This window comes from Sardina pilchardus, chromosome 5 (assembly GCF_963854185.1).
Source record: "Sardina pilchardus chromosome 5, fSarPil1.1, whole genome shotgun sequence".
NCBI classification, from domain to species: Eukaryota; Metazoa; Chordata; class Actinopteri; order Clupeiformes; family Clupeidae; genus Sardina; species Sardina pilchardus.
In genome coordinates this window covers 9,585,433-9,657,521 of record NC_084998.1, presented here as the reverse complement: position 1 = coordinate 9,657,521, position 72,089 = coordinate 9,585,433, and the positions used below count along the sequence as shown (strand labels likewise).

General features: G+C 43.8%; 3 protein-coding genes and 1 long non-coding RNA gene across 4 annotated transcripts in view; 3 read left to right on the top strand and 1 right to left on the bottom strand.

The window, feature by feature from the left end:
- LOC134080093 (uncharacterized) overlaps positions 1-296 on the top strand; it is a 1,836-nt gene extending 1,540 nt beyond the window's left edge. Inside the window, exon 5 of the long non-coding RNA XR_009939163.1 lies at positions 93-296. This is a non-coding gene — a long non-coding RNA (uncharacterized LOC134080093). The remainder of the gene's footprint in view (positions 1-92) is intronic.
- A 95-nt stretch (positions 297-391) lies between these two features.
- On the bottom strand, positions 392-5,557 carry LOC134080092 (zinc finger protein-like 1). The gene is made up of 8 exons (XM_062536330.1): positions 5,433-5,557; positions 4,951-5,067; positions 4,738-4,849; positions 3,925-4,118; positions 3,581-3,656; positions 2,269-2,466; positions 1,988-2,108; positions 392-1,775 (listed from the first exon to the last, which is right to left on the bottom strand). The coding sequence occupies exons 2-8, from the start codon at positions 5,050-5,052 to the stop codon at positions 1,589-1,591; spliced, it is 990 nt and encodes a 329-aa protein (XP_062392314.1). The 5' UTR covers positions 5,053-5,067; positions 5,433-5,557; the 3' UTR covers positions 392-1,588.
- A 14,195-nt stretch (positions 5,558-19,752) lies between these two features.
- On the top strand, positions 19,753-23,804 carry LOC134079488 (peripherin-2-like). The gene is made up of 4 exons (XM_062535569.1): positions 19,753-19,902; positions 21,806-22,236; positions 22,762-23,008; positions 23,601-23,804. Exons 1-4 carry the CDS (start codon positions 19,753-19,755, stop codon positions 23,802-23,804), a joined length of 1,032 nt encoding a protein of 343 aa, XP_062391553.1.
- Positions 23,805-25,244: 1,440 nt separating this feature from the next.
- LOC134080091 (ribosomal protein S6 kinase alpha-4-like) lies at positions 25,245-46,745 on the top strand. Its single transcript, XM_062536329.1, has 18 exons — positions 25,245-26,330; positions 26,680-26,751; positions 27,068-27,135; positions 27,465-27,615; positions 27,803-27,918; positions 33,222-33,329; positions 34,161-34,241; positions 34,988-35,091; positions 35,889-36,039; positions 36,979-37,140; positions 37,493-37,618; positions 38,546-38,679; positions 38,904-38,997; positions 39,249-39,419; positions 41,218-41,409; positions 41,863-42,022; positions 43,175-43,338; positions 43,846-46,745. Exons 1-18 carry the CDS (start codon positions 26,237-26,239, stop codon positions 44,083-44,085), a joined length of 2,388 nt encoding a protein of 795 aa, XP_062392313.1. The 5' UTR covers positions 25,245-26,236; the 3' UTR covers positions 44,086-46,745.
- Positions 46,746-72,089: the final 25,344 nt, after the last annotated feature.

Below are 72,089 nucleotides of genomic sequence, written 5' to 3'. Positions count from 1 at the left end.
TTTTTATTTTCATGAAGGTCGTTTTTTTTTTACCACATGATGCAACATGGCTCTGAAGTGATCTCCCAACTCTTCTCCTCTCCATCCTCTAGTTCTTAACCTAAGCGTTTTTTGCCTCCGGTTCGGTTATGAGTTCATCATGATGAGGTTCAGAGCAGAGGAATACTGAGACGAACTGGCTCGGAGGACTATTATAGGACTGCCTGGTCAACTCTCTGAATCCATGCAAGCCACAATCACTGTCCACACAGTGATAAACACAATAAACATCTACACCCAAGGCACTGTGCACATTCTTTTTCCATGCTCAAGTCAAACTTATCAAATAAATTGTTTCTGGATTGATAACTCCATTGACTTAAAAAAATTAAGTATAACTTTCATATTTAAAAAGGTCATTATTTAATAGTCAGAAATGTAAATAAAGCAGTCAGTAAGCTGAGGCTCAGCTGCTTTACAAATGTTGTCACTGTACAGATGAGTTGTTCCTCTATAAGAAACATTTTGCAACAACAGCAAAATATTTTTGTTGGTTTTCTTTTACAATTTAATTTGTTGAATGTATGAAGGGTCAATCTGCTGGAACAAATTAATAACCGTTTATACATTTTCAATGTCCAACTATCAAAAAAAGAAAAACGAAGATAGTGTTACAGCTCTATAAAGTGTATTTCCAGTTTTCTTTCCATAAGCAAATTAAAAATAAAACATAAGTTAAATTAAATCACTGAGGAAGATCTAATGTATGGCCTTTTATACTCATTGGGGCAAGCACAAATAAAAGCCATTCAGTCTCATTTTAATGTCCTTGTGTATGGTTACACAAAACAAGATTGTGTTTGTTGCATATACTCTGAAATAAGTTATACATCATATCAAATACCATTTATACTGGGCATAAAACCAAAGCTCTTGGTTAATTGTGGTCAGTGTACAGGAAATGAAATTTAGCAATGGATACTGCTGTGTAAATATTACATGTATTTTCCCATGTGATGAGTCAGCTGGGGAAAATATTGTCTTATATTTCCAAGAATTGAATCTAAGTAAGAAGCAAGGAAAAAAAAAAGAAAGAAAAAAAAAAAACACACTGAAGGCAACCCAAACCTCAACAGGCATAAAATAGAGTGCTGTACAGCACAGTCAGGGTCTAAAAGGGGGGGGTCTACAAGTACTGCATGTGAAAAATATATGATATATTAAACTATATTGACCAGAAAAGACATTGCTAAACCAATCATCTTCTGTAAATTAAATCTCCGTGTGTACAGCACACATAATCCAATAAGGGGTAGTGTGGAGACGTTAAGTTGTTGCAAAACATGAAAAGGTGCAGAAAATATTGGTACACACATCGATAAATATATGTCTGCAAAGTCTGTGGAGGCAGTGCTGTGCTCTCACCGTGTCCTGGCCGGGCTCTATATTCCCCACGTACAGTCCAGGGACAGAGGGTACTGCTCAGCTGGTCCCGCCACAAAATGAAGAAAGAACTCGGAAGAACACCTACGGCCGTCCACCACGCGTGACTCCTGACCGCTGCGCTGAGCTGAGTGGAGCGGAAGAGGAGAGCTGAAAGAAGAGAGAGTCACATGGGGCCCACGCGAATGTTGGGGTTGAACATGGGATCCAGGTTGGGGTCTGAATCTGCAGAGGCGCGACCCAGTTTGGCCATGATGATGATGAGGGTGAAGAATCCGATGACCCCCAACACCAATAGCAGGAAGATCCTCTGCTTCAGAGTCAAGGCCTTCCTCTTCCCACCTGTGCGATTCCTAGCAAGAAATAAAATATATTTGTTCACACACACACACACACACATACAGTATATATGCTCAAACAGTATAAACGTGAAAGGTTTTAGGTCCTAGGGAGCCTATACAATGTGACTATCAAATTTAGACCAGCAATGAATTACCTAATCACCTTTTTAAAACAATGGGTTTTTAAAACAACTTGAAAGCGTTACCTCAACATAGAGACTTACTTGAGAATCTGCGCAAACCAACTCAGAGTTGGGCGCCGCCGATACTTATCATCATCAATGTCAATCTGAGTCACAGTGGTTCCGGACTCTCTTGTGTCATATATCTTTCTCGGAGATGAAGCTAAGCACACATAAATCATTTTAAATTATTTTTTTTAAATCAAATTAAACAATACACTAATATAGTTTGGATTACAGAAACTATGAAGATGTATTTGCTTACAATTTATCAAAATAATATATAGCTGTCCGTCACAACAGGATATAAAGGGCAGATTTACCTGAACTTATTGTAACTGAGTCGTTGGTAGTTGCAGCAATCATATTAACGACTGAGTGGTCCTCTGTAGTAAGTCTTCCATTGTTGTGACTGACTGCTTCATCCTCTAGCTGGACTGGGGTGGGGGTTGGGTCAGGACTGTACGTGTGCGTGGGATAAACTGTCTCAGCATAGGATATAGTGGGCTCCACTACTGGCGCTAGTGTGAAAACGAGACAGGGCACAGTGCATGTTGAGACAGAAAACAGACCAGATGCTACTATACCCTTGTGCTACTGAATGAGCAGGGAAGGAACAGCCTGAGACAAATTGAGACAAACCTATTGCTGTGGACACTCGTGCGGACAAAGTAACCTTTTATCTTAAAAAAAAAAAAAAAAAAAAAAACAATCTACACACATGAGGCTGATTATAGTCATTCAAAATATAATTACAAAAACAAACAGTACATAAGCTTAGGTTTGACAGGAACTTCAATCAACCAGACAAGAGAAACAGCTTGTGTAACCTCCCTCCCTTCCACCTCTTACATCAATAGTGGCACAGTGACTTAGTGCTATGTTTGGCACGCATTATCCCTCTGCATATTAAATAGGATAATGCTCACCTGCAGCGGTGGTTGCATGCAATACTACACAATACAATACAGTGTGTAACAGCAGCATTATGGAGCTCATGAATAGCCTGGACAGTAGCTGTGCTTGTTTAGTCCATTTCAGGAGCATACCGTAATTTCCCGACTACTAGCCGCGGCTTATTGATTGATTTGACAAAATTTCATCAGCTATGAGGTTAATACAGGGGGGCAGTTAATATGGTGTTTTGTTTCTTTTAACTTGCATAAAACACTTTTGCGCGGCCTATACACAATCTGGCTTATATGTGGGAAATTGCTGCATTGTCCCCTTAGAATTATAAGGTTCTAACTGATATTTTTGTCAAAATTGAGTTATTGACATATTCTTATTCCGTGGCACCTTAAGAAGGCCAGGTGAGGCATTTCTTGTAGTTGTATGCATTTTTGGACATTATATCTCAAGAGGTTTGTTCCGTTTATCAGTACAACTCCATGAAATTCTATGAGTTTGAAGCTCAATATCTCTGAACATCTCTGAACATCTCTGAACATCTCTGAACATCTCTGAACATCTCTGAACATAGACAAAACCTTATACGATATTTCAAAGCCCACATTCAAACTTTTTCCTTACAAAACATAATAAGGTTTAAACAGACAAGCATTTCACACCTTGGAGAAATGTAGCACAGGCTATACAAGAAGACAACAAGCTAAAAACACACAAGTCACTTACTGTCAAACGTGGACCAGTCATTGTAGTCTGTAACATCATGTGTAGCGCTCTCTTGTGTCTCTGGAGCCTCTTCAATCTTGAGTTGAACAAGAAGCACAAACACAGAACACGAGTCATCATCACTCATGCTTAATATATAAATTGGACCTACACCTCAGAATCACATTGTCACTGGTGTGAAAGTTGAGAGATAATACATTTTACATTTCTGCCGACTTTGTTTTTGCTGTACAACACTATTTATCTATGACCTTACATCACAATTTTAATAACATATTAATAACATTATAAATAACATATTAATTTCATAACAAAACAATAGAATGTCCACTCTTGATGCCTACCAGTGGCAGGCCCAGTCCAGCTCTGGCCCAGTTGACAGAGGAGAGCTGCTCCCTCAGCGTGTCTGCGATTGGACTGGCCAGATTAGAGGGTGGGAACACCGGACCTTGACAGGAGGGGCACTGGTAGCCGGCAGGCGCCGTATACAGAGGCAGCCGGGCCGCCAGGTCATTTAGACATGACCAGTGAAACAAATCTGAAATTGAGACGAGAAAAAGCTGCAGACCGGCAAGAAAAACACTCTACTCCAACACTCCCACATAGAGCATTTCAAATTGATTTGAATATATATCATAATTCAACATTAATATTATGACAAAATACTAAACGGAAATATGAAGAACTAGAATAAGCCGTCAAAGGCAAATAATGTTAACATATAGGCGTCGCCTACAAAGGAATTTGGTTCTATTCATGGCTCTCCTGAAGACAATGGTGTAAGACAAAAGTGTTATACACAGACATATTCAACAACAGACCAAAAGTGTAGAGTTTACAGACAACAAGCATGATACATAAAATACCCACTCATCTTGCATGAAGAGTGAATAGTGAATGTGCATTTTGAATCTTTCTGCAGTACAATTGATGAGCACAATACAAGTGCTTGTTAGCTTGAGTGCATGTGAGTAGATACTGCTTGTGTGTCAACTGTCAACTGGTTTTGGCTAAGCTCTGTAGCAACTGCTGGTTGGAAGAGGTTGTGTATAAATTAATACATTACTTTAATCCTTGATCATTTGCAAAAAAAACCCAATAATGACAGGAAAATACCAAGGACTCCTCATTAGTCGATAAATGATCACTGATCTTACCATAACAAACCAGTCTCACGGTGTCCTGTGCGTTGAGTGGATTGTTGCACAGGGAGCAGTTGGGGTTGTAGTCGCTATCCTGTAGCCATTGTAGGTATGACTGAACTATACACTAGTAACAACACAAGGGGGGAAAATGAGTCATTATGAATCCACTTCAGGTACAAATTATTTACTTTAATAGGGGGCTACTAAAACGCATCTTTCACCGACCTTATTGTGATTAGACACAAGACAGTGTTCACAGACGTTGACACGATGTTCAAAACAGAATAGGTTGGTCACCTTCCTTTTGGGACACTTGCAGAGACCCATGACCTGTCGTTAAAGCTAATTAGAGACAATTCGGTTACTGCTGAGGGCAACCTATGGGGGCAACAGAGATAGCCTGCAACCTAGCTAACAATACAGAATTGCTTTCAAACTTGCAGCCATCTGGACGAGATAGATTAGTAACTACGTCATGTCTGCCCCAACGCTATGACCGACAGCGATTCATGAACACCAATCATATTAATATTATTGATATTTAACTTTAGAGTACATGCAAATGCCTTAACACACAGGATAACTTTGTTAGCTATAGCTATTTAGCAAGCCCAACTAGCTACCTAGGATAGCAAACGTTAACTGCATATATTAGGAAAGAAATATGTCAACGTGGAATAATGGTCTAAAACACTGATTTTCGGTACCAGAGGAATGTAGGGTCTCCGTTGATCCCGGGCAATTCCCCGTAATACAAACACTGTCTTAATCCAGAATGTACCAGTTGTACGGAACTAGCTTGTAGGCATTTTCGCATATTTTGCCACGTCTCTTCCGCTATTGTCGCATGTCAATGACGCAACCAACACAAAGGGGTGTTTCCTTTACTGTTTATGGTCTGTCATCTGTCTCACTTGTTGAATTAAATAGATCTTATATGTTTTCTAAAAAAGATATTATCTGTTATTTCACCCATAAAGACAAAGCTACTGACTTTCTTGCTAACTTTTTAATTCTTTCATGCAAGTTTTTTATCCATAAACACAGATTACTTAAAACCAAACCAAAACTGAATGTATTCTTAATAGAATTTCAATTTCTCCTGAAACCTCTAAAAATGGTAAAAGATAAAAAGAATGTACTGCTTCTTGAATACTATGACAATCTAATGTCTCAATGACAATTTAATCTTTGTGCCTCCCCTTCAGTTAAGATTGTGTAACTTTATGACCCTTGCATATCTTTTTTATTGTTATTTTTATTATTTTATTATTATTTATCTCTGTTTCTTGTATGTGTGTATTTTTATTTATTACATGTTATTTGTTGATGATTTGAATGTATTATTAATTCTTTTGGTATTGATTGTATCAGATTTCTACACTTGTATTTGCACCATCTTTACAATAATAATAAAAAAATGTTTATGGTTTATTGACAGGTCTCTAAGGAAAGATATCAAAGTCCTACAACTATCAAGGACACTTTTTAATGCAAGTGGAGTTTGCTAAGGGGTAATATGCTCTCACAACTACTTACTCATATGACCTAATTTTCTGGTAGGCCTACTGTTGTGGGTGGTTTATGCTTCTCAGAGCATCACAATATTTATAGAAATATCAGAGCTTTATTCCAGAATATTATCGCTACTATACCTTTTCCCCTGATTTTATGATTGATGATCTTAATGTCTATATTGACACAATAAAGTAGCCTAGGCTACTTTACACATTCTAAGGCTGAAAACTGCAGGACTGTTGAGTTTGTTGGTTTCCCCCCCCCCTAGTAGGCCTACCTACCTGTATCAGTAGGCTACTTCTGTAGGCTACATAGTGTGCGTGTGTGTGTGTGTGTTCATAGCCTTTATCTTGTATTTGAGTTAATGAACGTGTCTGTAAAAAAGTAGCCTACAAATGCTATGCTATTATGTAGCATTAATAAAAGGACCTATGATAAGACTTTTAAAAATCTGTATTGATAGAGAAGAGTTTTCATTTTATTGTCAACCATGTGAGCCGTGGGCCTACAGGCCTTGCACTTCACACAAAAATGTTATGCACACAGTGTATATGAGCACACCAAATGGGGAAACACAGAGCAAGGGTTTTGAAGATCTACAATATATTTGATAATCAACATCCCAAAAGAAGCAGCATCAGGCAAACAGACCATCAGACAAAGGCACACAACACGACTGGCATGCAACGACAACCGTCTGGTCCTCTGCTACTTTGCAGACGGCAGAGCATCTGTGTTTTTAAAGCAGCATGGGACCTATGCAAAGTGCATTTCGCTGTCTTTGTCCTTGTACTCGCGTAATTGCGCACAATTACAATAAAGTTGAATCTAGTCTCATCTGATCTAATCTGAATAATTAACAGAGAAAATGAGAAATCTTGGGGTAATATTATTTCAGACACTTTTTTATCATTGCCTTTCCTGAATCCTTCTCTAGCCTTTCCCTAAATTATGTGTTAGACAAGTGCTTTATGATTTATTTAATGAAATTATTCATGGAAAAAAATATTTATTTTCTTTTGTTTTTAAAGAGTGTTGCACTCTCATGTTTGCTACAATAGTCTGTGTCCTGTCGTCTGGGTTATGTAATCACACGAGTGTGTTTAGACATGAGGTTGCCAACCTGTCTGAGTGGAAGAGGAGCATAACCTTCCACTCTCTCTAGAGGGTCACGCTAGTGCAGTGGTGGCATTGATTTGTGGGGGAGTCCACTGGTCTGTCGCACCATTTAGAGTTCTTTTCAATTATCAGCACGTATACCGCGTATCAACATTTTAATGTTTGTCAATGCTTATTTAGATTTTTAAGTGTCAAAATGATTAGTGTTTATCAGTAGAATTAGTGTAGCTTTTTTTTAGTGGTATACTGTAGCTGTTGTCAGAAGCGTAATTTGCATGTGTGTGACTGTGGTTGAACCTGTCATACTTATTGGAATTCAATGAAACACACAATTATTCCATCTCCATTATGAGCTATCATGAACTACTGCGTTGACATAATAGGGGCACAGAGGTCAATAGTGAACACGTGTCCAGTACACGAATAAGCCTCCAAGCATCGGAAATAATGCAAAGATTTATTTTTTTTTTTTTTTTAAGCTGCTCACCTAAGCATGGAATCATAAAAAGCCTCGACTCTTACAGTGGCTATATCAGAAACACAACTTTCCTTCACGATTATTGAGATCCAGAACTTACTTTATTCTCATCAAAATCCTTAACATGCCAATTATACAATGCCCTTTTCCCATCTCTGGATACTGACAAAAACTGTATTAAACAGCTTTGTTCTTTTACTGAAACAACACCCGCATGTTCAAGTCAGACATCTGAGCCCACCATAACACTAAAACAGCCCAAGTTGTAAATGCTCTGCATGTAATAAAGATGTGTAGCATTTTCTGTGTAATTTGTAATTGTAAAAATAAAACATCAACTAATATTTGAAGTTTCTGAATGTCCTGGCCTCATCTATTTTCATGTTGCTGTGTGTTGTGCTTCGGGCTGTTGGGTCTGTATTGGCTTTATTGACAAATGTCCTTCACGCCTTCCTGGACACTGGAAAAATTAGCTCTGTCAGATTCAGAGGGACACCTCTTTGAATAAAACACTTGGAACAACTGCACCCTTTGTCATTTTGTTGGATCCGTTGGATTAATCAGAGCTCTTTGTTACATGTAGTGGCCTGCAATATGTCTGTGGGAGCGAATCATTTGTTGAATTAAATGATTTATGAATGATGAATTCCTAGATTTGCCATACAGTATTCATTCAGGTTTTTCCTGTTTTTGGATTTTCCAAAAGATTTTCCATGGTGAAGGTAAGTGGATATCGTTGGTTGAACTCAACGTATTAACATTTGTGACTTTTTAAATCTCTGACAGAACTTTTTCAATTAAATATGAATAAGTCAAATCACCTTATTAAATATGAATAATGTTTTATGCTTGTTGCACTAAATGTATCATTGTGGGCACCAACACAAAAAACAAAGGTGATGAATAATTTGAACAGACTGGAATATGTGGTTTTAGTTCTGTTTTTAACCATGTAGTGTTGTAAGAAAAATAGCAGTAATATATTAAAAACAAATTAAAGCAAGACCAAACCTCTGGAGCCACATTTTTCTTCAATCAGAAAAAAAGCCGTCTAGGCCCGCACAAAGACGCGTTTGAGGACTTGGGAATTGGGAAACAGCAGTTGCTGGAGCGGTTTCTAACCCCTGTGCATGATCATCCCAAGAGCAAGCGTGTGCCTGCGGAGATGGCCCACCACCAACCACACCACCACCACCGTCACCATTCTCACCACCGCCACCATCCACACCACCACCAGCAAGAGCATCACCGCAGAGACTCACACTGGGAGGACGACCCGGAGAATCATCCGTGAGTAACATTTCTTCTTTACAAATAATGTCATGAAGACTGCACTATTTCTTTCAGTAATGGCACTGAAAATACCAGGGGGCGCCAGTCACAAAACAAAGCCTTTGCATCATATGAGTAGCTATGGTATGACAGGAAGAAGGAGTGCAAACCTAGTGAAAACACTGAGTCAGTATGTGGCCGTATAGATTTTCTTTGAACTGATTGCATAATACAAACCCTCGACTGTAATGATTTTAGTTTTGAATATGTGAAAAGCGAAATGCAGAAAATTAGGAGTACAAACTGTTATTAACTTTTCTATGCATTTAGTTATCCACATTCTGACAGTTTTGAGAAGTCAGCAAAACTGCAGAGAGAAGTGCTAAATCAAATGTCTTCGTAAAAACTATTTGCATTTTATTTTGCATAACTATCTCCATATCATAAATCTTGAGAAAATGAACCTCAGTTCGAATCTGACAGAGAGTTTGAATCTGAATAATAAGGCTCAAGGTTTGTAGATTTCAGATGTCCTTGGCCACTTACAACTTATGCTAGAAAATGAAGATGAACAGAAGTGTTTCATGGCAGTGGTTACTTCAGATGTTTTATTCAGTATTCTTAAAGCTCAGATATCATAGCCAACACTTTTGCATACAGCATTAACCAATAAGTACACAACACTAAGCAATACGCACACAGAGGTCTCTGCGCAGCATGGCTTCAATACTCGCTGAACATAGAGATAATCGTTTGAGTGTGTGAGGTAATGTGGAATGTCAATTTCATCACACTTAAAAAAAAAACATTTCCTTAAGTCAGTCAAAACAAGGGTTAGGGTATGCATTAAGTAATGTTGTGACAGTCAGTGTAACTTCTCTATTCTCACTGCAGCCATGTGAAATCAGAAGGTGACAGCATTCACCAACATCATCATGGCCACCACAGCCATGAACACCATCACGATAAACCCCATCATGGATCCTCCGACAACCCCCATCACCGTCACCACCATCGTCACAAACAGCATCATCGCAGTCAAGAGGTCGCCTCTCATCCTAAAGCTTCAGTCACCTCCTCCAACTCTTCTCTCAGCTCATCAAGTTCATCTGACTCTTCCAGCTCTTCAGATTCCTCCGATTCATCTGGATCATCTTCATCCTCCTCCTCATCCTCCTCCACAAATTCCAGTTCCAGCTCCTCCTCAGGTTCTTCCTCCTCCTCGTCTTCCTCTTCTTCCTCATCATCCACCTCTTCATCCTCCTCTTCCTCCACTTCATCATCCTCACCTTCCAGCTGGTCCTCGGAGAGCAGTCTGAACAATGCAAAGATGTCAAAGAAGAAGAAGAAAAAACAGGGACGAGGACCCAAACACTCACTCTCCTTGACAGATATCACTAGGGGTAAGAGAGGCTTTGATGACGATGACGATGAAGATTCATTGCCTTTACTGGATGATGGGAATGAACACAGGAGGCACAAGAGAAAGTCCTCCAAAATGAAAACGAAAACAAAAAGCATCTTGAAAAACGACAAAGGCAATATGCGAAAGGCTAAGTCAATGGAAGTTCTGTCCCGCAAGCATGGTAAACGAGAGGAGGAGGAGGACGAGACCGACCATGATGAGCATACGACTCGGAAGAGGAGGGACCAAAACAAGAGGGACCTGATGAAGGAGAAGAGTAAGTTCTCTGCTTTCCTGAATGAGATCACCAGGCAGGTGTTGAGTCCCTCTCGGTTAACTTCTCTTGGAGTCCCCAACACCCACAGGTCACCTAGTCCCGGCCGGACCTCCAAGTCGCCCTTGTCAGAGTCCAAACCAGGAAGTAGGCCAAGCAGTCGTCCAGTTAGTCGCCCAGAAAGTGTCAGTTCTTTGACATCCAGTGCCCCCACTCATACGAGCAAGCACTCACGCTCTAGCAAGCACCCACGTTCTCGTAAACACTCTCACACCAGCAAGCACTCTCATTCCAGCAAACACCACTCAAAGCCACACCACCATAAGCACCATAAACACAGCGTGAAAGGTCATCGGCAACACCGACATCACAGTCCAAGCAGCCAAACTGATGCAAGTACCAGCCCCTCGCGCAGTCGTGCTTCCAGCGTGAAGCATGGCCACAAGGGACACAAACATCATCACGGAGGCCACTCGTCAGATGGATCAAGCTCCAGTTCAGAAACGACTTCTCACACGTCGAAACACCATCACTCCCGCTCCTCAACGCCCCACAGCCGCCATCCGTCCCGTCACCCTTCCCCTTCTCCATCTCGTCACCATCACCACCATGGACACCATTCCCCTTCCTCCTCCCATCACCATCACCATCACCACCACAGCCACAGCCATAAGGGCCACCACAGCCCAGGCCAACCCCACCAGCACCACTCTCGTCATGGCTCCCATCACCACTCTCACTCTCATCATCACTCGCCCCGTTCTCACCGCTCCTCCTCTCATTCCCACACAATGACTTACTCTTCCTCTCACCCTGATCTGGAGTCTAACCTGCACGACCATCACAAGTCACACCACAAGCACCCGCACCACTCTGAGGGGCATCATCATCATCATCATCACCATCACGCAGAGTCTGACCAACACCATGTGGAGACTGAAGATGATCACACCCATTCAGGTGACCACCCCCACCATCACCACACCCATTCAGATGATCCCCATCACCACCACAAGCATCACCATGGAGATGAACACCCTCACTCCCCCTCAGGTGATCACCATCATCACCATGAGCATCACCATGGATCTGAACACCATGGTTCCCACTCAGGTGGTCTCGACCATACAGAATCTGAACACCATCACTCCCCTTCAGGTGATCATCACCATCACCACCACCATCACCCAGAATCTGAGCACCACCATTCAGGTGATCACCATGGTCACCACCACCACCACCATGGATCTGAACACCATGGCTCCCACTCAGGTGATCTTGATCATACAGAGTCTGAGCATCATTCCCATTCAGGTCATCACCACCATGAGCATCACCACGGACATGAACACCCTCACTCCCCCTCAGGTGATCACCATCATCACCACCATGAGCATCACCATGGATCTGAACACCATGGCTCCCACTCAGGTGATCTTGATCATACAGAGTCTGAGCATCATTCCCATTCAGGTGATCATCACCAGCATCACCACCATGAGCATCACCACGGACATGAACACCCTCACTCCCCCTCAGGCGATCACCATGGTCACCACCATGAACATCACCATGGATCTGAACACCATGGCTCCCACTCAGGTGATCACCATCATCATCACCATGGATCCGAACACCATCACTCCCATTCAAGTGGTCTCGATCATACTGAATCTGAACACCCTCACTCCCCTTCAGGTGACCACCATCACCACCACCAACACCCAGAATCCGAACACCACCACCATAAGCACCACCATGGATCTGAACACCATCATTCTCACTCCAGTGGTCTCGATCATACAGAATCTGAGCATCATTCCCATTCAGGTGATCACCATGGTCACCACCACCATCACCATGGATCTGAACACCACCACTCCCACTCAAGTGGTCTTGATCACCCAGAATCAGAACACCATTCAGGTGACCATCACCATCACCACCACCACCACCCAGAATCTGAACACCATCACTCCCATTCAGGTGATCACCATGGTCACCACCATGAACATCACCATGGATCTGAACACCACCACTCCCACTCAAGTGGTCTTGATCACCCAGAATCAGAACACCATTCAGGTGAACACCACCATCACCACCACCATCACCCAGAATCTGAACACCCCCATTCAGGTGATCACCATGGTCACCACCATAACCATGGATCTGAACACCATCACTCCCACTCAAGTGATCTCAATCACCCAGAATCTGAACACCATCACTCCCATTCAGGTGATCACCATGGTCACCATGAGCATCATCATGGACATGAACACCACCACTCCCATTCCGGTGATCATCACCATCACCACCATCACCATCCTGACTCTGAACATCACCATGGATCTGACCACCATCACTCCCACTCAGGTGACCACCATCACCACCCGCATCACAATCCTGACTCTGAACACCACCACCACCACCATCACCACCAAGATTCTGAATCTCATCCGGAATCTCATCACCATCACCATTCCCACACAGATTCACTCCACCATCACCACCATGACCACCATGAAGGGGACCATCACAGCCCACACAGACACTCACCAAGACACCATTCCCCAAGCCACAGGGCAACATCACCAGGAAGTCGTTCAGGTGTGGAGTTGGAATCACACTCCAGTAAATCCAGCTCCTCAAGAAATACGGCGAGTCCTACGAGCCAAGATGATCAGTCAACATCTACTTATGTGGGTCCCCCACCTGCCTACCAAGTAAGTGATGCATTTAGTCAATAATGTAGTCCGTGCATATTCTGCTATATCTTATTAGGTTCTCCAGTCAACTGTAAAATGTTTATTTTGGAAATGTGTCTCAGAGCACATCTGGATTAATTATGTCTTCATCCGTAATGTGCTCATATTTCAAACTTATGAAAGACACAGTGTGCAGTCATTTCTACCAAGTATGTCTTACTTCTATCAGACGAGTCTTCTGTCACGAAAATGAGAATCTTGAGTCTTTAAATAGCAATACAAACACTAAAATTATTAACAATAACACATTTGTATGTGTTTAATTGATTTATTACAGGACAGTGGACCAGAAGTGGAAAAAATAAGGTGAGTCTAGTTGATGGCTAAATAAAATTGTATTGTTTAAGGAGAATTCCGGCCATTTTTCACAAAGATCTCTATTTCTCAAGATTATGTTTTTTTCTTCGTACCAACAGTCCTCGGTGACCTCAAGAATCAGGGATCTATGTGAAACATGTCCATAATTCCCCTTTAAGCATGCTAAAAACAAAAATCAGTGGAACAGAAAACATCCTTTCTTTGTACCAACTACATATAGCAGCCACAAATGTCTCTTCTTATCTTTTCAAAACAGAGCTCTGCAACAGCAGAATGAGGATCTCCACCACACCTTACTCCAGACGGCGGTCCGTATGGAGTGCATGGGGGCCGAGTTCAAAACCGGCCACCAGGTTCTGGAGAGTGAGCTCCAGAGGACCCGAATTGAGCTGAGCAGCCTCATGGACCGGTTCAAGAGGTAAGAATGATCGAGGTGTTGCTCATTTTTGTTCCGTTCCCGTGTAAAAGTCCTTAAATTTAGCAGCCATACCATGCCATAGTTACTGTTATTATATGATTAACTGAGTGACTTATTTGATTGCTATTCTCATTTTCATTGTTTTATTTCTCATTAGGTTAGTGCTTAAAATGATTGTTTTATACAGTTTTATTGATAATATTGCTATTCTCCCTATTTTGTAATTGTTCACTGTTAATTTAATTTGTATTGTTATTTATTTGTATGTCGCTTTGGACAAAGGCGTCTGCTAAATAACTATAACTATAACCATAACCTAACCATAGACGTAAACATGGCTGTCTGTGGCTGTGACTCGGCCATTTTTTTTTTTTTGCTTCATGGACTCTTTGTTTGCTGGTTTTCAGTCTGCACTCCAGCTACTCACACACGCAGGAGAATAATCACCTTCTGGAGAAGCAGCTTCATTGTGTGGTGAGACTCCCTTAATTGGTTATCTTATCAGAGAACAATGCACTCTATAAAATGAAAGGTCCTTAAATGCTTCTTTAAATCTCTGAATGGTTCCATGGAGAGTCAACCATTACATCAGGCGAAAGGTTCTTCACATTGGAAATTGTTCTTCAGATCATAATGGGCTAGGCCTACATGGACATTTCATTATGACATTCATTAAATGGTTCTTTAAAGAACTGTTGCCTTGATGGTTCTTTGAAGCACTGAAGATCGATACTGGCCCCATTATGTTTTAGAATGTAAAGGGTAACCTCTGTTGATACCAGAGTTGAAGATAAATACATAATGCAAGCAAAGATACACTACAAGGTACGCTACAAGAGGTAGCTTGAACCATTAAATGTCTCACGAGGAGTTTTCTGGCCTGTAAATGTATTACTGATTAGACCACCTCCATCTCACATTTGCTTTTTTTCTCTCTCTCTCTCTCCCTGATGGTCATTAGGCTGAAAATTTGGACGGGGAACGTGATGAGATGAACCGGCGCATCACAGAGCTGACAGAGCAGCTGGCTGTTGCTAAGACGACCATTCACAGCCTGGAGGCTATTAACGTGAGAACTCGATCTCCTCATGATGAAAAGATCTAGCCACGAAAAAAAAATAACAACAGCAAAAAAACCAAAAGAAATGTGCGCATAATCAGAACAGAGTACGGGAGAGATTCGTGCGTACTGTTGAAATGAAATGAGCTTCGTCTTCCTCCCTTTTCTCCTCCCTGTGGGTGTTTGTCAGGGAGCACAGGACGAATCCACAAGCGATCCAAAGTATACTAAACCATCATACCAAAAATCTCCTGGACAGTTTCTCTACTTTTTCCACCAATAATGGAAAAATCTGAGAGAAACAAAACAGCAGTCTGTGTAAGACTGTTTCAGATTTTCTTTTTTGGTGAATGGACATACAAAATAATTTTCTGTCACACATGTAGATAGACATAATGCCAAATTGTTACTTTACACACACACACTCACACACACACACACACATTAATAGTCTCCCGAAACTGTCAGTATATAGTGCTCAGTCTCTGTCAATGTCTGTCAGTGTCTGTCCACTCATTTCATTTCACGGTCGAATCCACCATGAATATTTGCTCGAGTTTGTGACATGGATGGATTTGGAGAGGTGGTGGTGGTGTCACACAGTTCCTGTAGCCTGATGAGATTATTTTTAGTCATCAATTGTCTAGTAATGACTTCTCCCATGCATATTATGAAAAATGTAGCATACACTACTGCGTACGCCTACAGTAATTGTCTGGGTGCATTGTGGGCTGTGGAATTACTGATTATTCCTTATTGAACTGTACATTTAGACAATTTAATTAGTTAGCCTACCTCTTCATCACCCCCCATAGGTAACACCCATGTTGCAGGGAGCCATGGAAAAACAATTACAATCAGATGGAGCAGCAAATCAGATCATGCTCCCAGCCGCACTCCCTCCCGTCCAGTTCATGGACCACAGCCGTTATGACAAGGCTGGAGACGACCTGCCCCTGGGACCTGTTCCAGAGGAAGAGGAATCTGATTGGTCAGAGATGGGAGACGAGGTGCGCGAGTGCGTGCCGATTGGCCACCACGAGGGCGCGGCCATCCTGACCTGGATCAGCAGCCATCAGGGCCGGTGGGTGGAGGGCGACACGGAGAGCGAGTCAGGTGGCGAGGAAACGGTTCACCACTACCAGGCTCGCCCGCTCCAGATCCCCCACCTCCAGTTCACCGTCCACCCGGAGACCCTGCCCATCCCCACGGACGACGTCAGCCCCGGCCCCTTCCAGGCGTCCCACGTCGACCCGGAAGACGACGACGACCGTCACTCCCCGCCGTCCCGCAAGTTCGGCTCGCCCATACGCATCCTCTCGGCCAGCATGGAGGAGATCAGCGACGCGGGGCTGGCGCTGCACGAGCTCCAGGGGCACATGAAAGGCAGCGAGGCAGTCATGGACCTCCATGGAGATGCCGCGGAGTACGTCGAGGAGGAGGCCAAGATCGTCCTCAGCTGGAGGGATGGCCACAGGCATGGCATGGTTGGAGGTGGAGGTGGAGGTGGAGGAGGAGGAGGAGGAGGGGGGGTTGGTGCAGGCAGACTGGGCACCCTCCAGGAGGCCGAGAGATTGCTCCACCATTACATCAGCCAGGCACCGTCTGGGGTGGCAGAGGAAGTACTAAATGGGGAGCGAACCAAACTGTGAACCGGGGTACTCCCTGATCGTTTTAGACTGTGGATTATGAGCACATTCAAAAGTCTGATCCATCTGAACAGCAGATGCACACATACTACAGTACATAGGGGGAATTAACGCCATACAAAATCCAGTCAGTTTCACCATTTGAAGCAGCTTAATAGGTAAAATCCACATTTTCAGCCCAGTCCACCATGGAGGGCTTGAGAGACTGCCACTTCAGTTTGCAGATATGTAGAGCATAATATGATTGGGCCTCTCCATACATAATCAAAGACGCATCCTTGCAGTCGTTCTCGGCTCTGCACTGGGAGCAGCTTTGAAGTCCTCCAGAGACAACATCAAACAGGAGTGCATCACTTTGATTCAATCGATTGCCCTTGGATACACAGTCCTACTTCGGCCGCTCATGTCGTTTGAGAGGAGATCTTACAGTGAAGTCTCTCGCAGTTTGCCACCGCAGAGAAAACTGTAAGCCAAGATAATGAAGATCTCTCTCTCTCTCTCTCTCTTTCTCTCTCTCTCTCAGTGGATATACAGTGATGAGATGAAAGTTTAAAAAAAAGTCATCAAATGTACATGTTGTATATAGTTGTAACTTTAGCTTCTTGAAGATCTGATTCCCACTGAAATATAAATGTGAATAACATAGTTTGAGTAAAATATTTATAGTGAATACTGAAGAGTATTCAGATCAAGATACGTTAAATGTACACGAACATTAACATATAGTCTTTTTGAAGATTGTGAAATAGTTCATAAAGCCCTTATTCCTTTTACAGAAACACCCGCATGGCTACAGCAATTGTCAACTTAGTTGTAACTACTATACAGAGGTGTGCACAGTTGGGGGGTAGAGAGTGTCATCTTCTTTTACCAAAGAAAATGTGAGAATTGACTGATGTGATTGATATTGATTCACATGAGTATGTAATACACGTATTGTGTTAACCTCAGAGAGTAAGTTTGCGCTTGTAAATGGTTGTATATGTCCTTGTATTTGATTTGTGTTTTGAGTAGAACATACATGCACTGTTAAGTATTTCCATAAAAGCGTATACACAACCCATTAACATTATAGTGATTTAGCAATAAAAGTGAACTCCCAGTATACCATGGGATCTATATGGATATGTGATATTAGGGAATGAATGTAATTTAGAAATGAGTGAAAATATAGCTATAACTTCAATATGTAATTATTCTGTTTTCATTTTAAAAGTTAGAACTAGAAAATGTGGAAATATCTTTTAAAAGAGTCCACTTTGCTTCCCTTTATAGCCACCTTAGCAATAAAGGTAAACTATATTGTTTGCTTTTAGTCAGTCTGAAGAGGGCTGTCTTAAACACTGAGTTCTTGATAAAACGAGAACCTTGTGTTCCCAAACCAAGTGCTGCTGCTGTTTATGTTATAAGGCAGAACACTGTGCAATGACATAATTTCCTGCTTCTTTCTTCCTCACTTCCTTTCTATTCCCTGACCAGTCATCTTCAGTAGCCATGTGGACATGTTCATGGACATGTGTTGAAATATAAACTATTGTCTTCTTGACAAAACTGTGAAAAGGTTTGAAGGGAGATCCACTGTTCTTTATTGTACATGATCCTGTGTTCATTCTGTGCTTGTATGTTATTAGTTGTCCCAGAAACCTGTCTGTATAATAATGAACTACTGTGTGGCATTGCTGCATATTACGTGTACTGTAAGCATCAATAAAACAAGATGAAATATATCTGAATTCAATCATTTTGGTTGCCAAAAAATGGCCTCAAATCCGTTATCATTCACACACACTAGAGACTACAGACTGTATACAACACAATCTGTTAACTCACTCTAATGAGCTCGTTACTACGGCTTTACAGGATTATCCTCACTTTCACTCTCGTGTTCACAGTCACCACTACTCTCCCTCTGTCTCCTTCTCTCTCGCTTGCCCTACCATTTTGTTTCATTAATTGACACATTATGAAAGATTGGGTATTTGGGTATTTTCAGACACAACCAGAAGACCATAGATGTGGTAATAAGAAGTGGTACTCAGGTTTTTATGCAGGGAACTTGCAACTTTATGATTTATAAATCCTTTTCCTAAATACACATCGGAGGCACGTCCTCCATCACTGAAAATGAGCCCCTTCTTTGTTCACTCTTCCTACTACTTTGTCTTGGCACCTTTGCTTGTCTGGTCGTCAGACTCACGGCCTCCTCCTTTACTACAGAGGTGGACGAGCTTAGTTTGCTGAGCAGACAGTGGCCTGGATTCCCATTGGAAAGGGGCGTTTAATAGGATAGGTAAAGGATTAGAGGTAAGATGCCCTGCAAGTCCTGCAGCTTTGGCCCAATCCAGTGTGTCTCACCCAAGCATGGGCACAGAGATGCAAGGGTAACACACTCCGGGCCGAGGGGCTTCACTTCCGTGTTTTTGGCAAGTGCTCAGGGGATTCACCAGGCGGATTGTGGAATATCATCAAGAGTGGAGTCCGGATTTAAAGAAGGAAAAAATTCCAGGAAGAAAGAGGGGGCCTACTTTTTTTCCGGCATTTTTTCCTCCAGCTTGTAGGATAATTAATTTTGGCCAATTGGAGGAATCAAAGCCAATAAATTAAGTTGAAACTTTTTTTTGCCTTCACTACTGGACAGACGTGCATCCACCCAGTCCTTCGTCTACTGTCCTCTACTGGGTCGTCTAATCGTCTCTCCTTTAAATTCTCCTCTACGGGACAACCTCTTACGAGGAGGCCTCCAAAATGGTGTTGATGCCGATGAAGTTCACCTTCCAGAAGAGGGTGAAGCTAGCCCAGAGCCTATGGCTGCTCTCCTGGGCAGCCACGATGGCAGGATCGATCACCTTCTTCCTGGGCTGTTTCCTCAAAATTGAATTACGCAAAAGGGCTGAGGTAGCATATAAATTCTAAGGTTTACTTTTTGGCCATTAATGGCAATGGTGGATGATATCTTTTAATTATTATCTAGGTCATTTTGATATCTGGATATAAGTATTTAACATTCATTCATTATGATTGCAATTGTGATTGTGATTACCGAGAGCATGAGGTATATTATGCTAAATGATATCATTACATCATCCGTTGTTCTTCTGTGATTTATCCTCATGAAATTGTGTCTTTTTAGGTGGAGTTCAAGAATGTGCAATATTACTTTAATATCAGGGTTTGAAAAGTCAATATAACTGTCAAGTGGATGATGTGAAAACATAAAGAACGTAATATGGGCCATTGAAATGAACCGTCGTGAATATAAATATTGTTTAAGCTGTTAATGAGATTATGGTGGAGCTGTCATACTGGGACAGGTGTATTATAATCAGCCTGGATATGAAGCCCACATAGAGGCCTAGACGAATTGAGCCCGCACAGAGGACGTTATATTTAGATTTGTTTAAATAGTGGTTGGCAAGTCATAAAAAAACCATCTTCAGCAATAGTTGCAAGTTTATGCACAATCTAAAGATATTTGAAGTCATTCTTTTTGAAAAAAAAGAAAGAAAAAAAAAGGCAATTATGTTATGTCAGAGTCCATTTCATTATGATAAAGAAACACTAAAATACTAAACAGGAAGTCATCCAGGACTGCATTAGGCTTTGTAACCAACAGACAAAAATGTAAACTCTGTGAACATACAAACCAGCCAAGCTTCATTGGAGAAGGGCATCCATGTTTGTTACATGCACAGACCACTCATGAGGTTCTTATTCTCTGAAGTTCAAAGAGGGCTTTGCTGATGTTCTGTCTGACAGAGGACAACAACAAATGCTAATGTTGCTCTAGATTTGATCAATTTGAGGATAACTGATAATTGTCTATCAGTTTTCTTACTACATTATGGACGTAACTTTAATGGAAGTCATTGAAAAGCAGCTATACTTTGACAGAATGACATTTCATGAAAGAACATGGCATTTTTCTCCCCAAAACCATCTTACGCAAAACCATAGGGGGAAAAAACGACAGAAGCAAAACCTCTTATAATGATACCCACTGTGATAAATAATCAGATATGCATCGACAGAATGAGATATTTGCATCGGATACTCCTATGGAAAAACATATTAATGATAAGTTATGGCAAACTGCACTTGATAAGTAAGAAAATGTCTCTTATGGATGGCATATGCAACATAGTGTACATCCCTTGTAACCTTCTTAGGCTCAGAGGTCCTGCAGCAGGCCTGATGAACCTCGTGGTAGTACTCATTAAAGCCCATAGATGGAGTGCCTGGTTGCTAATGCCAAGGCTTCTGTATTCCATGTTCTGTTTGTATATAACTGTGTTGTTTATATGTAGTAAAAATTGTCCTTTAAACTAATGTAAACAGTTGAATATAAATAAGTACATGAGGGAAATGATATGCTCTCTAGCCACTTTATTCCTACTCCGCAGTCCCTTAATTTCTTTTTTTTTTTTTTTTACCACGAACGTGAACATGATTTTTGTTAATGTTTTGTGTTCAGTGATTATTTGAGATGTCATTGGAAAAGCCACCTAGACAATGCATCTGAAAGAGCAACCATAGTTCTGTTGAAGCATGGAAGGATTAGCTAGCATACCAATCCATCCTGCTAGTAGCCTACACAAACAGATGCTCAGCATCCTTAGGCTAAAGGTGTTTATAAAAGTGTATGTGTAAAAAGTAATAAAAAGCCTGAAGCCCACTGTTGTTACAACAAAGGTAGCTACATATTCCATTGTCACAAAATTGAGTTGACACTAGATTTAGGATTTATTATTTCTTGCCTGTAGACATGACCCAGTAAATTGTTGGTGCTCCCTATCTGCAGGTAATGGAAACCACAACCATTTACATCGTACCTCACACCCTTATGGTGGTGGGCCTTGGCGGTCTGGGTGTAAACTACTTCGCCGGGCGAATCTGTCAAGATGCCCTGGACCCGAGTCGTTTCCCGGCGTGGAAGGCCTTCCTGAAGCCCTACTACGGTGTTTCCCTCTTCGTCTCCACTCTCATGTTCGTGGCGATGCTCTTGAGTTTCATCATGAAGGGCTCGCTGGAGTCGTCCCTGAAGGTCGGCCTTAAGAACGGCATCCGATTCTACAAGGACACGGATACACCTGGCCGCTGTTTCCAGAAGCAGACAATCGACCACCTACAAATGGATTTCGAATGCTGTGGCAACGACGACTACAGGGATTGGTTCGAGGTGCAGTGGATCAGTAATCGTTACCTGGACTTCAGCACCAAGGATGTCAAAGAGTGAGTGATAATGGTGCTGAAATAGGAAGTGTGGAAGAAGTAAGACAGGCATACAAGGGTGTACATGGGCAAACAGGCAATGTAACAGTCAATTGTGCACTATAACAGTCACATGCAATAGAAGCTGGAACGGAGTTAGACCCACAGCATATGCAGCCATTCATATTCCTGAGCACATGCCATCCACCCATCACATACAAAAAAATCATTAAAAGATCAAATCATGAGAAAAATCATATCCATCGCTGGCTTATGTGTATGCAATGTGGTGGTTCCAACTGAAATAGGCTGTCCCCTGGCCTTAAAAAGCACACATGCAATGATTACTTCTACTGGAGTATTTGTTTAAGAATATTTGGAATATGGAGAATTTCAGAATTGGTTGGAAAATCACTCATTCAAGATTGCACACTGGGATAATTAATACCAATACCATACCAAAAGTAATACCATACCAACATCTACAGATCAAACAAAATGCCAATTCATCTTCTCAACCCATGCATTCAATCTCTTCCCTGGCAGCCGCATCAAAAGCAACGTGGATGGACGTTACCTGATCGACGGAGTGCCCTTCAGCTGCTGCAACCCCAGCTCCCCTCGACCGTGCATCCACTCCCAATTGACCAACAACACTGCCCACTATAACTACGAGTACCAGACGGAGGAGCTCAACATCTACCTCCGTGGGTGCAGGGAGGCCCTGGTGGGCTACTACGGGGGCCTGATGAACACCATCGGAGCAGTTGTGCTCTCTGTCCTTCTGGTTCAGGTGAGAGTAGAGTAGAGAACAAACAGAGAGTAAATTGTGGTAGAGTGACCATGGATAAGAATTCATGTTTTGATTCATGTTCTGAAAAGGAGACTTTTTGTTGGATGTGCTCATAAGAGGATAAGACATACTGTAGTGCGGAAAACCCTCTCCAGATGAAATGCTGAAATAAGGAATAAAAAAATGTTTTATGATTAAGCAATTAGATGAGTCAAGCAAAAGTTTGTCAAACATAACTTTTGACACAGTCTCTTCTAAGGGGTTATATCATTTTTTTCAAGCAATGAAGGAGTAATTCAGATGTGTTCATTTTAGATGTACAACTTCGTGAGACTTCTAAGTAGTGAATAAACATCAAGGCTGCATTGTAGAGTAGACCCTTTCTGAACAATACAAAAAGTAAACAAATTAATGCATGTACAGTTTTGTAAGGTTACTCAGTGCGTTTGTAAGTTAGGTCAGTTGTGAGTTTAAAAAAAAAAAAAAAAAAAAAAAAAAGTAAATACGAATCATCTTTCATCAACAAAGACCTGACCTCTAATTATCATAAAATGACATCATCTTTCTTCCATATTTATCTTATCCTATGCAGGGCTCAGTCCTGGCCAGTCTCAGGTTCCTGCAGACATCCTTGGACGCCCTGGAGGGTGAGGAGAACGCAGAGGCCGAATCAGAGGGGTACCTCCTGGAGAAGAGCGTGAAGGAGACAGTGATGGAGGTTTTGGAGCCTGTGCTCAAATTCCTTCCCATGAACCAGGTGTCCTCTGAGGGCGAAGGTGAAGAAGGGGCTGCCTGAGACTCAAGATGGCCGTCATCTGTTATGTTTCAATAGTGGAAGTGAAGATGTGATACCCTAATGAATATTTTAATTGGTACTGGTAAAAATTGAAATGCAACAACCTCCTGATGCCACTTAGCTTAAGTGAGCATTCCTGTCTGGAACGAAGGTGCTGTACAGTATGCCCAACATATACTGTCTTCAGTGGAGTCTAAGTAAAATGTTGACTATTTCCCCATAAAGTAATTTCATTTCAATGGTGAAATAAAACAAAAATTAATGTTGAAACCTTTTATACGCAGTTCATTACCTACCTTCATAATGCAGTTTATTGACCTGCCTTTAGCACCAATCAAACTGGGATCACAGCGAAGAGAATTACTCATCGGGCACAATGTCTGCTCCATTTTTATACTTCATTAGTGTGGTTATTATCATCATCATTGGGGACACTAAATTGGCCAATATTTGTCTGGCTTTTAATTATGTTCATTTTTCAACCTTTAGCACTGACAACAACGCCAACAACAAAAATCTATTTGTGTGTTAAGCAACACAAGAATACCACTGTTAAATTATAAAACGCTGGCTGTAGTGACTCAATGCTCTGCTATGTAACTGAAGAAAAAATACAGTACTGTATTCTTGCATAATAAATGTTGAGGTTTTTAAACTGCTTTTTGAGTACATCTGCTTTTTGTGAATATATTTTAATGTAATGCACGGGGTGCCATTTTTCCCAACAGTATATCAGGAGCTCCATACCCCCTGATTATAGTATTGATTTACTTACATTCTTTATCTCAACAGCACACATAAATCACAAATGGTAAGATTTGCAGGTCATTCATATGGCCAGACCCAGACAAGCACACACACACATACAGAGACGCATGCGCACACAGCCACATACACACACCTGAATGTCAGTTACTGAAATAGGATTATGAAGATTGATGATTGATGTCAGTAATGCAGTGAAAGCCCTGTGTGTCTGTGTCCTCTGCCTGACACCCTTCAAAACTCTGCTAATCCTTGTGGTTAATACCTGAACATGCTGCTGCAGCAGACGTTCGTTTAGCGGGGTACTACTATGTGGTTCATTTTTGACAGAAATCTCAGATTGTTTTCTCAAAATGTTATTCATGATTAAATAAAGTCAACTAATATGACACCTCTATTAAGATAATACTCACAGAAATTGATAACCTGTATAGGCCTCTAAGGCCTAAGGTCCATGATTAGACCAGGCTATGTGATGTGATTATATTAATATTTATGATTATGGAAGAGAAATAATTACAAACTAATTTGAGAGGTGAATAATGAAATGTTGAACTTAAGCAAACACAGGAAAAGGTTGAAGGTAAATGTCCAGCAGTAAACGCCCTTTTCATTTCAATTTTAAAAAAAGCAACAATCAGATTGGATCACCCCGGCTTCCGTAGTCAAAGTAATCCAGTCTTTACAACAGTTTTTAAAGTCCTTTTGGTGTACAATTTGTTTTCTTTTAGCAAAGATATTTTCAGCGCGAGTAACACAGAAGTACATCCGGAAGAAAGGGAAGAAGAACGAATTTATATCATTTGATGGGCGTCACTGCGATTATTTTATTGGCTCATAGATAGGGAGTTTTAATTAATGTTAAGTGTCTGTCATGGGTTGGTAGTTAGCAAGCTAGCTGGCTAAAATCTAGCTAGCTAGCTTGGAAAAATAGTCCGCCTTCTGTCATTTTCTGTTATGTACGCTTCGCGCATCTGATATAACAGTGTAGCCAGAGACGTATCACATATACGTGCGTGCAGGAAAACAAGCTTGTACACAGACAGATACCTTGTTAGCTATAGTCACTTCTGCTGAAGAACACTAGCTAACGTTAACCCTACAGGTCACTGCAACTGAGTTGATACAATTGTATCCAGTTGCAGATTGCTAGCAACAAGCTAGCTGGCTTGCGACAGTTTGTGTCGAAGTAGAAAATACGGAAATGGCATCCACGTATGGCCGACACCAATTAATTGACTGGAGTTAATGGAAAAGAAATTCAAGTTTCGAGCGGCAATGGTTGTCTGATACACAGCATTTTGGTGACTTTATAGACCTAGGAAGGAAATAATACAGATAACTACGCTGATATTTTATGCGAGTCTATTTGGGTCGTGTAACCCCTGCAAACAACGAGACGAGCTTATGAAGATTAGTCAAAACAGCAGGATGTCAAAGGGATTTGCGGTGGTCATAAGTGAAAAACAAAACAATGACTGCCATCAACACCAGACAGTTCGAGATGATCTCCTGCACTTTATACCAAAAAACTAGTAATCTGTAGTGTGCATTTCTACTGCTTTACGTGGTATAGTTTAGATGATAAGGTTGTACACCGGAAGAGAAATCTATTCAGCTTGCGGTTCGATTGTGAAATATAAGTTACTTTATATTTCATAAGCACTATGTCTGGAGACAGTAGTAGCTACAGTAGTGGAGAGGACTCTGATAAAGAGACCAGGAAGAAAGTATGTACTGTCAAACACGAAATCACTAATGGTAAGTAACAAATGAGTTTCACTCACTCTCATTAATATGTCATACATCTGTGACTTTTCGCTCACTTATGTGCCTCATATTCTGTCAGTAGCCTACGATGAATGAGGGCTAAACTCGTATTAGCACTCTGCTGCCTTAATATGTTGCTGTTACTACATTGCATTGTATGACCAACTGCTGCAGACCCACCCTGTTGATTGCATTCATGAGAAACCAATATTCTGACTTTTATTGATATTCTGCATTGATGCTCTGCGATACTGAGTGGCATCTAGGTTTTCTGGGGAGAGCCTCAGGTAACCTAGATGTGTGTCTGTGTGTCTCACTGTATTTCAACTTTGCCTTACAGCAAACCTTACAGGGTACACTGAAAAAGTGGGAGTGGAGAACTTTGAACTTCTGAAAGTGCTGGGGACTGGAGGTGAGAGGCGCATAATACTGATTCATTCTTTCTGGGGTTTTTGTTGTTGTTGTTATTGTTGCTGTTAATATCCAAAACGTGATTGATTAGTGTTACCCTGAAATGGGTGTAGCTTATGTTCATTTGGGAATGTATGCTGTTGTAGGGCCAGGCCTGTATGTACATGTGATGTGATCTCTCCCGTGTGGATGACTGATAAGTCTGTTGGGTCGGGCGTGAGAATCAAGCATGCCAATGGAAGGACGAGTGTTGCTCTGTTGCCCGTTTACACAGTTATGATAATTTTGTTTAATAATTATTTTTCTGTGCCGTGCAGCTTATGGAAAAGTTTTCCTTGTGAGGAAGACAAGTGGTCACGATGAAGGGAAGCTATATGCTATGAAGGTCAGTGCTGCAGCTACAGTTTGATTTTCCAGTGTTTTATACACCCAGTGGGCCCTTCTTCAGTCGAAACACACACCTGGTATTTTATTATAGAAATCTTAATGATCCTAAAAGTTGCTGTTTTTTTTGGTTGGTGGTTTGAGCCTAATCACGAGGAAGTGTGTCGCTCAGTGTTTCTTGGCCGACGTTCAGATGTGCACTCCCTCTCTGCTCTCCCTCATATACGGACGCACCCATGTTCAGTTAAAGGTCTAGTAATGGGGAAGATCAGACTAGGTGGATCCCTTTTGTCATTCCGTCCTCATTAATTAGAGTACCTTCATCCGTAGGTGTTGAAGAAAGCGGCTATTGTACAAAAGGCAAAGACTGCTGAACACACTCGGACTGAAAGACAAGTTTTGGAGCACATTCGTCAGTCTCCCTTTTTAGTTACACTGCACTATGCCTTCCAAACGCAGACGAAATTGCACCTCATACTTGGTAAGTACTTTTTCAGGCATAAAAGCATGACACATTTGACATTTCAGGTTTTTTTATATATATATTTTTCGCTTTGTTTAGAAAATGATGTGTCTGGATGGACCTTTCAGGTGCTTGATTTACTTGGTCGTGTTGCAGCACTGTGTTGCAGAAATATTATTAAGATCTACCATGCTGTCTCTTCTAGACTATGTTAGTGGTGGGGAGATGTTTACCCATCTTTACCAGCGAGACCACTTCTCTGAAGATGAAGTTCGGATCTACATCGGAGAGATCATTCTGGCCTTGGAGCATCTGCACAAGGTAGGACCCACCCACAGCAAGTGTTGAATGTCTGTTAAACTTGTGCAATGGGAGAATCTCTCTTGGACAAACTGAATTATAATTTAACACTTGCTATAAATGTTTGACTCTCTGCTGTGGAAACAGTGCAACATTCTGTTCTGCGCTAAAGAGAATGAGGTTGGCAATGACCCATTTTCAGGTTTATGAGTCCCGGTCTAGAATCCAGGTATGCATGTATTGTCTTGCCAAGTATGACACAATTCAGATGTAATGTCAAGAACAAACACTATCGAGAAATGTTAACTAGAGCAGCCCGAAGACTATGAGGGTATAATTGGTGCAAAAGTCACGAGCACATTTAACTGGAGATTTCGCATTCGTACACTAAAGTCACACATGTGTAACCGTACATTTGAAGTTGTACATATTTTTTTCATACCTTGTTAACACAAAATAGGGCTACGGGTTCACGAATCCGTTTTACAAGTTCACAAAACCGTTTTACAGATACACGAATTCTCACCTGTGCATCACAAGTTACTGGCCTCATCCCCTCGAGACTTTTGCCCCACTTACACTGCAACGATTGGGGCAAAACACATTCGCACATCCGTGTTTCATAATCTGAGAACATGCACAACATTCGTGCACTTGCAAACCGTAAATTTGAAGTTGTACATATTTTTTTCATACGTTGTTAACACAACAGAGGGCTACAGGTGCACAAGTCCGTTTTGCAGGTTTACAGATCCGTTCTACAGATACACGAATCCTATCCTGTGCATCACAGATCCTGGCCTCATCCCCTCGACACTTTTGCCCCATATACACTGCAATGTTTGGGGCAAAACACATTCGCACACCTGTGTTTCATAATCTGAGAACATTCACAACATTTGTGCATTTGTAAACCCAAACGTGAACTAATGCAACATAAGTTGTGCATCTGTGATATATTTTCTCATTCATAAAACTTGCACGGCTACAAGTCAATCCATACAAGTGCTTGAGTCTACATCTGCGAGTTTCCGTTGCTGTTTTCCGGGGACGAATACTTTTGCACCAATTATACCACCTAGCGATGTGCAAAACAGATTTGTACTTGTGCACACAGAGAACATCGAACATCGAAAACAAAACAAGGCGGCCGGATCTGGATCTGGATCGCGCCCACACATCCCTGCTCATATAGCCTATAACCTCCGCTTGTTTCCTCATCAATATAAAGGACAAGGACGCACAATTTGTAGATTTTCTTTTCACAGAGTGAGAAAACATTTCGTAGTGATTATTTGCACCCGGGTGTAGCCTAAATAGTGGAATGGAGGCATTTTCTTATTTGCACCCAAACCTGTAGCCTAATGCGTGCAGAAACAGATGGGATGGCCTACCTAAATCTAACAAGTTAGGATGTGTAAAAACAATCTTTTTGATGGAAACGTGGTGCTAAATTCCCATAAACTTGTTCAGTGAACGGGTAAAACCGTCCGTTTGTAAGCAAAATCAAGAATTACGAGTTTGTTTACCGTCACCTAGCAACCAGAAGATGGACAAATATTAGTAGTTCATCGTGCTTTGTTAGAATTCGTGTAGGGTAGCGGGTAAATGCATAACTTTGATACTTTCAGATTGGCAGTTTGAATCTTATCCAAAGTTATCCCACTTCTTTTTTTTTGCATGCCTAAATAGAGTTGTTTTCTGTAGAGGAGTTGACTATAGCGTTCTACTCACAACGGTAGCCTTTCTATAACTAAAATAAAACTAGACCATTTTGACAGGTTCATTAAGCACAAACTCTTATTTGCCGCGAGGTAACGTCATCAAAGAAAAGAGAGTCGTTCGCACATACTTTCACAATATTTTATTTTGGCATGCAAAAAAAAAAAAGAAGTGGGAAAACTATGGATGGGATTCGAACTGCCAATCTCAAAGTCCCGCTATATGCATTTGCCCGTTACCCTACACGATTACTAGTAAAACCTCATGGACTAGGCCTACTAATATTTGTCTATCTTCTGGTTGCTAGGTGACGGTAAACAAACTCGTAATTCTTGATTTTGCTTACAAACGGACGGTTTTACCCGTTCACTGAACAAGTTTATGGGAATTTAACACCACGTTTCCATCAAAAAGATTGTTTTTACACATCCTAACTTGTTAGATTTAGGTAGGCCATCCCATCTGTTTCTGCACGCATTAGGCTACAGGTTTGGGTGCAAATAAGAAAATGCCTCCATTCCACTATTTAGGCTACACCCGGGTGCAAATAATCACTACGAAATGTTTTCTCACTCTGTGAAAAGAAAATCTACAAATTGTGCGTCCTTGTCCTTTATATTGATGAGGAAACAAGCGGAGGTTATAGGCTATATGAGCAGGGATGTGTGGGCGCGATCCAGATCCAGATCCGGCCGCCTTGTTTTGTTTTCGATGTTCGATGTTCTCTGTGTGCACAAGTACAAATCTGTTTTGCACATCGCTAGGTGGTATAATTGGTGCAAAAGTATTCGTCCCCGGAAAACAGCAACGGAAACTCGCAGATGTAGACTCAAGCACTTGTATGGATTGACTTGTAGCCGTGCAAGTTTTATGAATGAGAAAATATATCACAGATGCACAACTTATGTTGCATTAGTTCACGTTTGGGTTTACAAATGCACAAATGTAGTGAATGTTCTCAGATTATGAAACACAGGTGTGCGAATGTGTTTTGCCCCAAACATTGCAGTGTATATGGGGCAAAAGTGTCGAGGGGATGAGGCCAGGATCTGTGATGCACAGGATAGGATTCGTGTATCTGTAGAACGGATCTGTAAACCTGCAAAACGGACTTGTGCACCTGTAGCCCTCTGTTGTGTTAACAACGTATGAAAAAAATATGTACAACTTCAAATTTACGGTTTGCAAGTGCACGAATGTTGTGCATGTTCTCAGATTATGAAACACGGATGTGCGAATGTGTTTTGCCCCAATCGTTGCAGTGTAAGTGGGGCAAAAGTCTCGAGGGGATGAGGCCAGTAACTTGTGATGCACAGGTTAGAATTCGTGTATCTGTAAAACGGTTTTGTGAACTTGTAAAACGGATTCGTGAACCCGTAGCCCTATTTTGTGTTAACAAGGTATGAAAAAAATATGTACAACTTCAAATGTACGGTTACACATGTGTGACTTTAGTGTACGAATGCGAAATCTCCAGTTAAATGTGCTCGTGACTTTTGCACCAATTATACCCTCATAGAAGACACAATCTTTGCTCCTCACAATACAGTTCAATTAGTTGAGAAAGAGCTCTCACGATTTGTTTCTGTTGGATAACTAGGCTACTTTGTGAAACTTCCGTATTGGTACTTCGGTGGTTTGTACTTCGGTGTTTTGTACTTTGGTATTGTACTTTGATATTGGAATCTTACTTTTTTAAAGCTTAAGCTTGATGTTAAGGGTACCAGCTGACCAGAATTGTTTTGTTTCTAAAAATCCTGAAACGTGTTGATGGTTCTGAAGGTCATTGCAAAAAAGTCCGCTCATTTCACAAGCTTGTGCTCAGATTCCTCAGTTGGTGCATGTCATGCATTAGGGCATTCGCCAAATTATATCAATCAGAACCATTTGCAAGAAGACCCTGACTGAGCTCGCCCGCTGTGTGTGTTTGTGGCTGGCAGATATTCTAATGGAATTGATTATATCTTGTCAGTAGCACGCATGGGTTGTAGCATCACATTTCATTTTGTCAGAGCAACTGAAGTCCTTGTAGGTCCCCAGAGACCATGTGTTTTTCTCATTTCATATATTTATTTATTTATTTATTTATTTAAGAACATGCTCAGCTTCTCCCAATACTGTGCATATTTTAACTAGGGTTTTTATTAAGCATGCAAGTTTGGTAGTCCTTATACTGTACATGTTGTAGATCTGAGTCTCTGTGTTGTTTGCAATTGACTGTTTTTGTCTTCTTTTGTGCTACATTTGGCTGTGATATTATGTCAGAGAATTTATACTGCCAAGAACTGAATGTATTGACAGCACTCAGAGTTTGTAAGTGTTTTGTTGTCGGCATCACTGCATTCTCTACACAATAGGGCTCCCGGCTTCGGTTGTTGTTCGGTTGGTGTAATAATGAGCTTTTCGGCACTTGCAGTGCATTTCTACTTACAGATGAAAATCTCTTGACAACACAGATGGGAATATGGCGAACAAATTAGTAGAATTAACATTGAATTATAATCCGAAAATAATGAACAGTAATTATTGTCAAGTTAACCTACCACCTGATAGGAAAATAGGAAATGGACATCCTTTGTAGTGTGAAGTTGTTGCAGCTGGTGAAGGCTATTATAAGGAGACTTGCATGTGTGCAGTGCACCCACCTAGGTCATGGCATGATTTTTGTACAAGCCTTGCTCCTTGACTATTCAGATAGAAAAAAAACGCTTCCAGGCATGTCATGGTATTCCAGTTTTAGTAACTGGATGCAAACACAAACACAAACATAAACACAAACCCACACACACACACAGTGTTCACTCTGTTCACTGCTCACTTTGTTCACTGTTCAACAGTGCTATGTCCACATGGAGAACTCCATTTTGATGATTGAACACTGAACACAGAAAACATGTATTTTTAGCCAACATATATTATATACAACAAAAAACATCAGCATGTCACCATATCAAGTACACAATCTGATCAGCTGAAACAGGTGTACATGTAGGGCTAAGTACATTGTCTATGGATAATGGTAGTTTCGCCACAGTCAAAACCATTGTAAGATGCATAGAGCATCATGGGAAATCTGAACCAAGAGGGGCGCATTACCTAATTAGGCATCCTGTCTGTCTAATGGGATTTGCAATGCAACAACCTTTTTAAATGAAAGTGTGTATAAGCTGCGTGTTTTTGTTTTCCGACCAGCTTGTCCCAAAGCAAGAACTCTTTCTGTCACCTCTGTACGAAATGTTAAGCAGTTGTGCTGCAGCTTGTCCAGCTTGAACAAGCACACTGAAAAATGCCATGTTGCCTTTGCCAAATGTGATGATGTGTGGTGATCTTGAATGACTGCTCTAGTAAGAATGCGTTTTTAAGCTTTGGGGGGAAATGTGTCTGCATGATTGAGAAAAACTGTAAGGTTGTCAAGGCTGTAAATGGCTTCCACTTGAAGGGGAATTACGGAGCAGAAATTAGCCGTTTAAACGTAATGGCCTCGCTGCTGCTCTGTCAAGGCTCCCCAGCAGAACGCTTTTATTGCAGCTTTTGTGTGCTTGTCAGTGTTGTAGTTGTACGGTGTTCTTTATTTTTATTCTGTTTGGCACAATTCTTTTTAGCTTGGCATTGTGTACCGGGACATCAAACTGGAGAACATCCTGTTGGACAGCGAGGGCCATGTGGTGCTGACGGACTTTGGGTTGAGCAAGGAGTTCCTGGAAGAAGAGGTACTGTTGTCTTTGTGCTCCGATTATGTGATTAAACTGACCACAGCTTAGTCACACCAAACCAACCTAGTGAGACATCACTGCTTGGAGAGGGGGGAGGCTCTGTGTGTATTATTATTATTTTGAGTATCTAAGTGAATACACGTAAAGACTCAATGATAGGGTCATGCAGTCAAGAATGAAGACAGAGAGAAATGTTTTATTCTGTCCAATTGCCCAGATGTCTCCAAGGATGTAGTTATCTTACAAATCTGAGATAAAAAAAATCGTGGATCTTTTGTACCATTTGTTTTGCGTTAGTTAGAAAAACTCCTCCAGCCTCTTCGCCTAAATAAGTAATCTTGGAGGTATGTGACACAATCCTGACTTTATACCCAACGAGATGAGTCTATTTCAGAAACATTTGTAATTGCAATTCACAAGAAGACATGGTCAACACGAGCTTTATAATGAGATATAATATTAATGAGACTAAGATTAACACATCCCATGGCCTTTTTAAACAAATGTTACACAAATTGAATTTAAAACTCTGACCTTACTTTGAAGAAAGAAGAAAGCCAAAGTCATGCTATGACAAGATAATCAGTATTTTTATCATGCAGATAGAATAAGCTGGCCTGACTTTTTACCCTAGACATTTAGATTTAGTAAGAGCTTTGGCCAGACTAGGATGGAAAACCTAGCAATTCTGTCCACTATGTTTATTTTTGAACCAGACATGGTCCAAAAAAACTCAGCCATACAATGTATGCCACTTTTATTCGATAACTCAAAATTGGTCATCGGTTCTGACCTCGGTTTTATAATGGAACACTCTTGTGTCAACAGAAAGAGAGGACCTACTCGTTCTGTGGCACTATTGAGTACATGGCTCCTGAGATTATCCGTGGGAAGTCGGGACATGGAAAGGTAAGGGGCATGGTGCTGTCTCACAAGGGCTTCCAGCCTTTCATGCACTCTGAATGCAAAGTTATTCTTGGCTTACTTGTATGCCAACCTGGTCTGGTGCTCCTTTAACGCTCAACTGTATATCCTCTCTGCTATAAGCTCAGACTAGAGGAGCATTGCGGTGTTAGTAAATGCTGCATCGATGGGCTGTTCCATTACAGAGTCAATAATTTTGACATCTCATTGAGTTGTCATCAAATGAATGCCTCTCATTGTTCTGCTCTCCAGAACAAGACACACAAACGCATAAGAATGGCTGCCAGTTGAGCTTTCTTGTTGTACTCGTGACATTTAGTTAGCTTTGTAATTGTGATGCTATTAGCGAGTGTGTCAGGCTGAGCTGCATCATGGGAAATGGAGCATTCGTTGGCAATTACCGCTGTCTGTGTACTCTAGAGTGGCTGATTCTTCATCCATACTAAAACATGGCAGACAATTGACCTCAAAACCTAGACAAAGGCTGTTTAAGCGGATAAAATTGACTGAACAGCTATGTGCAACTAATCAAGGGCACCATTGATCAAGTGTCGCCTAGACCTGCTCGAACTTGTGTATGCTTTGTCCTTCAGTGTCCTGTCAATACTGTTTTTTGTTGTTGTTGTTGTTTTTTTTTGTTTTTTTGTAATTTCCGTTCCTTGTCATTTTCGTTCATCCTCACAAACTCAACGCTGTTTCGTACCTGCCTGTGCTCTCCCTCTGCTGAACAGTCGGTGGATTGGTGGAGTCTGGGGATCCTCATGTTTGAGCTGCTGACTGGAGCTTCGCCGTTCACCTTGGAGGGCGAGAGGAATACGCAGAGCGAAGTGTCCAAGTGAGTCACTGTCCGTCAGAGCCACTTCCACATGCTTCCCAAGGTCACTGAAATCCTTTGTTGTTTTGAAACAGGAATTTTCCGAAAGTCCAGGCCAAAAGTCAGTCAATTCAGTCAATTCATAGAGAGTTTTGAAAAAACTGAAGGACCATTGTGGTGTTTGTAAATGCTGCATCGATTGAGTTTTCTATCTCACAGTCAATAATTTTGACATCTTATTGAGTTGTCATCAATGAACGCCTCTCATTGTGCTCTCCAGCACAAGATGCACAAACACATAAGAATGGCTGCCAGTTGAGCTTTCTGTTTGTACTCGTGACATTTAGTTAGCTTTGTAATTCTGATGCTATTAGCGAGTGTGTCAGGCTGAGCTGCATCATGGGAAATGGAGCATTCCTTGCCAATTATTGCCGTCTGTACTAAAAAAAAATCATAGGTAGTTTTGAAAAAATCATGGAATTTGATTTTGTCTCATGTACATTGAAATGATCATACTCTTCCATGGATAATTTTGCTATTTTATTTGAATTGACACAGCCTCACTAGCCTATTCGAGAAGGAGTGGAAAGGTTGCATTGGGATTAAAGTATGCAATTTTGTGTACTGGGTTATTTAAGGGCATGGAAATTTCAGTAAGGTCCTTGAAAGGGCGTGGAAACATTTTTCAGTGTTAATGGAAAATCGGTAGCAAACCCTGCTCCAATCATCTGTCCACACATTGGCGTCCTCATTGTCCTGCCCCGTGTGTCCATCTAATCTCCTCTCGTCCTTCTCTGTGTCTGTCCTGTGTGTCTCAGGCGGATCCTGCGCTGCGAGCCCCCGTTCCCGTCCATAATCGGCCCCCTGGCGCAGGACCTCCTGAGGAAACTGCTGGTCAAAGACCCTCACAAGCGGCTCGGCTCTGGACCCAAGGGTGCTGACGACATCAAGACTCATCCATTCTTTAAGGTCCTCTACACCACCACTCTCCTGGCTACAACACTCATGAACTGCTTTAACACTATGTGTATATTGGGGCAGCCGTGGCCTACTGGTTAGGGCTTCGGATTTGGAACCGGAGGGTTGCCGTTCGATCCCCGACCAGTCCACGGCTGAAGTGCCCTTGAGCACTTCCCTTGTTCACTAATTCGGTTAAATGCAGAGAAACTAATTTCCCTCACGGGATCAAAAAAGTATATATTCTATTCTATTCTATTCTTTTTCTATATAGACTAGACATGGCAATGTATAGACGATGTATAGATTTTACAGATGCTCAGTGTTAGAGCAGATGTTTTAGAATTAATACCCCGTTTTTATGTGGATAATGAGTATCCAGCTTATCTAAAAAATAAAAAAAAACAAGTTTCTTGTACTTTACTTTCTGGTGAGGGAATCCATCTTGGCTGGATCTATCTCCAACGGATTATAGTGTTCTGCTTTTAAAAAAGAAAGAGAGAAAGAAAGCTGCTGTCTGCCCATCTTGAGTGGAGGGTTGTAGCCAGCCAGCATACTAGTGAGTTACGAGCAGAATCTCCCTCGGGAGGCTGAGGAGACTGGGGGGTGGGGGGTAGGGGATTGGTGCAGGTCGGCAGGAGGCTCTCAGAGGTATTATATGTACTGAAGAACATGAAATGAAATGTACAGTCATACATCCAAAATGAGGGGCCACTCTGTTGAAGCCATTTTATTTCCATTCCTGAATAGAGGCAGACAGACACACACACACACACACACACACACACACACACACACACACACACGTATGCAGAGACATACAGACCGACACACAAGCGCGGGCACACACACACACACACAGTGACAGACGGACAGACACACACACACACACACACACACACACTCTACACTGTGCACTTCATTAATGAAATATTCACATGTAACTTGCAGGGGTTCAGCTGGTCAGATCTGGCCGCCAAAAAGGTTGCCAGCCCCTTCCGTCCCGAGCTGCGGAATGAGCTGGACACAGGGAACTTTGCCGAGGAATTCACCGGGATGGAGCCGGTCTACTCTCCAGCCAGCACCCCTCCCAGTACTGAGCGTCTTTTCCAGGTACATTCTGTCCCCACAAGCTCTGTGCGGTGAACTTAAACACCTGCAAGTTGGAAATAGAACTGGGGTTTGCGAGGCACTCCATTATCTTAGGGCCTTAAATATGCTGTGTAGGTAGTTATTTTATTCTGTCAGGAACTGTTATTAGGCCCCCTAGAGATTTATCTTAGTTCTCTTGATAAATGTATGATGCATGAGGCCGATTTGTCCTCTGTAACTAAGAAAGTTTAAAACCACGCGGCTCGATTAATGTGGAACTGGCTTTGAGAAAGCACCACACACACACACACACTCTCTCTCTCTCTCTCTCTCTCACACTCACACACCATCTTTTGTTTTTATCTCCCACTAGGGTTACTCCTTCATCGCACCGTCCATTCTATTCAACAAAAACGTGGTCATGGGGGACTTCCTGGAGAACCAGGTGAAGGTGGACAAGCCAGGGTCAGCCACGGTACAGCGCAGTGCAATGCTGAAGGTACAGCAGCCATATCCTAGCCTGGAAAACCATATCCTAGCCTGGAAAAACCATATCCTAGCCTGGAAAACCATGGCTCTCGTGACTTCTCAGATGGTCATGCCTAGGTCCATTGGCAAACGTGTATTTCCTGGTTGGTGGACGTTTGAAATCTTTGGAGTTCAATCACTAGCATTTGGTAATGACGTATATGTTAACTATGGGGGAGACAACGATAACGATAGGCTTGCAACTCAAATATAATCGCTCATAGGAACGCTTTCTGTTCGCTGGTTGGACGGAGGTGCTCTTGCCGGGGGAGTAAAACGAGGGCGGATCAAGCTATTGCAGACACTACTGTAGGGAAAAGAAATTGAGCGGAAGTATGTACTGTAGACACTAGACAAGCGAAGTCAGGTTACCTATTTATTTAAGAACATCATTATCTATAACTACCGTAGATCAGTGGTGCTTAAACTGACAGTTTGTCCATTGTAACTCAGAGGGTTGGGTGAGGTGGGGGTGGCGAGACTTGGCCAACGCTATTTATGGGGGGTCGCCAGACAGCACGCAAAAGGAAGTCGTACTCTTTTGGTATGCTAATCCTTCCTCTTTTAAATATGCTGTATTTGAGCGCAACAGTATTGGCCAAATAAAAAAGGCCTGTCTCTCAAGTAGCAGGCTGTTTGTACAGCTTTCTCAAAAATGATAGCATTTTAGCCGTAATCTCACCATCTTAATATTATTTATTTTAAAGAAAAAGAAAAGATACATTTGCGTTTACAGATCCATGATTATATGTACATTTGTGTTATATGCTGTGCACAAACACACACACACACACACACACACACACACAAGGGTCTTCTGCTCCATTAGTGAAGCTAGTAAATATGCTCTGCGCTCCTCTTTCCTCCTCCGCTCCCCCCTGCATGTGTGTGCCTGCAGGACTCCCAGTTCTTCCAGCACTACGAGCTGTGCCTGCAGGGCCCTCCGCTGGGGGAAGGCAGCTTCTCCGTGTGCAGGAAGTGCCGACACAAGCAGAGTGGCCAGGAGTACGCCGTCAAAATCATCAGCCGTAGGTGAGCCAAAGGAGCCCAACAACACACACACACACAAATACACACACACACACAAATACACACACTCCAAACACTGCCTTTAATATGGATAATTTACTGTTGGCCTTCGGCACTGCTGGAGAGGCTTATCTAGATGGCGCTGTTGGTTTGTTGGTGTTGTTGTCACAGTGTGTGTGTGTTTGTTGTGTGTGTGTGTGTGTGTCTCATAAATGTGTGTGTTTCAGGATGGAGTCGATGACACAAAAGGAGATAGCGGCCCTGAGGCAGTGCGAGTCTCATCCCAATATTGTCAAACTCCATGAAGTTTACACCGACCAGGTAAATAAAGACACACACACACACACACACACACACACACACACACATTCACACAAACATCTTACATCTTACATATGCTGTGTGACAGCAACAATACACACAGATAAACGCAAATGCAAAATTATCTTCAATATCACCAAACACCAATCTTCCTTTCACACCCCTGTGTGTTTGCATCTCCTATCGCTTGTCATCTCATGACCTCACGTTACCCCCCCTGCTGCCCCCACCCCCCCTCTCTCTCTCCTCAGCACCACACGTACCTGGTGATGGAGCTCCTGCGTGGCGGGGAGCTGCTGGAGCGCCTCAAGCGGAAGAAGCTGTTTGCCGAGTGGGAGGCCAGCAAGCTGATGAGCAGCCTCGTGTCGGCCGTCAGCTTCATGCACGAGGCCGGTGTGGTGCACAGGGACCTCAAGCCAGAGGTGGGTACTGGGGGGAGCACATAGGGTGCTACCATCCCTTAATGTCACGGTGTGTTTTTTGTTTTGTTCGGTATGATTTATTTATTTTTTTATTTTTGCACGTTTCTTGAATTGTGTTCACAATATTTGATTGTGAAATAAGGAAGTAACACGCCAGCTCAAGTGTATCAGGCAAAGATCTGTTGTTGGCTTACTTTGATGCTCTGATGGCTAAGTGTTCATTTCCTGTGTCTCTCTCTGCTAACAGAATTGATTGGCGAGAGCCTGAAATGTTACTAGGAAGCACAAAACTGACATTGATGAGTGCTGTTGTTCCAAATTTGCGCCCGATCCGCTCCATTCCCTGGTCTCTTGCGTAATGCTAGCAGTGTCACCCGTTTCTGTGTCAAACCGTAAAGGAAAACAGAACAGAAATTCTGCTGAGTTTGATCTCCACCTAAGACGGGATCTGTGAGGTGGGGGTGGGATCTCTCTTTCACCCTCACTCTCTCTCACACTCACACTCACACTCACACTCACACTCACACTCTTTTTCACACAAACACACACACATACAAACACACTCTCTCGCCTGACAGAAAGATACTTGAATCAAGAAGAAGGGAGGGGGGGGCGTCAGAAATGTTTGTGCTTTCGCAGTGGCAGGTTGACGCATGCATTGTGCGCGGTGGTCGAAAATAGAGAGCTGGCTGTCTGGCAGTCGAGTGGAATGGGGAGGCGGCGCGGCGGCAGTCTCCGAGGCGGGCAGCTGGTGCGAGACAGCTCCGCGTGATTGTAATGAGAACGTTCTAGTCGTCGATCTGGCTCGCTCACTCGCCCGCTCGCTCACTTGCCACGCTTGTTGTTGGGCTTCGTCTGTCGTCCTCCAACTGCAAGCCACCGGGGGGGGTGGCAACTGAGTAAGAGACGGAGAAAAAAATGTGTGTGTTTCACAGGAAATTACTGGTATGAATCACCTCTTCAGACTGATTAACGGCAACCGAAAGTGTGCATGATGCAGATGCCACACGCTTCCTTTGTGACTTCAAATAACGCATTCATTCAGACTGTAAGAAAAACGTTTTGCTGTCCTTCCATTCTGTTACAGGGTCTGAAAGCCCCACAGTAGCGTATGTAGTTTCCAGGAACGCACTCTCACACACACACACACCGTCTCTTTAGCTCACTGGTGTCTCATGGCTGTCCTGTCTGTAACGTGTGTGTGTGTGTGTGTGTAAGCGGGGGCTACCGTGCCCCTGGCATGTTTGTCATGTTAGCTCCCCAGTGCCTCGCAGGCCGACGCCCTCAATTATTAATTTAGGTCGCTTGTCGAGCGAGTGGCGCACGCGAGCGGTGCGTTGGGTTGTGCATGTGTTGCTCGGGCCTCTCTCCGCGGTTAAGATGTGCTGTTAGTCGGGCGGGAGCAGTGAGCCGATGGTGTTGCGGCCGCGCTGATAACGAATGCAGAGCTGGAGATAAGAGCCGATAAGGCGGCAGGACAGCTTCTCTGCTGCTGCGCGCTGCGCTGGCGAGACCACAGCCAGTAAGTGTGGAGAACAGAAAAGCTTTTTTTTTTTTTTTTTTTTCAAAAGGGTTGAATTTCTGAAAGACTGGCCCGGTGTGGAACCCAGCTGACTAAACACTGTAGCTATTTTGCTGGTTTTTCGCTCTTTATTGAACCTTTCACATACAGTAAACAAACGGCACGTTTCACATAAAACATTTAGGTGAGAGTGAATATGAAGGGGGGTGGGGGGGGGGCTGGTAACCCACCGTCTCACTGCTGTTTTTCCGTTTGTTCTCCGTCTCCCTCGCGCAGAACGTTCTGTTTGCGGACGAGGGCGAGGACGCGGTGCTGAAGGTCATCGACTTCGGCTTCGCGCGGCTGTTCCCGGCGGGCAGCGCGCCCCTGCAGACGCCGTGCTTCACGCTGCAGTACGCCGCCCCGGAGCTCTTCCACTCCACCGGCTACGACCAGGCCTGCGACCTCTGGAGCCTCGGGGTCATCCTGGTACGTACCTCCTCCCAGAGACTGACCGACTGACCGACCGACCGACCGACCGCTGAGAACCAGCCCTCGGGTTGTGTTTCACTTCCAGTCTCTACACTGCTGTGAATCAAACTGTCTTCATCTTAACCTCATTTTTTATAGACTTCCAGACTGCTGTGCTGGGGAACAAGCTCTAAACTCTAGTTGACTTTCCTCTAGTGCTGCTGGAGGGTGGGAGGAAGAGGAGGAGGAGGGGGGCGGGGGGGAGTGAGGAGAACGAGAGGCATTACTCTCTAATTATAGAGATATTCAATAATTACTGGATTCATTTGGAATACGTTTGTGTGTGGTTTAGCTTAAGCCATTAAAAGAAATCATTATCTTGCTCATCTACCATGTCTCTCCTACCGAGGACTAAAAGGTGTGTGTGTGTGTGTCTCTCTCTCTCTCTCTCTCTGTGTGTGTGTGTCTCAGTATACCATGCTGTCGGGACAGGTTCCCTTCCAGACCGAAAAGAAGGGCATGACCTCGTCACACGCCGCTGACATCATGAAGAAGATCAAAGAGGGAGACTTCTCATTGGATGGAGAGGCGTGGAGAGGTGTGTCAGAAGAGGCCAAAGAGCTTGTGAGAGGTGAGAGGATATCACAGTGCCGCGTGTTTAAAACCCATCACAGGGGAACCGAGCAAGACTCTTGAGATTGTGACGCGACCCACCATGGCGCCATGTTCAATGACAAAAAAAAATAAAAATACATCCTGATATTCTCACATCATCATTTGATAATATTTTTTGGAGCAAAGAGCAATGAGAGTTCTTTAACTTTCTACTCTGTAAGTCCAACACACGGTCCAAATAAGTGCACCCCATATAGAGTACATCTAGGGCAACATCAGAAACTCACAGAATGTTCTAGATTGTTTTGTAGTGAATAAACCTGTCAGGCCATTATCCCCTATGGTTATTATGACTCAAGTCAACCCAACAAGACACTGATGATTAAGCACTTTGGCCCTGCGAAAGACAAAAGCACACCTTTCCCACGACTCGATGCGATTGTTCAGACTTGTTTTATTCTCTGCGGTTGATCACTGTACAGTACGTGACTACTGTATATGGCTTCCACCTCATCCCTGCTGGCCAGTCTACCGGGCTCTTGGCATGGAGGCTGCCGAGGAGTCCACTCCCTCATTCCCTCGATTTTTTTAGGGTGGTGCTTGACCCAGTTTGTCGATCCCTCCTGATAAATGAATGCAGAACTAGCTTAGAGTTATTGGCACACATACAGACTCAGACACACACACACGCACACCTAAGTTGTGCAATGTCTCCCAGCCTCTTTGTAACTCTCGTTTCCTCAAATCACACACTTCCTCAGACACACTGTCAGCTCCCTTCACTACCTCGCACACAAACTCGTTGTGTGTTGCGCTCGCTCGCGCCTTGAAGTTAGTGAGCCTGACAGTTTCTCACTGCTGGCATGGGCAACCTGATCGTACACAGGTTTTCACTTTAGAAATTTGCCTGTGAGTTGGGAAGGCTGAGATGTGTCACTGCAGCTGTCCTAACATTACCTCAGGTTAGACCCGTCATTGTTCTATTTAACAGCCAAAAAAAGCCCTTTTCACGTGGCAGTCTCTCCAAACGCCCATGTCTTTCTGACTCTTTTCTTTCTCTCTGTCCCTTTCTCTCTTCCACTCTTTCTTTCTCTCATGTCTTATTCCTCCTGTTCCGCCCATCCTCCTACTTCTGGTTCTGACATATTTTCACGTTGGGCCACTGCAGGTTTGTTGACGGTGGACCCCGAGCGGCGTCTGAAGCTGAGCGATCTGAAGGAGAACGGCTGGCTCCAGGGCGGGGCCAACATGTCGTCCACTCCGCTGTGCACGCCCGACGTGCTCGAGTCCAGCGGCCCCACCGTGCGCACTTACGTCAACGCTACTTACAAGGTACAGGTCACCCCACACCACCCCACCCCACCCCACACCACCCCACACCGCCCCCACACCACACCACACCACGGCTCCTCAAAGTTCATCATTTTCAAAGTTTTCATTTAACACTCTCAAGTTGGGTGTTGCTGCTACCTGGGTTTTGCTTTAGATGTTGTGAATGCAGTGGACCTGTTTTGAAAAAGACGTGCTAATGCCAGTTAGTCGGAAGGTCCCTCCACATCCCTCATGTGCCCCATTGGACAGAAAGAGAGTTGTATTGTTACATGCAGGGCTGATTGACAGGAAATTATCTGTGCCTGAAATGATCAAATACAAAGACAATATAGAGATATATAGCTTTTCATTACATCGTACATGGCCGAGCTCAAGCCTGAATTCAGGCACCACGCCTGAACTCTTATCAGGCCTGTACATGTTTGTGGTGTTGACCACTCACAGTGAGCGCTGTGTGTCTGTCCCTCCCACTCCCCACATCCTTCTCTCCTTCCGTCACATTCACAGGCATTCAACCGGGGGAAGCGAGAGGGCTTCTTCCTGAAGAGTGTGGACAACGCCCCTCTGGCCAAGCGCCGCAAGCTGAAGATGACCAGCACCGGGGTTGAGACCCGGCGCAGCTCCTCTTCCTCATCCTCCTCCTCTTCCTCGTCGTCCTCCACAGCAGCAGCTGCGGCGGCGGCAGCGGCAGCTACGCTGGCCCAAGCCCCGCTGCGGCAGACTGTCCCCCCGAACTCTGACCCCTGAGTCAGCCTGCGTGAGCACTCACCCCCCCCCCCCCCCCCAACCCCCCACTACTACTACCACCACCACCACCACCCAAGCTGAAGAAACCTACAGGGTTCCAGTGTGACTGAATCACCGAAGCGAAGGAGGCCAAACTCTTTTTAAATCACACCCATATCCAAATTACAGACATGTAATTGTGGCGTAATATGCCGTTTGGGCAGTTACATGGTCTGACCGCAAAGGGCTTAAAGTATGTACTCATTCTGAATGGATATGTGAAGTCTGTTTCTTTTTTGGCCCGCCTTGGGGTTAGCAAGAGAGTGGAGACAACTGTTGTATATTTTAAGCAAAACATTTTAATTGTTCAAAAATTGGTGTCAAATTGTTATTCGCTGTCGTTGACGTTGGCGCTTCTTCAAAACCCGCTGGTCGAAAATCGTTCCCGTGCTGATTGTTTCGTCTGCATGTTACCAGTGTTGAACTGCCGAAACCCTTTAGTCTCGTTTATTTTTCTTTTGGTTTGTTTTGTATCGTTTGCTCATATGATTGAATGTACCTTTAAAAGAGTGGAGTTTTTCTATGGCACCGCGGTGCTTTTTAAAAAAAGAATATTATAAAGATCATGTAGGCCGAGTTGTTTTAAAAAGGGACACTTTGAAGATAGATGGGAAAAGAAGCCATGGGAGAGTTGAAGCCATAGGTACTGAGAGGAAAGGATCTTTGTGTGGACCCCAGACTATAGACCATATTACGGGGGACAGGACAGGAGTAGCTATAGCTCGTAGCAACGTTTTACATCAAGGGTGGCTTTCAGACAGTTTCAGAGGCTGGCGACAGATTGTTTTTTTTTTTACTTGTTCCATCGACAACAGCAAATAACGACTAAAAGGTCTGATTGTCTGGGTCAGGCGTACTGTACAATCTTTCTCCGTGTGCTGTTGTGAGCTTACTAAGTGCATGCCTCTCAGTATAAAGTGGTGAATACTCTGTAACAGCAGTTGTTAATATTCAGTGTTCCTATGACTGAACCCTTTGCTAACTACTCCCTGCTGTGCTTTCATGGTGCTATCGGATCAGTCTGTGATACCACAAGCCCAAGTCTGCCCCCCACCCCCCCCTCCCCCAGAGTCCTTTGACGAGAGAGTGTGTGTGTGTGTGTGTGTGTGTGTGTGTGTGTGTGTGTGTGTGTTCGCTTGTTGGTGTCCACCCTTGCCACCCTCCCCCTGTCCAAGCGCTCCCTTTCTGCCCTCGCCATGGGAGCGTGAGGCGCTGCCGGACCTCTGCTGCTGCTGCAGGCGTGGTGATGCAGCGCTGGTCACCAGAGTCCAGGCCACGAGTAGACTGGACTCTGCACGTGTTTTTAAAAAACAAAAAAAACAAAGGGCTCCATCATGCATCCCAGGCTGGGTGCAGACAGTGACTCCACACACACACACACGCCCTCAGTCCTTTTGACCTCCAGCTGGAGAGATGATGGACTGAGGGAGAGAGATGGAAAGGAGAGAGAGTAAAAGAAGGGGAGAGAGAGACTGATAGAGGGAGACAGATGGGGGGAGAGAGAGAGACTGGCAGAGGGAGAGAGATGGGGTGAGAGAGAGAGAGACTAACAGAGGGAGAGCAAGAGAGGAAGACGGAGAGACTCCACTTGTCTGCCTGCAGGTGCCCATATGCCACCAGCCACCCACCCACTGTGTTGAATGTCTTGCAACCCTGTTCCTCCTCAATTTAATACTTGCATTAAAAAAAAAAACACAACACTGAATCTGTGTGACCGTTGAGGGGAACAGATAACAGGGGTCTCTTTTATATGGATGTCACTTTTCTCCATACACTGATAGGATACTTACTGTAGTTTTTCTTCAGAAAGGAACACTTTTGCCAAGGACAAGGATATTGTTGTGTGTGATCAACATTTTCTTGAATGTCTCTTTGGAAATTGTAATGTAGTACCCGGTTTATGAGATGATTGCATGCATATTTATAGAATTATGATGAGATTTGCAAGGGCGGTATGTGTTTATACTTTTTTTTTTTTTTTTTTTTTTTCAAAAAGCCTCAGCACTGGTTGAAGTTGATCATCCTGTTGAGATGCCTGTATAAAAATCATGAGACACCATGTGAGTTTGCCGGTCAAGAGGGCCATCTTTATCAGAGTCCTACGCCGTGGGGCCAGTGTTGGATCAGAGTCAGGTTGTGGCCTGACATCCTGGTCTTGCACATGTCAATCATGCTCTCTCGATTTGTATCAGACACCAAATGAATTGTTTTTAGTATTATCAGAATTTGGGATTCTCGAGGAAGATGGTTGAATGACACTGGTCATTTAAAAGACAGTCACTTATAGTTACTCTTTTTTTTATTATTATTGTTCAATCTTCAAGTCGCACAATTTTAATCTTTGAAAAGATGTTTTCTTTTTTTTTTATCAGCTTTAACTCGCTTAACCTTTAGTATTTATTGCCTCTGTTCTGTCTCCGTGTTCTGTTGATGTTACGGTAATGGTTCTCTGCCCGCCGCCTCGTGCTCATCCGTGTTGAGTAATTATGTAATTCTATGGTATGTCTTGCTGCCTTGTGCTGCATCAGTAAAAAAAGACATCTATTGTGAAATTATGGAACTGTACATTTCTGATTTTAGATCTTTTTTTTTTCACGCTTATAATTATGTCAATGATTTTATGTCTACAGTTTCAAAATATGAGAACGCTACTTTTTGGACTATTAGTAACTGTTTTTTGTGTTATTGTTTGGTCATGCATGTACTTTTTTCATTTAAATAACCTCTTTAATAAGTTATTCTGCTCTCTCATTTTGCCAAAAAACATTTTGTAAAAACAAAAATTAAAAAGAAAATCATAATTTTTAAAGTGCTCTGTATTCGAATAATGGCAGATGGTTTGTATTGCATCATGGACAGTTGAAATTGAGTGCCAAATTACAATGCACTTACTGAAATGTATCCTTTTTTCAAGTTGTATTTTTTCATTCAATGTGCGACAGCCTTATAAAGTGTCACATAATATATGGCGATGTACTACCCAATTTATTTTCTTATTGTGAGAAAATTAGGTTTACTTTGAATGCATGATTAATTTTTCATACTGTATTTTAGCCTTCAACATTTTATTACAGTAGTACAGCCAGTTCAGTTGAATCATAGCTGTAGCTTGACTGGCCTTGGCTGGGTTCCTTCATATAGACAGTCATGCAGTTCAGCTTGATTGGCACCAGGGGTCAGTGTGGCGCTTGGCTGTTCTGATTTGTCTGGCACAATAAGGCAGGAGGAAGCCATTGGATTACTTGGCCATGATGTGACTGCCATCATGCCATTAATCAAAATGAGCTCTGAGTGGAATCATTTGCATAGGAAATTGTGATATATTGAGCATGACACAGATGGATATGGATCGAAAGCTAAATCAAAACGATTCCATCAATTACAATCCCCACTCTTGGTCGTGACCCAAGGTTTGTCTTCATATATGCTCGCCGTACAGACAGCCCATGTGTAATTTGTTGGAAATGGACTTTCGGGAATATTGTCCCTAACCAGCCGGGGCTACGGACAGTGGTACCGTCCCTCTGGCTGTCGCTCACATCCTCGTGGCCTGCCAGACCGCAACAACCTTATAGCTGCCCAGCTCCCAAACCGCACGCGCGCTCTTGCAACTTCCACCGCACACTACTAGGCCGCGCGCGCGAGAGAGAGAGAGAGCGAGTCTGCTACCTGTCACACATAGGCCTACTGACTTTGTCTTACAGTGTGTTTCCCCACAAGGCCGCTGAATAATTCACACGCGAGCGGGGGTGGTGCAGCCTTACCAGTGTCAGTAAGTGCGTCAAGGTTGATTTCATAGCAGATCCTCCACTTTCCTTTTCTCCTCATCAAACTTTCATTCCCGCGCTTTCCAAAAACGCTTTCCATTATTAAGCAGCTAAACATGACAGGACCCATTCCATGGAAGACGCCCAGGCAACTTCAGTGTTCACGTGGTGGTGTCCATTCGAACTTGAGGCCCAAAGGGATGGATAAGGCATTTCTTTGCTTTCAGGTACCTTACCTAGATGAAGGGAAACTAAAAGGTGCGAGTAGGCTACATGAAAGGGTATACTCTACCTGTGCTGGTTGGTCTGCATTTCATCTCGAAAAGAAAAGTGAAGGGCATGCTTTGAAAATAGAAATGAGACCATAGTTGTAAAGTTAAGCGCACCTTCACAGAAACAGATTGTAGTACTGAACTGGAAGTGTGTGTTGGAGTTATTTGACTTTTAAATGCAGTAAGTGCAATAAGTTTGCGCAGAAAATATATTTATATAGGCCTATGCCATCATCACCATTTGTGTAAAATTGTGTCAGACAGTGAAAAGATGCCTGATAGTGCTCCTTGATGTCTGAGAAGATATATCACAATACTTGTCACTTTATGGTCAGAATGATGTTAAATGTTCTCCCATGATAGGATACTGAACACAAATAATACTGTTACCTTAGCCTCAAAGTGTGACAAGTAAGCATAAAGATAAAGTATATTGCATAGCCTACAGAACAATGGGCCATTGAATATTATTCTACCACCTTTAGATGCTCACCCAAGTAGGCTACCAGCCAACAGTTGGTCGACAGGTTATAATCTATTATCTTAATGTGAATATTTTCCTTCAATGTCTTAACATTGCTTTGCTTATCGATATAATAGATGGTTTGCGTTGTTCTTGCATAATGTCATAAAGAATGTATGTGACAGAGAAATTACTACCGAGCCCGACATTGCAAAAAAAAAGCTAAAGATGTTTCATTTGTGTCTGTGTTTGTGTGTGTGTTTATATGTTTGTAGAGGAATGACAGACGTCAGTGTCAGTGTCCGTATGCTTTGCTAGAGACAGCGCTGAATACTGCATTAGCCAGATGCCAGCCACAAACACAGTCCAGGCGTATACTGTGGGTTATTGGTGAGTGTCTCCTCTCCCTCGGTGCACACTCTCTCACTTGGTGACATTTACACAAGACATTTTAATATTGCAACAGTCAACATCTGGGACCAGATCTGAGACATCTGACTGGGTCTGTGTATACATGCAAACTCAAACACTTTATTCCAGCTCACCCAGTGATGTGGCACAGACAATCATCTGCTAATTAAATTGTCCAAATGGCAATGATATAACTCTTAACTTATTTACGCCCAGAAGGACTGTGTTTTTTTTTGTCATTTTCTTTTTTTAAATATTAATGTCTTTTTAGTTGCTTCTAAATATGTCTCAGGGGACTATTCGGTGAGCCTGGTGCTCTTTTAATTAGTGTGCTTGCAAAAGCACACTATTGTTCTTCCTATTATTATTATTATCAAATTTATTTATCTTGCGGAACATTTTTGTCTCCCTATCTTGTCCTAGGGATTTGGAGCTAGAGACGCCGTTCCACTTCTCACGCGTGCGTCCTGATGCGAGGATGGTGGCGTGTATAAAGCTTTTCGATACGCCTTGTCGTTCTCCCGTTATTCCAATTTTTCCGGTCGATTTTTCCCCATAGGAATGAATGGAAAAGCGACTTTTGAGCGCTGATGCCCACACATTTTTCCACCTGTAGCCCAAACCGTAAGACATAAAGTCATGAAATTTGGTATGCTGATAGAGGAGACTACCCTGATTGACACCACCAGGTTTCATGCTCGCCACTTTCACGCTCTAGCGCCACCAACTGGTCAAAGATTGAAAACACGTTCATGCCCATAACTTTTGATCCGTATGGCCGATTTTTATAAAACTTATACCATTGGAATCCTCTGACTCAGCTGATTCCAACGCACCATGTGACGTCATTTTCCGCCATGATGGATTTTCCACCATTTTGAATTTTGTCCAAAGTCAAAGTAAAGCAACTCTGGCCGCATAGTTCCTCCGATCGTCATGAAACTTGGCACGCGTGATCTACAGACCAAGGCGGATCAACCGCCTTGATTTCGCCTTCATACGTCCAAGCGTTCGCCTGTGACAACCAATTAAATTCAGCGAGCGAAGCCGCCAAACAGGAAGTGTGCCTATCTTGGAAATACTGTGACGTATGAAAGCCATATTTGGTGGGATGACTTGAGACCCCATCCAAAGCACCCTCAATAAATTTGGTGTTATTCGGTCTGTCGATGGCTCTATAATTAGCAAAAACGTGTGTGTTGGCGAATGTATACTATTAAGCAGAATAGCTCATCTTAAATGGCTTAGGTCATGCAGAAATGACATTTCAGAGTGATTTAAGATACAATGTTGATATTTAAAAAAAAAAAATCAAATCAAGGCCATTCTTGTAAAAGTTATTGGTGTAATTATCACAGCACTATATGGTTCTGCCATGTAATTGCATACTTTCCTCACGGTCTAATGGTAGACCTGCACTTGTCATTCATTCATTGGATGGCTGAGATGGTCCGCAACGGTGCAAAGTGGGTATAGTTGTAGGGTGATTCGCAACGGGGTGTCTCATCCTGAGACTGTTTATATCTTAGCAATGCCATGACCCCGAGGGGCAAGTATGGACTTATGCGCTGTTAGGAGTGTAATGTGTTCATTTGGTATATATACTCGACAATCCACACGATGTTTCATACTGACGGTGTGTTTTGGATAATTTGTATTGACCTGAGCATTCTGGGTAAATCACTCGAAGCCGGCGAAATACCGGAAGTAGAGCGGTCGCCCTGTCTGTGGTGTGCGTGAGGCAACGAGGATTTTAATTAGAATGTATATTTAGACTTCAAATTTCGGAATTTGAGAGGTCTAGTTATGAGGGTAGACTAAACTAACTGCAGTTCAAATAGTTGGTTTTAACTTTACCAAGGCTGTTTTAATACTGAATTGCAACTACTGTTATGAAGACTGTATGAAAGACTCTTTATTTTGTTGAGGTGTGGTTGCCTAGCGACGCTCCCTCGTGCAGTCTCATGTTTAGTTTTATCAGACGTAGTGTTCTATGATCTTTGGTTAGTAGCAGGCTATTGAGAGTTGCAGTCATGACGTTAGCTTTATAGAGATTAATACAGAGTGAGTCTACTACCTGTAAGTTGAAGTTGTGTGCGTCCATGACAACAAAGTAAGTAAAAGTAATGTTTGGTTATGTGTATTGTAGGTGGGATGTGTCGTTTACGTTAATATAATGCAAGTGATTAGCATGCTAAACGGAGATTTAGCATTCAGGGGATGAATGAATGCTGTTTATGTTACGTGTGTAATTAAGACAAGTTGTGCTCATAGAGAGATAGAGATACACTTTATTTGGTAATCATATTACTAATAGCATTTTATTTGGTTCTTTACAGACCACACATTCCTATATGTGGCTGGTCATGTCTAAAGTGTGATTATTTTCAATAACTACTCTTCCTGATTGATTGTCATTGACACCGTCAGCGTGATTATTTTCAATAACTACTCCTCCTGATTGATTGTCATTGACACCGTCAGGGTATGGCTCACCAAAAGAGGGAGAAAGTAAGCTGTGTATGGCAGGTACTTGTGTGGTAGGCTAGGCAGTACTGTTCCATGTAAACTGCAGTGGTGGACTGCGTGATCGCTGGTCAGGCCACCCCAAAGAGTAGCCTAGGCATCACCAAATGGAGGACCACGGTCCGGGTCCGGACACAGTGACGGTTCTGTCCGGACCCAGCTTAATTGTCAGCCTAATATCATCAAAGAGCATCGTCCGTAGCCAAGCCAATCAACTCGATTGTTTACCTTTCAGCAACAGAGAATAGGCTTAGCGGGAGAGAGAGGAGATGAGAGAAAATGGCTTGCTCAACAATTAGAAAAAAACGAATGAATGGACGGACCAATACGTTCATTCTGCTGTGAATATGTGCTGTGAAACTGTAGCGACGTTAGCGTCACTAACACGGGTCGTTTGAGGAAAGGTACAAAGTCCGTGAGGGCAAGTAACACTTGAAAAACCGCCGTCACGTCATCCTGCACTAAGCTTCCTTGTACGCCGCTATTAAAAGTATTACGGTTCCCCATTGACTCCCATTGATTCCGATCGATGTGCTGAAACAAACGCTGCTGACATATGACAGTAACCATTTCACTTTGATAATAACCTACATTTTTGTCCGACATAATAGAGCAAGAATTTCGAAATTTTATCGACGCAACGTGGAGAAACTTAGTGGAGAACAAAAACATTACATCCGTGACCCATTTTCAATGCAATTCCCCATTGACCCTGGGTCACGAAAAATGGCAGCCGTTATTTCTTGAATGTCAGAGTAATGACATTCAAAATGATACCTTAATAATACACCACCATTCATAAAGTAACGAAGTATGGAAAGCAAAACACAATTTATCACATGGATCACCCAAACGACTTTGTGCCAATTTTCAACCGCGCAGCTTTTATTATCATAATAATGGGTGTGAAATATTTCTTAACCACTAGATGGCGGCATGGCACAGCGCACTTTGCATGACACCGCAACCATGATACAGGAAGTAAATGGTTGCTGTGTCATGCAAAGTACAGAACAAACAAACTTAATGTTAACGAAGTTGTTAACATTACGCCCTGAAGTAATGTAAACTGTAGCCTATTGTTGTTTGTGCTACAAAGAAAACTTTAATTGATATTATTGCAATATAATTATTATGGCCAAAATTGTTTTTATGAAATGATATATCAAAGCAGGTAGAAGTAACTGTAGTCACTTGACATTTCTGAGGATTTACATATTTCCATCAGTGCAGTGGTATAGAAATTATTCAGTGGAGGCACCACACTAGTTAATCACGCTATCAACATCTTCTTACCTTTTCTTCTGTTATTACTATTCTTTAACTTTATGGTAGACAGTGAGTCCAGCAAATTGAGAACCTAGGATCCTGTTTATGTTTAAGAATGTGACTCCAGTATATGTTGAGACGTGGAAAAGGGGGTTATATTTATATAATGCAAATGATTATGTTAACAATGTCATCGAATATGTTGTACAAACAAGATGAGCGAAATGGTAAGCTTTTAAGAAATCATCATCCACATCATAGTATGATGCTGTGTGGGGTTATGGACTTGACAGTTTTGCATGGAATTGCCCATACAGTATATACATACAGTATACATATTTAAGCAATATAGCACGAGTGGGAGTGGGTTGTTGCTAGATATTCCCACGGGTGTTGTTCGGCCGTAGCCTCGAGGCCGGAGGCCGAGTGGCGCAGCATACATACAGTATACATATTTAAGCAATATAGCACGAGTGGGAGTGGGTTGTTGCTAGATATTCCCACGGGTGTTGTTCGGCCGTAGCCTCGAGGCCGGAGGCTGAGTGGCGCAGGCAACAACACCCGTGTAAATATCCAGCAACAACCCACTCCCACTCGTGCTATATTGCTTAAATATGTATACTGTATGTATATACTGTATGGGCAATTCCATGCAAAACTGTGTAAATATGATGTAAATATGGTGTAAATATCCAGCAACAACACAAGTGCTATATTGCTTTTATACAACAATTCTACCACTTGTTTTTTGCGCTAATTTCCCATTATAATGTAAATCGCTAAAACTGTCTTGTTTGTAGAACTAACTTCTCTCCGCCACAAAGTTCTATTACTTGCAGGACAAACTGCCATTACTAGTTCTAAATGGATGGTTGCTATGGCCAAAGGCCAGTCATTAGTTCTAAAAGCACGTTGCTATGGCCAAAAGCCAGTCGTTAGTTCTATCTCTCCCGTTGTCAAGCAATGCAGAATATAGCCTAATAAACGTTAGCTCGCATTGCGTCTGGTTAGGACATGCTTTTAGCTTTGAAACATCACTATTTTACTTAGCCTACTTGCCATCCAACTAGCTAATATCCATCTCCGTCATATTCTATGTTCTGAGTGTCTGTATTTCAGCTTGGATGCAACGTGACAGTTCGTTTTACACTTGACAATTTGACATTGTATCGCGGAGTGATTTATTATTAGCTGTGAAAAGTCAGAGTGGATTATCGTGGGATATTTCAACTCATGGAACGTCTCTCGGCCAATCAGAAACAAAGAAACAGCTTCATAGAACCCAATTGTTGTATAATAAGATTTGACACATTGCAGTTTTTTAATGCTGGGGTTAATTATAAATCAAAGAATTGTGGGTAGATGTGGGTGAACTGTGCAACATGCAGTTTGTAGACAAGAGGCAGGACGTAACAGACAGATATTTGTGTTTGAAGGGGTGGTGTGTCTGTGTGTGTGTAAGTGTGTGTGTGTGTGTGTGTGTGTGTGTGTGTGTGTTTATGTGAAAGTCTTCGTTGCTAGTCAACTCAGCGACATGCAGTTTGTGGACAAGAGGCAGATGTAACGGACTGACGTTTCTGTTTGAAAGAGTTGTTTGAATGTGTGTGTGTGTGTGTGTGTGTGTGTGTGTGTGTGTGTGTGTGTGTGTGTGTGTGTGTGTGTGTCTTTGTTGCCGGTGTACAGTATTTCTGAATATGAATGCTGTCTGGACAGGAAATGGCATAGCTTTTATCACATGCAACCAATCCAAAATCGATTTCATATTCAGAAACGTTAACCAGTAACAGCCTGGTTGCTTTGACATATCAAAACCAAATTTTATCCTATTACATCATTTGAACAGGTGAGTCGTCCTGTTTATTTTACCATCCATTTGAGGCTATAACACATTGCAACTTATTCAACAGTGAGTAAACTGCGGATGTTCCCGCATAACAGGATAGCTATACTCCTAACATTACTCGTATTTGTTCTAGAAACATGCCTAGTTTCTTAGGCTCCCTCCTTCCTTCAGTGGTTACGTGTTTCATGCTAGCTACACGTGAACAACTCATACTTAATTCAACACAAGGTCTACAGACCTTAGAGGTGTACATTTCATTTTCATACATCAAAGCATTCGCCCGTGACAGCCAATCAAATTCGATGGTGAAGCGTCCAAACAGGAAGTGAGGTCAAATCTCGGAAATGCTGTGAGGTATCGAGACCATATTTGGCGGGATGATTTTGGACACCATCCAAAGTAGCCTCAGTAAATGTGTTGTAATTTGGCCACTAGGGGGCGCCGCAATTAGCAAAAATGCATTTTGGCTCATATCTCTTTACGTCTTTGGGATGACATCTACATTTTTACATTGGAGGTGCTCTGGGACATACCACTGATAAACCTAGGCAATTCGTCAGGTCAGTGTAAGAATTCGGCAATCGAGGGCAACGTCGCCAAACTCGAAGCAGCTTCGCGTCTTGGCCAAACTTTGGCGCTTTGACCTGAGGGCGAGCTGTCGCGTATCCTGCCGGGGCGCTCTCGCGGCGCTTCGGAGCAAGCACACTTCGCACTTTCCCACCGGGAAATGCATTCTAGTTAATGTTCATATTCTTGGAAATTAGCAATTACCCTCCACATGTGCCCCTTTGAAATGTTCAGTGGAGGAGTTGTATTTATTTGGCATATTTAATAGGTCTCATTTCAAACACTACTGTGTCAATAGATCACTGTGTTCGTTCCATCTGGTCCCCTTGAATCAGTCAGCTCCAGTGAATGCTTTTAATATTAATTAACTGAAGTACATAATTGTAACACAACAGAAAGAATCAAGTTTATGACAGCTTGAAACTGTTTACTTTATGATTTGCAGTTTTTGTTTACAAATGGCATTACACTGCAATAATTGCATCCAAATACTTCAAAGTCTACCTGTTCTGGGGGCTTAAATATGTTGGCTTAAAAGCAGACATTGTCATTGTTATTTTCTCTAATACTCTTCACAGACACACATAAAGACCCCATTAGTTGCTTTATTAAGGTAAAAGCCATTAGAAACTAATTAAACTTCAGTCCGCCATACAGTACAGAATGCATTTGTGATTAGTGAACCAAATTAAACTCGGTGTCAACCCCATCAGCAAATGACTGGCAAAGTGGAGCTGGAAGCAAATGTCTTATCATTAACCCCCGAGAATGTCACATCTGAATCAGAAATAAATGGATGGCACAATCAAACCAGGCCACGCGATGCTAACCATACCCTTGAATATTGAACTCGGAACAGCGCAGGGTTTAAAGTGGCTTAGACCTCTGGCTGTGGCAGCGAAGTTTCATGTAATGATGAAACGTATCCTAAGTTAAATGAAACAAGGGGATGTCGAGGAATTTGGCCCACTTTTTTCGGCATACCCCCTACCCCCAGGACCTCTAATGCTTGTACCCACCCACCCCCCCCCCAAACTGCTGTGGCAAGCTTTCAGACAGACAAACGGTGAATCGATTCGCCAACTAGAAAGGCCATTTTCAGTTCGCATGCCATTTTAACCCCCCACTCTTCTCCAATTCCATTAACCTCACCCTCCCCTTTGGCTCGTCCCCCCCCCCCCCCCTCCCTCCCTCTCTCGGCTCCATGTCTTTCGCCCCGTCCCCATCACTCTCATCCCTTCATTTCTGGTTCATTTGAGAGAGATGACCCCCATCCGGCTCCCTCCCTCCCTCCCTCCCTCTCTCTCTTTCTCTCCCTCTCTCTGCCTTTACCCCTGGTCTCTTGTGCGGCTCTGATGCAGCGCCAAAGCCTCCCTTTTCCAATTATACCTCCTCTCTTTTCCTCCGCCTCCCCTCCTCGCCCTCCTCCGCTCGTGCTGATTATTGAATTGCACTCCAAGTGAGTGAGAAACAAACACAAGCCGTCTTGGAGACACTGCCATTCTCGATTCATAATCAAGCGACTGTTTCAGACAACAGCAACAACAACAACAAGAGGCAAAAAAAAATAAAAAATACTTTCACTTGATAAGCACAAATAACGCTGCACGCAGAGGAACTGGCACACTGACCCAAATGGATCTGGTGATCTCCGGCATGTAAGCCAAAAAAAAAAAAACTAACGCAAAAACAAAAGTCTAAACCGCCTTGCCTTCATGTGAGAGTGCAAGGTATGGGCTCCTGTTCAAAGGCTTACCACAGGATCGGTGGAGTCCAGGATTATGCCCTCAGATCTGAAAATAAGAAGGAGAGGGGGAAAAAAAGTGAGCAGACGCTTTAGATGTCAAAAGTGTCAGAAAACTCATAGCAACTGTGATGGGATGGCAAGGGAGAAGAAAAAAAAACGGGGGAGAGATTTCAAGTTCAAGAAATAATGACTGTTTCTGTCTCTCTCTCCTTCCCTCTGGCCTTTCTCTTCGTCTCTGCCTGCCTGTCATTGTTAAGTGTGTGCCTTCTCGCCATGTGATCTTCAGGGCAGTGTGCACTGTATTAAAAAATGAAAGCCATTTTAAATGAGCTGATAGGCCCTGACCCCTGCCCCTCCCCCATTCTGCATAGACTAATGAACCACACCATGGAACAGACATAGGCCATGGGCACATTTCTTTGAGTTTGTACATTTATATTTGCTAACATCTATGTTATATTGCTTTGTGGTTATTGCCATGGTATTTAGCAGACTCATTTATTTATTTATTTTTACTCTAAATAAACATACGTAAGTATGTGGGTTTAGTCATTTGTTACTGTTGATATTATGTAGGCTGTCGTTTAGCACCAAACTGATTCTGAAAATGGTCTGCTTTAACATGTGCACTTTAGCTGACAATCAATTGGGTTCATCAGGCCAACAAATTGACATTTCCCACTTGCCATTCTGCCCCAGTGACACCACGACATGGTTGTTATCCATCTGTCCCGCGCACAAAGGGAGCTCCCTAATGTGGTTAAGTGTGTCAAGGGGAGTGTATGTCCTAATCTTGTCCCGGAACATCAGCCAGTGACATTGTCACTGCCCTCGGGCTACCTTTATCCTGTGACCCCGCCGAGGCGTCTTCAGTTCACGGTATCCTGATGGGTGCAGCGAGGGGCCTCGCCGTCCTGTCCCGTGCGGATCAGACGATGCAGCTGTGACGTGCCCGGCCTCGCCAAAGTCAGCCCCGCGTCAGTTGGGGAGGGGGGGGATACGCTGTCATGAACTGTCACATTCATCCTTGATTTAGGTCATGCCTTTCGCCCCTTCTCTCGTGTGTGCATTTCCACCGTGCTTAACCAGACAAAGGGAGCGGGCAGGCTGTGAAGGAACCCTGACATCACAATTGTGGCAGTCACATTTTGGATTTTTTTTTTTTTTTTTGAGCTGTTCCGGAGGCGTTGACGCAGCAGCAGCAGGAGCAGCCCAGGCAGGAGTAGACAGTGGCACTGTGAACTGTGTGCTCTGCTGTCACCGAGGCCAGACCGCCGTGCCAACTGCTGATGAACGTTTTGTTCTGTGTGCTAATGCAGTCCCGGGCCGGCAGTCAAAACCGAGCTCCCCCAGAAAGACGCGTCTGCGCTCTCATGCGGCAGACAGCGGTCTTCTACACAGCATAATGAGCATCGCTGGAGTGATTCACTCTGTGATTGAGGGGGCAAAGGGGGATTGGGCAAAGGACAGGGAGGGGAGTGTGTGTGTGTGTGTGTGTGTGTGTGTGAGAGAGAGAGAGAGAGAGAGAGAGAGAGGAGGAGGAGGTGGGGGCGGGGGTGGGGTATGGTCGCGTTACGGAGGCCAGACAGAGAAAATGCATATCAGCGCATAGGCATGCGTACGACAAACAGGAGGTTAGGTGAGGCACATCGCTCAACAGCAGGCCACTCTCTCGCCATCATGGCCGTCATTGGCATTATCATTACACCAGGTCTTCCACGTTATCTGGACACATTTGTCAGAGGACGTGCCGTTGGCTGTCGCAAGCAGCTGTAGCGCGTATCAGCAGGACAACAACAGACTGGGGAGAGTCTGTTATCAGCGCTTAGGTACACAACAGCTACTACGCCAGAGCATCGCATTCAATTAGCAGCTGTCAGCTAGTGTGCACTGGGCCGATTAGAGCAGCTGGGACTGTCAATGAGAGTCCATCATTCAGTCACTGGGTCACTTATTGTAACGTTCCCTAAATGTTTAGATTACCCTGTTTATATTCATGATTAAGATGTTTCATCAGTTTTTAGACTATTCTTTTGTATGGTGTTACTGGTGTTGTCAAAGGCTAGTTTGGATTAAGAAATCTTCACGACTCCCAAGATTGCTTGTTGAAATTGCTACAGTTCTCTGCATAAATCAAGAGTTATGGTACACTTTTCCTTTCACTGGACAAATTTAACGTGGCCAATGCATGCCAGACCTCTTGGGCTCTGGCCACAAGTCATGAAATTCTCCCGTTCTCTGTGATGAGGCGTGGAGAGAAAAGAGAGAGATAGGCCCACTGCACATCTTTAGCCAACAACAGATTGGCTTTGTTACAGCAGCACCGGGGCTGGCTGAAACACATTACCTTGGTTGGTTTTTTAAATACATTCTAACGGTCAACTCTTTACGGAACCGCAACTCCCAGAGGATGTGCGCCCGCCCCGTAGCGGTGGTGGCGTCGGCACCCTGGACCATATGTATCTATGGCAACTCCTTTGAGTGCCTCTCCTCCACTAATATTCCGCTCCCCTATGCTCGGTGACGGGCTGAGACGGGGCAGCCAAGTGGAAAATGAGATCTCTAATTGGGAATCTTTAAGAAGGAATCCTTGATTAGTAATTTCACACATCTTTGGAGCCTGCGGAGGATGAGCCGAGAAGAATGCTCACCAGCAGCGTCCAAGGAGAACACAGGAAGAGAGAGAGAGAGAGGGTGTGGTCATTCAAGCATTTCTCTGTCTCTCCGTCTCTCTCTCTCTCTCTCTCTCCACACATTCTCGCTTTCTCTCTCTCGCTCTTTCTCTTGTACTCTCTCCATTCTGTGCTGACGTGCTGTGTGTCTCCTCCTGGTTCCTGCTGCTCTTTCCTCCGGAGGGTTTGTGTTAGCCTAAACTCCAGCCCCATGAGGCAACAGTGCTGACTCAACACCGTTCCCCTCGGAGCCATACTCCCCGTGTGGCGTCTGCTTCGCCCCCCACTTCCCATTTCCCCAGCCTCCCCAAGCAACTACAGCCCAGATAAGGAACCATAGCCAATCTGCAGGAGTGTGAGGGTGTGTGTGTGTGTGTGTGTGTGTGTGTGTGTGTGTGTGTGAGTGTGTGAAAGTGTGTGTGTGTGTGTGGGGGGGGGGGTAGCCTTGCTTTGGCGCAGTCTACTTGTGGATGTACTGTCCCAGGACATAAAATCAGTGACGTGTTATATGACTGTGTGTGGGTGTGTGTTTGTGTGTTCGTGAGTGTGTGTGCGAGTGTGTCTCTGTGTGTTTGTGTTTGATTGAGAATGTACCACAATATTGTATCTAAATGTGCTATTGAGACAATCAGTACAACACCTGAAATCATTTGGGGGCACATTCTCCATTGGTGTGCGGTAACGGACGGAGACTCAAGTAGCACTTCACCTTCATCGCGTTACTCCCCACAGCCTCATCCACCTCCTGCACCAGCGATGCGTCACAGCGGAGCCGCCGGGGTCCTGCTGCACGTGTGCACGCGTGCAGACGCTCCTTTATTGGCTGCATTGACAGGTAAATGAGATATTAAGGCGGGAAATGAAAAAATGAACTCCTCTTTCTCTCCGCCCCCTTTCCCTCGTTCCCGCTCTCCTGCCACCGTGAGCTTATTTACAACCTCGTTCCACTGCTGTTTACAGCATCGATTGGCCCAGTGTTTGTTTTACCTGTCACCTAAGCCATATATCAACAGATGGAGAGAGGGTAGAAGAACGGAGTAGGAAGTGAAGAGAGAGAGAGAGAGAGAGAGAGAGAGAGAGAGAGGAGGAGAATGAGCAGAGCAGGGGCGAGTTGAAATTGGTTGCAGTTGCATGCGTGACACGGGCTGAGAAGACTGCCGAGAAAGAATGGGGTGAAAAGACAGAAGAGCGGCGAAGCTGTCTAGGGAAAAGAGAAGAGCGAGAGAGAGGGAGAGAGAGAGAGAGAGCGCTGGTGGGGGTGATGGGGGGGGGATCTTATTTAGTCATCGGTTTGATTAATTTGATTCTGCATTCGGTTACCATCTCAGCCCCCAAGGCCTTCACCTTCGCTAATATTAATCAAAGAATCTCAAGGGCCAGTGCTCTGCCAGTGCTCTCAGAGTTGAGAATTTCTTTGTGATTGGCTGTGAAGGTCTTGTGAGAATTAGAGTGATCAATTTTCAATTTAAACCATTGTATTTCTTCTACAAATATCCATAACAAGGTTCCTTTGTATTTGTGTGTAAATGTGCACTCTGACATACAGCATGTGCGTGTGTGTGTGTGTGTTTGTACATTTGGTAATAGCATTTGTAAAGCATTTCACTTTTTTAACTTTGATAGACATGTCCTAACACTGCACACTTAACATTAAAAGCATGTGGCCAGTTTACTGTGGGATAATGACATGTCTTTGCCACATTGTCCAACCTTAATATAGTAACCTGACAGTCTGATTGAGCCAACCTTGTGGAACCCTCAGAGGAGAAAATTACATAAAATGTCATCATACTACCAAATACCCTCAGTGTCACGGACAGCCTCTACAATTGCAGTAGCATTTCCTGTCAATGTGAGGATTTACTATAATTATTCACTGCTACACCGCAGTCTGAGTTATAATACAGACTAAATGTAGACATGGTGTGATACCGGCTTGGACTGAAGCAGTACTGAAACCTTAAATGGTAGCTAATAATGGTCTTTTTCAACAGTGATCACACACAAAAAAAAAACAACAAAAGGAAATAATCTGTCATTCCCTCCCCGCAGGGACGGCAGAAGCATAAAACGAGCAAGAGCAACTACGCTGACCACCTGAAAGCAGAGCACCTTTGTTATACATCCTCTATAACTCACCTGGTCGATAAACATCTGGGCCTCTAATTAGCGCTGTAATATAATTGTCAATAGGAGGCTTTGACATTTAGATCTGCTGCTGACTCACGGCAGAACCATTGCAGACACACCGCCAACCACCACCTCCAAATAATTTCATTGACTCAATCATGACTCACCTCAGCGGAGGTAAAAACAAGCCCACATATAAGGCTTTTATTGACGTCGTGTACTCACAACTGTACATTTTTGATAGACTATTTATTTGAAAAAATAAAATAAAATAATAATAATAAAAAAAGTAAAACTTGCCTACATACGGTTATGTCTGCACAGAGTGAGGCTACAGTTATATGGTGGTGCCATAGCTGTAGTACTGAGCTGCGGTCACAAGGTCATTTTATAAAAAGAACACATATCTGACACAGTTTATTACGTAAGCTACAAAGCTATAGGACATATCCTAGAGCTGCCCTTGTCCTGTCTGTCTGCATGGCGTCCTGTGGTAGCCTACACTGCATTGTTAGCCGTTTCAGTTGGTTTATTCAGCCCAGGCGCTGAGGCCAAATCCCCCAAAAAGGCACCATTTAATCATTCACTGCCCGGTCATTAGCTACTTACCTCCCCGTGTCCTCTCAGGCAGACTGGACCTGTCTTCATCAGGAAGTGACAACTCTGGCCAGTCGAAAGAGGGCGAAAGAAAAAGCACATTACCAGCCAGCCCACTTGAAAACCTACTATCATGTCAACCCTTCTCAACGGAAGGCGCTAACAGCTGTGCTAACCTTGGCAACACCTTGTCCTCCTCTTGCATGCACAGATGACGAGGTAAACATTGGACTCTCCAAGGATTTTTCCAGTGGCTTGCAAATGACCATCGACGAGCCTCGGCACAGAACAGCACACCCAGCATTTCAAGTGAGGAAGAAGAAGAAGATTGAAGCCTAACCAATGCTATCTTTTGATCAACGCTCTCCTGGACGGTGTTCCACACGTGCTCGGGAATCAAAGTGCTTTTATCTGATCAATGTGGGAATCTCCTGGGGTTTCCGTTGCAGGCAAGATTCCCCTCCCGGAGGCAACGTTCCCTGGCATGCTAACGTGCAGTAACAGCATGCACAGAACTGCTGCCCATGAAAGGGGATTTGGACCAACCGCATTGCACTTTCTGTCTTCTGCCTCCCAAAAACATATTCTCTTTGAGCAAGAAAATGGGGGGGGACATCTATAGTGAAGAGGCTCCTCTGGCACTACCACGGGTTCAAAAGTGGGAGAACAATTTTCAAAGTGAAGAACATTATGTAAGATCAGCAAGATTGCCATCTCTAACAAAGAAAAGTGGATGCTACAGATATTTCCAGAGATTAGCATTGTAGCATTTATATCCTCGACAGCCTTCGGTAAACTCTGTGGCCATCTGTCCATTTAGTAAAACCCAGACTTCCCCCCAGGGTGAGCTGTCAAATGAATCTGATATGATCAGTGAACAAAATGTGAGTATTTGTTTACTGCTTTGTCTGGGCATTCAGCTTCCCAGAGCCCCTGTTGAAGACAGTTTATAAACAGCATTTCTGCTTTGCTTGTTTCTACTTTGGCGGTAATCAACTGATGCAGTCACAGATTTACCCCCACTCCATACACACACACACACACACACACACACACACACACACACACACACGTACTGTATACACACAAACAAACAACACACACACACAGACACACACACACATCTCTACTCTCCACAATTCACCCTGCAGTGGTGACTTGGAAAAGGCAAGGAGAGCCCACCAGCCTCCTGCCCCATTTGTGCTCAGCCGAGCGCGCAGACACTCTGCCAAAGAGTCCCCAGCCTCCTCGCCCGTGGCCATGCATCCCAGGGGCCCCGGCTGTCACCGCCACATTCTACCCCCGACACCGCCCCCCACTCCCACCCCCACCCCCCCAGCCCTGCTCACTCAGGTGACCAATGGAAAGAAGGAGGGAGAAAAAGAGCAGGGGAGATGCTCATGCCAAACGCCCCCGAACCAGAAAGTGAAAAGGACGACAATAATTACAATAATAAAAGGAGTGATTGTGTGGCCTTTTTGCTGTCCGTCTAGGAGATTTTTTTTTTTTCAAAAAGGCTCCCATCAGCTCTGTCCTTTTTTCTTCATCTATCCCCCTCTCCACTGTCTGAATCAATTCAGAGCTCGGGCCTTTGTGCATGAGGACTCTTAATGTGTTTGTGGGGAGGGTTTCGCTTAAAGGCATTACCGTTGACAAAGACGGCAAAACCATAGGAAAAAAATTCAATAACATAATGCACCTTCAGTTTTTTTTCCCCTCCTCTTAGTCAAAAACTGCCAAATGAATACTAAAAATATCAATAATGCCCTCTCCAGCGTGTGCAATTTTTCTAAATGAATGAACTGAATATACATGCCAGATCGGCAAGTTACCAGTCAGAATGCCTCAGCACTTCATGGCATGCATACAGATGGAGGGACGGAAAGGACACATGAATACAACAGAAATGCATCAGTAGGGATTCTCAGGGGCGGACAGCTCTCGCCGGCCGAGACCTCCTCACAGACAGCAGAGAACAGGCCCTACATTAATCACGGCCCACAAACAACTTGGTGATTGCTGACAACACCACAGATTAGAATGTATATGTACCAAGAGTCTGTCAAACTGTGTATAATACTTAAAAGGTCTTTGGCAAAAGTTGTTGAGAAAAGGTGTTCATTTTGTTGTAGTTGATTTATTGTGAGAGCTGATACTCCATAACAGGGATGGACTGAGACTAACAAATGCTTCGACTTTCTTTCAAATAGGCCCATTACACTCGCACACTCACGCCTTAGCTGTCTATCATGCTTATCTGTCCCACAATTCCACACTAATGTATCACCTTCAAAATAGCATACTTTACAGAAATATTATTTTACCTAAGTGCCTTCATTGATATAAAAAAAAAACAACAACAGGGATGTCATTAAGGTAATGGGAGTCTATCAATAAATGAGCTTGAACGTTTTTTTTAGACTAGCTTTAACGGCATTTGCACATTTGCACATACAATTTGGTGAGGTTGATGCACAGTTGATCTCATCAAGATGTGTACAGATCTCAGGGCTGTCAACTTTGGACTTCAGCTTGGAGTGAGATTTAATAATGGGGAATCTGGGCACATTGATATTGAACATTTTTCAACACGCCTAATAGGCCACATTAATAGATCATCACAAGACATGGCTTACTGGCACACGGTGTTATAGACCATTTCAAGAGAGTTCCATTATGAGTGTCATAGTTCCCACAAGGTTTCCATTTTAACATTTCCATAGGTTAATACAGTGGAAGTAGTTTTGGAACAAAATAGGATGTTCATGTTTTGTTTTTCTTGTTGAAAGGGTCTAGTCTGTAGGCTACATTAAGTCAAAGAGCCAACTAAAGGTAGGGGAGTTGAAGAGGCAGGTGCTGAGGTAGAACTCCTTCTTGGTCCCCCACATTTTAAGCCCTGATAACATGTATTTGTAGAGCAGTTATCAGGAGCTGCTACAGTATGTGGCTCACTCTTTCACCCTCTCCTCCTCTTCCCCTGGCTTCTTTCAATGATCCATCTGTCTCTCCTCTCCACGACTCTATTCAGGTTAAACTATTCCTCCTGTCCCCTTGTTTATGAATTCATAATAAGTCCATCAGTTTGTATTATTTAATAAAAAGCTATGCCTATGTTGAGTCATATTCATGAAATATATAGTTAATCTATCCATCATTGCATTTGCATTTTTATTAGACTGAGATATTAGTCTGGCTTCTGTCAATGCCTTTATGTTTCGCTCAGCCACCAGGGTGGAGGGGCAATCAGCGACAAGAGGGACATTCGTTTTGAAATCGGAAGTGGTGGTTTGAAGTGGTAGTCTGCAATTCCTGCAAATATATATTTTAAATAATCAGCCCGAAGAATGTGTAAATCTATACACCAAAGGTAAATGCATAGTTTCTTCACAGATTGTAAAAGTTAGGTGAAGTGGGAGGTAACGTTATGTTAACGTTATGTTGCAAAGTCTACAACCGTTACAATGCTAGTGTTAGTGACATTTCTCAATTGTGAGTACCAGCACTGTGAGCATCATTGGCGGTACTGTCTTTCCATTCTTCCTTGTGTCTATCCTGCATGTTGAAAACGTGATGGCGCAAGTGTTTAGCCTGGAAGCTACATGTAAATATTTGAGGTTTGAGTTACGTATTTGAGGAACATTTGAGGTTTGAATAAGGCTACGTCAGGCTAGCCAATGTTGATAGTTTTCTGAATAACAGTGATAACTGATAGTATTGACATACTACTAGCTGTGATTAGACCTAAGTGAAGCACATTTATTTGGAGAGCTAGACATTACTTGGCTAATGAAGCGCTGAACCAGGCAGCAGACGGCCCTTGGAAGAACAGCCACACTGGTCTTTTGCCCTTGCCGCATATAATGTATATAAAATATATTCCCTGCTGCATTTGGGGCAGCATATATATACACACAAGGCAAGGCCAAGGATAATTGGAAAGGACAGTCACGAGCGAGAAGAGTGAGCCAGAGAGTAGAGAGAAAAGAGCCGGATTCAGCTTAAGGCTGGTTGGACTGTTGTGCTCTTTTTTCCCTCCTGTTCCTGGCAGTGTGGAGTGGAGTTCATATTAATTAGAACGCAGAGGGCAGTGTGGCCCAGTGATAGGGACTGGCACGGACGGGTGGTTGGCGAGGAGGGGGGGGAGGGAGGGAGGGAGGTGGGTGGGTGGCAGGCAGGCAGGCAGGCAGAGGGGGCACAGCACGCGCGCGGAGAGAGGCAGCGGCGGCAGCTTATCTCTGGCTGCTGACGCTGCCCGCTGGTTTGTTTATCATCTCCCGTGCCTCCACCTGTGGGTGGACTCTTCGGCGGGGTAAAGCAGGTCGGCTCTGAGACCGTTATCTCCCCTCGAGGCTTCTGAGCGCCACCTCCGCTGCCGCTGCCACTGTCGCTGTCTCATCTGTGCCACACGGCTCCCCCAGCACTGGCACTCCGCAGGGTGGCAGAGGCTCTAGCACGAAACAGCGCGGGGCGGGCAGGGTGGTTTGTGTGTGCTCACGCCATGGTGCATGTGAAACCCAGCCCACACACACACACACACACACACACACACACACACACACACACACACACACATACCCCCCTCCATCAGTGTGTGTGTGGCTCCTGTGCACAGTTTAGGGCATCTTTATCATCAGCACACAGGGGCACTGGGTATCTCTGGTGTGGGCAAAGAGGCACAAACAAGCATGCACACAGAGAGAGAGATACTAACTCAAACTCTGTTTCTTCGTCACACACATGCACGCACACACACACACACACACACACACACACACACACACACACACACACAAATACAAACACAGAGAGAAAGATACTAACTCAAACTCTGTTTCTTCGTCACACACATGCACGCACACACACACACACACACACACACACACACAAATACAAACACAGAGAGAAAGATACTAACTCAAACTCTGTTTCTTCATCACACACATGCACACACATGCACACACACACACACACACACACACACACACACACACACACACACAGAGAGAAAGATACTAACTCAAACTCTCTTTCTCAGTCACACCCACACAAATACAAACACAAACTCTCTCTCTCTCACACACACACACACACACACACACACACACACACACACACACACTCATAGCTTGCAACCACCTGCAGTTTACAAGCAATTCTGGGACATCACACACACAGGGATTCCAGGCCCCACTCCCAGACCGCCTGTGGCCTCTCCCCGCTTGCCTGCCCCCTCCCCCTCCCCCACCGCGTGGTGCCTTCCGCCCCGGCTCACAGCGGCTTCTCGCCACGGTCGCCCCGCGCGTGGAGAAAGACACAAAAGCATCGCGGCCAAGCCGACGCTGAAAGCATGTGATCTGGAGCGCGGACGCATGAGAGACAGACAAATGTTATGGTAAAATGGTGAAGAGCGGCAGAAAATTGCTTCAAGGCAATCCCGGCAGGGGCCAAACACACACACATACACACACACACACACACACACGACACACACACACAGACACACACACACACACATCAACACAGACAAACACACACGTAAGCAAGAACACACCCATAAATGTAAGCATGCATACATGCTTATCGGCACAAACAAACACAAAGACTGAGCCAGAGGGAGGGAGAGAGGAAGAGAGAGAGTACACAGTTGATCTAACTTTAATGGACACAACCACTCACAGAGGGAGCCCGTAAAAACATGCATCATGCTCATAACATGCACACGGCTTCAAGAGGAGACGAAAGCTCTCACCCTCTCTCTCACCCTCTCTCTTGCTCTCTCTCTCTCTCTCTCTCTCTCGCTCGCTCTCTGCAGACTTAAGCTATCAGCCAGCTAAAAGGATGCCCTCACAGGGAGCCAGTCCACTTAGAGGCCAGACGGGACATGGTCTGGGGCCTCGCGCTCAACTGCCCAGCCGCGTGTGTGCGTCTGCCGTAAATATTGAACATGTGAGGGACCGAGTGAGTGCACGCGGAGGGCGGAAAAACTTCAACCGGCAGCGAGCGAGCGTGGCTCAAGACCAGACTGACGCGCTGGCCGTGGCGAGAGAACCGCTGACTGTCTGGAGGTCACATCGATCACGTTTGACTTGTCAATATGCCGTCGCGCATCTTTATTACGGCTATGGAGCTTTGACCTCCCCCTGAGCCAATTTCTGTTTTTGATGAAAATGTTTGTCTGAGAGACGATGATGCCAAACGTGCTCCGTGACCGTTAAGAGTTAATCGTAGCCTGGATTTTACCCCCCGCCTGCGCAAACCCCCCGCCAGTGCCCCATGGTGCAAATCCCTCTCTGCATGCGTAGATTGATTTTTGCTAAATATGGTTCATAATGTCACCTGGCATGTCATTGGACCTCCACGTCTCTTGCCACAGTAGAAGTGATTGCTGCCCTCTATTGATGAGCTATTAGTACAGGCTTCTGAGCCGGGCGTGCACTAAATAACAGCATGGGGGGTGCCCCCACAAAGGCCACGCCAGCCAGCATCCTCCAGCACACATTCGCGTGTGACTGGGAAAGACATAAATGCCGCCATTTGGATTGCAGATTGTAAAGCTCTGGGTGCAGGTCGATAAGGTAATGCGGGCTCTCGTCCTCATCTCTCCCTCCTTGCTCTCGCACACTCTCTCCCCATGGGGTGGGGGAGCTATAAATTAAAGTGGGGAATTACTGCTAACCGTTGGAATAAATTAAAGCGCTTTTGCATCTGTAAACACAGTCTGACTGAATAATTACTGCACACTCCCACTGAGAGACAGAGCTGGAGAGAGAGAGAGAGAAAGTGAGAGAGAGAGAGAGATGGAGATGAGGGAAGACTGAAAGAGAGGGAGAGTAATGAAGAGATAGAGAGAAAGAGAGAAGGATGAGTAAAGATTGAGAGAGAGAGGGAGAGAGTAAGGGGTGCGGAGTGTGTGTGAGAGAGGGAATCCAATGAGGAGAGAGAGAGAGGAAGAGTAAACAGAAAGAGAGAAGTGGTAGAAGAGAGAGGGAGAGATGATGAAAGACCTGTGTGTGGACAGCCTGGGACTCTGTGGCTCTTTGGTCGGCGCAGACCTACTCTGTGTATTTTTTTATAGGCTCCTCACATCTGTGTGAATTGTGTAAACCGGTGCGACGTGAGGTAATGGGGCCCGCTTTGACATGGCGGAGTATACAAACATCAGGATGGGCATGTTTTATATTCTGCATGCCCATCAGTCGGGCGCATAATTTGTCATGCCTGTAACTGCCACATTATGGATCCCAGTGCCAATGTGCACTTTAGAAGGCTATTACTGTTTGCATTACTATGCCATTAATCTTTTCAGAGCATAAAGTCCTTGGAACACACTTTATTTGTATAGCTGATGTAACAATACCATTGATTTTTGACTTTGAAAACCTTATGCATAGCAACGAGCAGAACTTTAGCGATGAACGGCTTTTTAAAAAAAAAAAACAGAAACACAACTGAGATACATCATGTACTCACATTTAGGCCCATTCAGACTCAAGTCACACACACACACACACACACACACACACACACACACACACACACACACGTCTTTGTGTTTGCAATATGAAAGTGCTTAGATCTTAAAGACAGTTTGCTGGTTAACTACAATGAAGAGTGTGGCCTTAGAACAGATTAATTACACGGCACTATTTTGAAGTATCTCATCACTCAGCTCTGTGTAATATCAAAATATCAAAATAATTTTAAAGAGGCATAACATTTGATGAGTTTGTGCAGATTGCAATATTAAACTATTTCCCCCCTCAGTTCTGACAAATCTTTCAATTTTACATGAACTCAAAGAGGTCACCAGAGAAATCTAACATGATGTGTCTGATCCTCCCCCCACCCCACCCCCCCCCCCCCCCCCCCCGCCTCACCCAGAGAAACAGACTTCAATGGCTTCAACTCAAATCACGGAAAAGCTAAACAGGCTTCACCGCGTTCAATCAGTCATCACCAGCAGTCCGACGGAACAAAGGGAACCTCTCCAGCCCTTTCTGTGCCAATCACCGGCTCCTTGGCGCCTTGACTGACGGTGCGGCGCGGCGCGGCGCGGCCAGGCTGATTGGAGCCATGGCGACGACGGCCGGGGTAAGAGACATGAGATGGAGGTGGTGGGGGGGGGGGGGTTGACTGATGCAAATGAGGGGCAGCCTGGAGTATGGCCCCGCATGGAGATAGAGAGATAGCCACTGCAGAGCAGGAGGAGAGAGAGAGAGAGAGGAGAGAGGGAGAGAGAGAGAAGGTGGCCTGGGAAGATTAAGCTTAAGAGCAGGCACAGAGAAAATATGCCAATCGAGAAGATGTGAGACAGATTGTGAGTGATAGCGAATGAGAGTTAAAGGGGGGGGGGGGGTATTAGGGCCAGGGATAGGTAGTCAATAAGAGTGAGGGACAGAGAGAACGAGAGAGAGAGAGGGAGGGGAGAGAATGAGAGAGAGAACGAGAGAGAGGGGGAGAGAAAAAGAGGGATAGTAGCAGAGCAACAGAGCTGTCATACTGCTGGTCTCATCAGCGCTCACTTGATAGAGAGGATGTGCACGGAGTAGCAGAGTGACTCAGAGACAGACGGGCGTGAGAGAGAGAGAGAGAGAGGGAGAGAGAGAGTGAAGAAAAGAAAGATGGGCTTGGCTTCAGGGACCATCCGCCTGCCTGTGTCACACAGCCCACACCTCCTCTTTATGCGGTGACTAGCTTGTTAGCAGGTGTGAACAGGCCCAGAGCTAATACGCGCACCCAGGCAGGTGCCGCGAACAAGTCGCGCGAGCGTGTTTACAGAGTGGAGTGGAGAACACGGACACTCAGTCCCTGCTGACTACACACACACACACACACACACACACACACACACACACACACTCAACATTCTTCATTTCCAGTCGCAATTGTAAATGAGGCGAAGCCGTTGATGTCCCCTCCACGGGACTGTTAAGTTCATGCTGTACACACTGTATTTTCTCTCGCATTTGCATTCTTATTCAGTCGTACGGCAGATGTTTTTCCTCCTTAATTTTATGACTCGGGGCATTCCCAAGGAGACGTGCCGTCCGGCTAGTTCGTCCATTTGTTTTCCGCGGCCTTTCTTCGTCCCCGGGGGAGTTGACACAGTAGGCATATGGCGGTGCTAATGTTTATGTATATTTATACGGCTTCAAAATAGATCAGCGTCTCAGTCACAACATGACTAACGAACAAAACACCCGATGGGTGGTGGCTAATACGAGGCAGCGTGTCTGAAGAGCTGGTAGGTGATCACTTCTGACAGCTTAGCGTTTGAGTTTTTTCGATCGGTCGTCTAACTTACCGGCGGTCAGGATGTGTTTTTGGAGCCATTGGTCTAAAGTAATTATTGCACATCTGTTTCCCAGGTAGAATGTCCCTGGATAGAGGAGACCCTCATTAATATCAATCTCATTACAATACGCCGAAGACAGCCATGGGTACTTGTGCAATTACCCAGTTGTGTGCAGCCCGTCGGCAGCCAGATTTAGTGAGGAAGTCCAGGCAAAATGTTCTGTTATTGTGCACTGTGACTTATAAAGGGGGGAGATGGATAGATAGGCTGACCTGAGTATTGACTCTCTTTTCCCCTTTCTCTCTCTCACACACACACACACACACACACACACATCGACACTCACACACATATACACACACACACACCAAATATACACACAAAAAATGGAATTTAAGCAAAGTTT

What these genes read in the sequence shown, in the direction of transcription:
- LOC134080092 (XM_062536330.1), bottom strand. Translation starts at nt 5,052, where the DNA reads ATGGGTCTCTGCAAGTGTCCCAAAAGGAAGGTGACCAACCTATTCTGT. An exon ending in TGACTGGTCCACGTTTGACA is followed by an intron (nt 2,467 to 3,580) that starts GTAAGTGACTTG and finishes TTTTCACACTAG; the next exon opens with CGCCAGTAGTGGAGCCCACT. An exon ending in CTCAGTTACAATAAGTTCAG is followed by an intron (nt 2,109 to 2,268) that starts GTAAATCTGCCC and finishes ATGTGTGCTTAG; the next exon opens with CTTCATCTCCGAGAAAGATA.
- LOC134079488 (XM_062535569.1), top strand. Translation starts at nt 19,753, where the DNA reads ATGGTGTTGATGCCGATGAAGTTCACCTTCCAGAAGAGGGTGAAGCTA. An exon ending in AATTACGCAAAAGGGCTGAG is followed by an intron (nt 19,903 to 21,805) that starts GTAGCATATAAA and finishes CCCTATCTGCAG; the next exon opens with GTAATGGAAACCACAACCAT. An exon ending in TCTCTGTCCTTCTGGTTCAG is followed by an intron (nt 23,009 to 23,600) that starts GTGAGAGTAGAG and finishes TATCCTATGCAG; the next exon opens with GGCTCAGTCCTGGCCAGTCT.
- LOC134080091 (XM_062536329.1), top strand. Translation starts at nt 26,237, where the DNA reads ATGTCTGGAGACAGTAGTAGCTACAGTAGTGGAGAGGACTCTGATAAA. An exon ending in CAAACACGAAATCACTAATG is followed by an intron (nt 26,331 to 26,679) that starts GTAAGTAACAAA and finishes TTTGCCTTACAG; the next exon opens with CAAACCTTACAGGGTACACT. An exon ending in AGGAGTTCCTGGAAGAAGAG is followed by an intron (nt 33,330 to 34,160) that starts GTACTGTTGTCT and finishes TTGTGTCAACAG; the next exon opens with AAAGAGAGGACCTACTCGTT.